Genomic DNA, 62,946 nt, shown 5'->3' on the forward strand with positions numbered 1-62,946 from the left:
GACGCCATGGATTTCCCACACACCCTCCAGGAAGATCAGGAGCAAACGTTTGGCAGATATTTTGAAGTTCTGGAGCAACAGGCAGTGAAGGTAGGGGAGTTCACCGTTGGGGCTGAAGAAACCGTATGAAAGCAGCCTCAACAGCTTCAACATTGGAACCCCACAATCATAGGAGCATACTCATTACCCCCAGGTGGAGGGCTCACATAAGCAATAACTGCAAAGCTCAACTTCTAGGCAACCATCCATAAAAACAGGATTTTCTCCCACACCATAAACAGGCAAAGTGTCCACAGTTTGCAAAGGGAGGTGGTTTAAGTGTTGCTGATAGAAGGGCCTGTATATGATCGTCAGCTGAGAACCAGTATCAAACAGAGCAGTAGTGGGTATATCATTAACAAACAACTTGAAAGTACATCTGCGGCCTACCCCAGGTAGCTTGGTAAACGTTTGTTTTCTTGGTCTTCCCTGTTTTCTTTGGTACATATGTCCAGCTTTATTGTGAATTTCAGAACTGTCAGCAAGCAGTGGACAGTGACAAACTGTGGGGCCTGCTTGTCCACAGCGGAAACATTTAATGTGGAAGAGAGGCTTATCACTGGAGGTTTTATCAGCAGATAGAGCTCTAGGCTGTGGGAGTCTACCCACTTCTTTGTTCTTAGCAACAGTCTCATTTCTGGGCTCCACCCCAGAATTCTGTTTAACTTTGCTCTTGGAAGGAGTACTAAAAAGAATATCAGACTCCTGTCTCTTTACTTCAGTCATAGTTTCAGTGAAAGTAAAGTTCCTCTCTCTCAAAACAACTCTTAGAACTGGTGATATTGGGTGATGTGGCAGTGTAACGCTCCTGCGTTTCTTATATGGTGTGGATTTTCAGCTGCAGAAATAGTTCCACGTCAGTTGTCATGTAAGAGATATGCTGAGATACCATTCCCAACCTCAATGACTCATCATGTGTGGAAGGTCTTATTTCAGCCAGTAAATACACACAATTAGCAAGCTGGTTCCTAGAGTGACTTTATATATGTGGTAACACAATGATGAAGGTTTGAGGGATAGGTTGAGTGGAGGTGGTAGGTGATAGACACTTGAAGGTGAGACAGTAGCAGATGGATGCAGGAAGGTTTAGCAATGTTGTATGATAGCAGATGATAGAATAGCAGGTGGACATACAAAAGAGATCAACCAAGTGCAGAAAAGTAGCAGTAGTCTCAAGAGCTAGCAATCTAGTTTATGCAGATGTGATAAACAGTCTCTACTATGCAGAGCTAGATAGTGTAAGCTTAGTATAAGTTTATAGAGAATTCCCCTGCGGGGTACTTAGCACTATTAGCGATACAGCCGAAGGGTGGTTCAGGAGAGGCGGATGATCCAGTAGCGGGATACAGGGATCAGCGCAGCGAGGTTCCGTCAGCGAAGTAAGCTTGTAAGCATGGAAGCTTCAAGCAAGGTTAGCATCCAGATAAGGGTGTTTGAACGAACACATGTGAGTGAGAGCCGACGCCTTAAATAGCCATCTAGTCCGGCGCTGAGTGATGACAGCTCCAGTCTTAAAGGTGTATGCGCACCTTTCCAAAAGTAAATGGTAGGGCGCATACACTTGTGGAAAGTGTAATTTAGGGTACCAAAGGTACCGGAACATTACAATACCCCCCCTTTAAGGCCTGCTCCTGAAGGCCTCTGGAGCTGGTTTGTCTGGGTATCTCGCATGAAAATTGCGGATTAATCTAGGGGCATGTATGTCAGAGGTGTTTAGCCAGGTGTCGTCTTGGGGCCCATAGTTCTTCCATCTAACCAAGTACTGAAGTCTTCTTCTGTAGATACGAGAATCCAGAATCTCTTTTATCTCGTATTCTTCTCCACCTTCAACTTGTACAGGAGGGGGAGGTGGAATATTAGGCCTTATTCCTTGGTCCGGAACATGGGGTTTTAGTAGCGACACATGGAAAATGGGATGGATTTTTAGGTCCATTGGCAATGTAAGCTGCACTGCAGCTTTTCCAATAAGTTTCTTGATTGGGAAAGGTCCCAAGAACAGAGGTCCAAGCTTTTTGCTAGGGATCTTCAGTCTCAAGTTTTTTGTTGAGAGCCAAACGAGGTCCCCGATAGTATACTGTGGAGAAGGTCTTCTACGAAGATCATAGTACTTCTTTTGTTGACTGTGAGCGTGTGCAATGGTAGTATTTAGTAAACCCAGAGAATCCTTTATTTGGGAAAGATAGTCTGAGGCTACTGGGTTATTTGAAGGAAGGATGCGTGGAGGGAGAATAGAGGGATGGAACCCATAGTTCAAGTAGAACGGACTCTGCTTGGTTGTACTGTGAGTTGCGTTGTTGTAGGCAAATTCTGCCAGGGGGAGAAGATCCAACCAATCATCCTGTTGGTAAGAAGTGTAACAACGTAAATACTGCTCGATGCATTGGTTGACTCTTTCAGTCTGTCCGTTGGTCTGCGGATGGTAAGGAGAAGTGAGCTTCCGCTCAATCCGTAGTATGTGACATAGTTCTTGCCAGAATTTAGAAATAAATTGGGATCCACGGTCAGACAAAAGAGTTTTTGGGATACCATGTAATCTGAAGACATGTTTCATCAGGAGTTCTGCAGTTTGTTTGGACGAAGGTAGTCTGCGAATAGCAATGAAATGTGCCATCTTTGTCAGATGGTCCACTGACACCAAGATGGTATTAAATCCTTTGGAAGGAGGCAATTCTACGATGAAGTCCAATGACAGAACCTCCCATGGAGTTTGGGGTATTGGTAGACTGCATAGTAGGCCGGATGGTCTCGTAGTGTCAATTTTGGACCTGGCACAGACATTGCATGAAGAGACGAATTTTTGTATAGATGTTTTCATGTCAGGCCACCAGAATTGCCGAGAAATCAAATTGAAAGTCTTTGTCATACCCATATGTCCTGCCATAGGCACATCATGCGATAATTCCAAGATCTTGGTGCGTAGGGTAGGTGGTATGTAAAGTTTGTCGTTGTAGTAGAGGAAGCCTTCTGCATCGGTATTTAGTTGTGGTGGGGGTGAATCCAACCTTATACCATGCAGAACCTCTTCCTTCAAGGAACGGACAACTCCAATAATGCGTTTGTGAGGTATTATAGGAACGGAAGGAATTTCAAAGTAATTTTCTTCAGTTAGTCGTGATAGTGCATCCGCCTTTTTGTTCTTATCTGCAGGTGTGTAGGTCACTAGGAAGTTAAACCTTAGAAAGAATAGTGACCATCGTACCTGTCGATGCGAGAGAGTTTTGCTAGTCTGAAGATATTGGAGGTTTTTATGGTCCGTGTATATAATTATTGGTAATTGGGTGCCTTCGAGTAAATGTCGCCAATTCTCCAGAGCCAATTTTATAGCAAGCAGTTCCTTCTCACCCACGGGGTAATTTATCTCGGGACTGCTCAGGGATTTAGAAAAAAAGGCGACTGGATGAAGTGGTGAAGTGGGGGTAGGTCATTGGGAGAGTATTGCTCCTACTGCCAGGTTTGACGCATCTACCTCCAGAATGTATTGGAGGGATGGGTCTGGATGGCGTAATATGGGAGCGGAAGTAAACCTTGTCTTTAACAAGTGGAAAGCCTTATTTGCTTCTTCTGACCATTTAAATGGTATTTTTATGCTAGTGAGTTGTGTGAGGGGTCTCACAATAGCAGAAAAGTTTTTTATGAACTTCCTGTAGAAATTTGAAAATCCCAGGAATCGCTGTAGCGCCTTGCGTGTAGTTGGTGTAGGCCAATCCTGAATGCAGGATATTTTACTCATGTCCATCTCGATTCCTGTTTTGGATATGATGTAGCCTAGAAAGAGTACCTCATCTTTATGGAACAAGCATTTCTTCAGCTTCACATAAAGATTATGTGCAAGCAATCTCGATAATACAAGTCTTACATGTCTTATGTGTTCAGACAGGGTCCGTGAATATATAAGTATATCGTCCAGATATACCACAACACAGACATCTAGTAAGTCTTTAAAAATATCGTTTATAAATCGTTGGAAAACTGCAGGGGCATTGCATAGGCCGAATGGCATCACAAGATACTCGAACAATCCGTATCTAGTTCTGAACGCAGTCTTCCACTCGTGTCCATCACGGATTCGAATGAGATTGTATGCTCCTTTCAGGTCTAATTTTGAAAAATAGGTAGCTCCACGCACCTGCTCAATGAGCTCAGGGATAAGTGGTAGAGGATAGCGATCTTTTATTGTGATAGCATTCAATTTCCTGTAGTCGATGATAGGTCTGAGACTTGAATCTTTATTGCGAACAAAAAAGAGTCCTGCTGCTGTGGAAGAAGTGGAAGGTCTAATAAAACCTTTTTCCAAGTTCTCATCCAAATAGGTTTTGAGATGGGCAAGTTCATCCTGTGAAAGAGGATAAACATGACCGAACGGCAATTTGCTATTTGGGAGTAGATCAATGCTACAATCATAGTCTCGATGAGGAGGTAATGCTTGAGCATTTTTCTCAAGAAAAACCTCAGAAAGATCCTGATAACATAGTGGTGCAATCTCATCTGTCACCACAGACAGAATCTTCCCGGAAAACGGGAGGTTACACGTTTCCTCGCAATAACAAGAAGGGAAGGTCAAGGACCGTTTCTTCCAATCTATGGTTGGTTGGTGTGTGTGCAACCAGGGAAGTCCCAACACAATGGGAAAGTGGGGTGATGGTATTAAATCGAAGGTAGAAGTCTCCCTATGAGACTCGTTAATAGTGACTAGAAGTGCTTGTGTCTGATCGGTGATCGGACCAGAGGATAACGGAACACCGGTAATAAGACTTACTGAGACAGGTTTGAGTTTAGAAATAATAGGAATTTTATTTAAAGCAGCAAAACATATATCCATATAATTTCCACAAGATCCTGTGTCAATCATGGCCTTAGTAGTAATCCTGTTCTGGTCCCACTGTAATGTCAAAAAAACAGAAATGTAGGGGTTAGTGAATGAAGTTGTCAATCCTCCTAGAGAGACATGTGAACACTCACCCTTCTTTTTGTTGACTAGGGGACAGACGTTTATCTTGTGATCCGGGGATGCACAGTACAAGCAGAGATTTTCATTACGTCTTTTGGCTTTTTCCATAGTTGATAGCGGTGGGCGTATGGTTCCTATCTCCATAGGAACGGGGTCAACGGCCAGACTCCGAGAGGAAACGGATAATGGCATTCCCATCTTTTCAGCCTTTCTTTCTCGTAGTCTTCTATCTATGGTAATACTGAGTTGTATTAATGCATCCAGGGTTTTTGGCAGATCCGCTCGGGCGAGCTCGTCCTTAACGGCTTCTGATAGGCCAAGCCTAAATTGGGTTTTCAGAGATGCATCATTCCATTCTGAATCAAGGGTCCATCTCTTGAACTCTGCGACAAAGTCTTCCACAGGCCTCCTTCCTTGTTTCAAGGATCTTAACTGAAGATCAGCAGTACTCTGCCTATTGGGGTCATCATATAGGCTAGTGAGCTCTGCCAGGAACAAGGCATTGGAGTTGAGAAGCTGGTCGTTTTTCTCAAAAAGAGAATCTGCCCAGGCTCGAGGATCGCTTGATAGGTAAGAAATAATAGTACAAACCTTAATGTGATCAGTAAGGTAGGTACGAGGTTTTAGCAAAAAAAGTAACTCACATGCGTTTTTAAATTCGCGAAATTTTTTGCGATCGCCTGTAAATACCAAAGGGGGATTTATCTTGGGTTTAGGGGACTGAGCAGAGGTAAGTTGTGTCAGTCTAATTACCTGCTGCGACAGAGCCTGATTGTCTTCTTTTAATTCAGCAAGTGCGTGTATTAACGCAGATACTTGCTGTTTTAACCGGTTGCCGACCGCCGCACGACTATATACTGCGGCGGTCAGCCCCGGCCAGGCAGAGTGACGTATCGGTACGTCACTCGCCTGTCACTGACTTGCGAGCCTATCGCGGGCGGGCGCGCGCCCGCCCGCCGCGGCTCGTTCACAGGCAAGTCAGTGCGTGTGACCGGCGGACTCGATGTCCGCCAGTCACACTGCGATCGCTCCTGTGAAGGGAGAAAGACAGAGCAGCTTGTGTAAACAAGCTGCCTGTCAGTTCTCCCTGTGTAAAAGTAAAGATCTGACCGTTCTACTATGTAGAACGGTTGATCTTTGCTTTTACACCAATAGGAATGTCCCTACACAGTAGAAAGCACGCCCCTAGGACACACTTAACCCCTCCCTGTCCAATAAAGTTAACCCCTTCCCTGCCAGTGTCATTTTTGCAGTAACAGTGCATATGTATAGCACTGATTACTGCAGTAATGTCACTGGTAACCCCAAAAGTGTCAAAAATGTCAGTCAAGGGTCCGATCTGTCCGCCGCAATGTCGCAGTACCGAAAAAAAAATCGCAGATCGCCGCCATTACGCGTTAAAAAAAAAAACACCAAAAATGACAAAAATCTTTCTCTTTGTTAGTAAACGCGATAACTTTTGCGCAAACCAATCAAAATACGCTTTTTGCGATTTTTTTTTACCAAACATAGGTAGCATAAAACAAATTGGCCGAAAAATGTTAAAAAATTTTGATTTTTACTTTTTTTTTTGGGGAATTTCATATAAAAAAATGTGAAAAATATTGTTATTTTTGCAAAATTTACGCTCTTTTTTTGTTTATAGCGCGTGATCAAAAAATCGCACAGGTGATCAAATACCACCAAAAGAAAGCTCTGTTTGTGGGAAAAAAAGGACGTCAAATTCGTTTAGGTACAGCGTCGCACGACTGCGCAATTGTCCGTTAAAGTCACGCAGTAAAAAATCGCAAAAAAACCCCTGGTCCTTTAGCAGCCAAATCCTCCGGGGCTTAAGTGGTTAATTGTGTCACTTGAGTGGCTATTTCTGCTGAATCCATTTTTTAGGTTCGTTCAATCTGTAACGCTCCTGCGTTTCTTATATGGTGTGGATTTTCAGCTGCAGAAATAGTTCCACGTCAGTTGTCATGTAAGAGATATGCTGAGATACCATTCCCAACCTCAATGACTCATCATGTGTGGAAGGTCTTATTTCAGCCAGTAAATACACACAATTAGCAAGCTGGTTCCTAGAGTGACTTTATATATGTGGTAACACAATGATGAAGGTTTGAGGGATAGGTTGAGTGGAGGTGGTAGGTGATAGACACTTGAAGGTGAGACAGTAGCAGATGGATGCAGGAAGGTTTAGCAATGTTGTATGATAGCAGATGATAGAATAGCAGGTGGACATACAAAAGAGATCAACCCAGTGCAGAAAAGTAGCAGTAGTCTCAAGAGCTAGCAATCTAGTTTATGCAGATGTGATAAACAGTCTCTACTATGCAGAGCTAGATAGTGTAAGCTTAGTATAAGTTTATAGAGAATTCCCCTGCGGGGTACTTAGCACTATTAGCGATACAGCCGAAGGGTGGTTCAGGAGAGGCGGATGATCCAGTAGCGGGATACAGGGATCAGCGCAGCGAGGTTCCGTCACCGAAGTAAGCTTGCAAGCATGGAAGCTTCAAGCAAGGTTAGCATCCAGATAAGGGTGTTTGAACGAACACATGTGAGTGAGAGCCGACGCCTTAAATAGCCATCTAGTCCGGCGCTGAGTGATGACAGCTCCAGTCTTAAAGGTGTATGCGCACCTTTCCAAAAGTAAATGGTAGGGCGCATACACTTGTGGAAAGTGTAATTTAGGGTACCAAAGGTACCGGAACATTACAGGCAGGAGCCCCTTTATTATTTGAGCAGTCCTTAATCTGTCAACATCTGTAGGAGAGATGACCTTGTCAGTGAGCAATCTCCCCATTAGTACTTCTAGCCTCCTCACAAACACAGAAACATCCTCTCCCTCTTTATGCTTTGTCTGTTTAAAATCAGCAAGCATCTGATCAGGGTCACGGTGCAGTCCATAAGCATCTGTCAAAATATCAATATATTCTTGAGCACTGGTACTCACATGAGTCTCCTTCTAAGCTCTGATGATAATGGATGCTGGTGGTCTTAAACTTTCCATGATGCGCTGTTTTTTCTTTTCCTCTGAGCAGGTCCATTCCTCTATCACTTGCTGTGCAAAATCTCTCCACACCTCAAAGCTTTCTTCACCAACAGGGACAGGTAGCACTCCTGAAAAAGCCTTTAATTTGCGATAAGAATCAGCATGTAAATTCTGGGCAATGACTTCAGTGACTTTTAGCAGCAGATGCTCAATATCTGTTTCCTGCTTAACAGCCGCAGCAGACAACATTACAGTTTCTCCTGATGAAGCAGTTGTATTCAATGGTTCACACTTATCAGGCAGGACTGGTAACTTCCGCCTTACTGGAGGTGAACTTACTGGAAATACTACGGCACAACCAATTTCTTCAGCCCCTTTCGGATATATACAAAAGGGCTCTTTAACTGGATTTAAATCCACCTCACTGAGAAAGAGATAATGGGTATACAGTTCATAACTCTCATCTTCCTCTCTTTTATCCACAGGAGCGGCATAACGCAAGGTTTCATTTGCTTTTAGCGCCTCCTGCAGTTTGTGGACGCTCACACAGATAGGTACATATGAAATAGCAAATGTCCTTTTAGGTGGCAGTCCCTCTTCCAGGGCCCACTGCCTCACAGCTTCTGTAGATAACAATGACATGGTCGTTCCTTAATGTCCTGATCCAAGATTTGTATCTCAGCAGTGCCTCCAAATGTAGCGCTATTTTGATCACTCTTGGCGGCTACTGGGGTATGATGACGCCACCTGTGTAGAATTTAGGAGCAGAGTCTATATAATCTGTGTGATCAGGACAGGATTTATAGTAAGCGCCAGTGCCTCCACTCAATCAGGGCTTGTGATTAGCAAGTGAAATCCAAATTGAGAAAACATATCCATATAGACAGTAATCCACACAGCAGAGTGTTTACATGTCCATGTATTGAAGAAATAACATTCAGTGAACCATACAACATAAGATATTTTCCTCTCAGGAACATGAAATCATCAGCAGTGTCTCTGTGTGTCTCAGTGAGGGGATGTTACAGCACTTACAGTCTCTGTTCTCCAGCAGGAAAATGTCTGTGTCTCCTCATGTCTCTCTTTTTCCCAGTCTTACCCAGAAAACCTTGCTCTGCCCTTTTTGATGACCTCATCCTTCTTGTAGAGAGAGAAAGAGAGCACAGCAGCCATATTGACAAATGGCAAAAACAAACACTGCATAACAGGAATACACACTTGAAAGATGGGCAAAGAAATTATCACATCACTACAAGTGTAAACATAAAAACAGAGTAGTAATTGCTAATCAGACAATGGCAGCTTGATCCTTCTAATAAAGCATAAGTCCACCCTAAAGCTAAAATCCCTGCATCTATAGATCTCCACGTTCTAACACTAACCTATCGAGCCCTGTAAGAAAAAATCAGTATACTTACCTTTTTTGAAGCCGATTCAACCTGATCCCATGCTGAGCTGTCAGCTGCAGCTTCGCTGTGTAGACAGGTGCAGAAGACACAGCCGACAACGGAAGCCCTATAGTAAGTTTATGGGTGATGTCACTTCCCATTCATTTCACAGCCGTTGTCGGCTGTGTCCTCTGCAGAGCTTCTGCCGCTGGAGATCGGGTCGGATCGGCTTTAAAAAGGTATGTATACTTATTTCTTCTTCACAGGGCTAGATAGGTTAGTGTTAGAACATGGAGATCTATAGATGCAGGAAATTTAGTTTTAGGGTGGACTTATCCTTTAAGCTTTTGCATCAGGTTTCTCAAACCTTTGCATGCCTGCGCATTATGTGATAATGACTAAGCCACTCCCCTTCATGACATTGTCAAAAAGGGGCGGAACATGGGTGACCTTAAAATGATGCCCCCCCTGAAAAAAGTTCTGTGGTTGCCCATGCATAACTGGGTTTGGTTGGTATTAAAGAGTGGTATATCATATGTCTAATCAGTTTCTTTGCATAAATGATCCTAGTGATTAAAGTGGTATAAACAAAATGGTATAATATATATGTAGCACTACGCCCGCAGGAGCCGCTTAAGTATAACGGGTCCCCAACTCTGCCTTTCAACCCCAAGAACAAGGTCCACCCCTCTGGCACACCTGGTAATTTGAGAGTGTATACACCTTTAAAGCGGAGTTCCGGGCAGTCAGGGCTAGTACATTCCACAATGGCTAGCCTCTGATCTGTCCCGTTCACACTTACCTGCAAGAAGAAATACTCACTTATAAAATTTCTTCTCCAGCGATGCCATCTCTGTTGTGGGCAGCTGAAGCCGGCGCGATTCTCTTCTGCGTCCTCTTCCGTGTCTTCTTCTCCCAGAATGCGCCTGCACCGGCCCCTCTCGTCACTTCCGGTGCGGCGCCGCATTCCTCCACAGCTTCTGGGCATGCCCAGAAGCTGTTTAGCAGGGAATGCGGCGTCGCCCCGGAAGTGACGAGAGGGGCCGGTGCCGTCGCATTGATTCCTGGGAGCGATGACGTTCAGCTCCCAGGAATCATCGCAAGACAGGAAGTGACGACGGAGCCGCGGCACAGAGGGAGGAAGTAGAGAATAGGTGAGTATTTTCTATCTACAATTTCAAGGTGAGTAAATAAAAAAATATATACCTAACTATCCAATTCCTTTTCAGGTGAAGGAGACCAAGCGGATGGGCACAAAAAAAAGGTTGATTTTGTGCCCGGAACTCCGCTTTAAGGAACACACTGACACAGTATAATGAGCTTTAACGTTTACTCAATGAATAAGCAAGTGATATTATGTCAGTCAGCTAAACCCTGCATAAACAATCAGGGTTCAGCAGGATTGACGCAAAAACAGCAGATAAACAAATGTTATGATATCAGGGAACAGTATTAAACACAATATTCTATAAGTATATAGATATTCTCTACTGTAGTAAAGCAATATTCAAGTTACAGAAGAACTCTAAGCTAATCTATAAAATTCAGTATTCTAATTAAAGATATGGCAATGTAAATAGAACATGTCCCCTTTAAGAGCAATTATACCACAATGTCCCTCCCCTTAGCAAGGCCTTGCTATCTTCTTCACCGGCAGTTGGAGCTCATACAAGACAATTTCCACTGTGGTTTAATATAGCAAGGTGTTAAATTGTAATCCTAAGGTATTTGGTATCTGCTTTACTGTTTGTGTTCAGGGTAAGGTGTATACTTGCAGTCTGGACCAAGAACAGGCACCCTCTCACCAACTCTGATGTCCGTCTGCGAGGGCCCTATGGAACAGGTGATGCGGTCTCCCACGCTCCGGCGTCTGAGAAACTTCCTGCGCTCTGCTACCTCAGGATATTCAGCCGACCTTCGCTTTCTCTCTCAGCGTTACTGCACTCCGCCGAGACTGAGTTCTGGAAGTGGGTCAGGCCTCGTGCATTAGGCCGCAATCTGCTGTCTCACACACTCAGCAGACTGATGTGCATGCGATGGGTCCCAGGAGCAAGAGAACTCAAACCTGTTAGACAGATAGTTTTATAGCTCCACCCAAGAAGCTTCACTCCCCCTTTGCTTTCTGGGAAGGTCGTTTCTTCAGTAATCCAGGCCCATGATCATCATCCTGTAAAAGACTACAGTCCCCACAATGCCTTTCTTCCAGCCTTAGGAGTATGATGCATGAAACCTGAGAACAACACTGGAAGGATGCTGAGACAGTCTAAAAAAGAGCAGAAAGTAAGTCTGCATTATCAGATAATGGCAGTCTACTACATATATATCTTGAAATGTAAGCAATTAAAGCACTTTAAGTGCCACACAAGACATTGGTCTGTCAACAATATCTGCCAAAACACTACCCTCTCCCCAGACTGACAATGCTGCTGTCCAAGGGTGTCTCTGTTACTCCTTTATCCAGAATGGAGACACCCTAAGACAGGAAGTGTGTTACTTGCATTGCAGGATCACCTGTTGAGAATTAAAAAGTCAAATACAACCACCACATTTAAAACCCATTTCTGGGCAAAAAAAAAAAAGCTTTCCCATGCAGTGGGGCTGTTGCAGCACTGCACAGGTCAGCCGTTCCATTTGTCTAGGGGTCGGGAGAAAACTCATATTCACCCAATCCTTCATTCCATTGAAAAACTTCACTCCCCGCGGTCCAGCAGTGCTCTGGGAGTGATGACGTCAGGAACAGTCCACAACTTTTTTTTTTGCCCAGAGATTGGCTTTAAAGCAATAATACACCCAATAGCATTTATTTATTTTATTGTAGCTTACAAATTCTTAGATGCGTTGCTTGCATTCATTTCCTCCAGCCAGTAAGTCTGTTTTTCAACTGAAAATCTCTCTTGCAGTTAAAACAGGAATAGAGAGGAAATCTTCCAAAGGTGGACACTAGTTCTGTTGAGAACCAGGGATTTGCCTATTTTGGAGATATTTCTTCTTGCCTCCTGTTTTTGCTATATAACAGGAAGTGAAGGGAAGTCTCCCCAGTGGGACACAGATGGCATTTACGAAATTGTTTCGAATTTCTATAGCCGGCTCACAGCTTTAATGTAAAAATGATCTGGGCAGGTATAAAGCTGCCCAAGCACTTTTACGGTACTTGAAGTACACCACCCTCTACAACCCTCTACAGTCCCCTCGCCTTCCTCTGGATCAACTGCGGGTAAAAGATTGTGTATATGGGATTTTTTTTTTCTTTTTACTTTTTTTGGTTGAACTAGACTTGTGTCTTTTTTTTCTTTCAAACTAACTATTTAACCCGTGGTTCCATTCCTTCTGTGGTTCCTGGGTTCTCCCACTCCTCCTGGGAGACACAACAAATGTGTTCGGGTGGTGACCCAAAAAGATCAGGGAACATCTGTTTCCCAATCTTCTTTGCTGTGTATGAAGTTGGACATGCTTAACTCTGAGCGTCTCAGATTTTAGAGCTGTGATTCCCTGGCTGCTGTGGCCAGAGAAGCAACTAATCAAGCATGATCAGGAGGATGGAGGACAGGGGAGACATTGGGGGTATGATTGACCCATGATGTGTTCATAAAGAGAACCTGTCACCTGTCCAATATTATGACATTGCACAGGGATTTTATCGAAAATGAATCAGCGGTAATAAACTCAAAGCCAAAAATGTATTACATTGCAGCTTACCAGTCATTAAACACTTGCCGACCGCCGCACGACTATTTACTGGGCTACGTCGCTCGCCCAGGAGCCTGTAGGGGGTGAGCGTGCGCCGCCGGAGGCGCGCTCCCGCCCCCGCTCGGTCACAGGGATCCCCGCGCATGTGACCAGCTGTGAAGGGATGTGGCTGTTTGTGTAACAACAGAGAAATACGATCCTACCTAGCAGGACCGTATGATCTCTGTTCTTACACTTTGTTTACATTAGCCGCCTGCCTTTCTCCCTCTCCACTGGGAGATCGCGAGTGACCGGTGGACATGGGGTCTGCCGGTCACTCACACGGACTGCTTAGGGAACGAGCGGGGGCGGGAGCCCCTACGTCACTTTGCCTGTGAGGGGCTGACCGCCGCCGTAAATAGTCGTGTGGCGGTCGGCGAGCGGTTAAAGTAACACAGTGCTGAATCGCAAAATAGGGCCTTGTCATTAAGGGGGCAAATCCTTCCAGTCTTAAAGTGGTTAATGAAGGAATATTCACTAGCTATCCTTGGATTTCTGTGATCAGCGCACTAATGGTGAAATATATTTTCTCTCTTGTTTTGCTGCATATACACACTGATTTTACTGTTGTGGGTTTAGTAACACTTTAACCACTTGCCGTCTGCTCACGTTGAGCCTACTGCGGCAAAGTGGTTCGTTATCATCTGACGACGTAGACCTACGTCGTCAGACACTCCCCTTTCTCGGCGGCTCGCTCCCGCTGTGTTCAGATCGTCGGGGAATCGAGTGTGGAGATCTGCCCGCCTGTGTAAACACAAGCAGGCGGATCTCTGAAGTGACAGGCAGGGTCAGATTGCAGGGTTCAGCATAGTTGAGCCCTCGATCTGTCCTTGTGTCACACAGTCACCTCCCGCCCCACACATCAGTAAGCACCAGGCATACATTAACCCCTCCCTCTCCAATAAAATAACCCCTTCCCTGCCAGTGTCATTTTTAAAGTAACAGTGCATATATATATAGCACTGATTACTGCAGTAATGTCACTGGTACCCCCAAAAGTGTCAAAAATGTCAGTCAAGGGTCCGGTCTGTCCGCCGCAATGTCGCAGTCCCGCAAAAAAAATTGCAGATCGCCGCCATTACGCGTTAAAAAAAAAACACCAAAGATGACAGAAATCTTTCCCTTTGTTAGTAAATGCAATAACTTTTGCGCAAACCAATCAAAATACGCTTATTGTGATTTTTTTTTACCAAACATAGGTAGCAGAAAACAAATTGGCCAAAAATGTAAAAAAATTTTTTTTTTTTTGGGGGATGGGGAATTTCATATAAAAAAATGTGAAAATATTGTTATTTTTTCAAAATAAACGCTCTTTTTTTGTTTATAGCGCAAAAAGTAAAGATCGCACAGGTGATAAAATACCACCAAAAGAAAGCTCTGTTTGTAGGAAAAAAAGGACGTAAATTTCGTTTGGGTACGGCATCGCACAACCGCGCAATTGTCCGTTAAAGTCGCACAGCGCCGAATCGCAAAAAGTGTCCCAGACGTAAGACAGCAAAATCCTCCGGTGGTAAAGTGGTTAACGGGGACACAGGCAGCAATAAAAACCAGCAGGTATTCTAATCCCTCTGCATTCCATCCAAAATTATAGAAAAAAGTTTTGCCTTTAGTTACACTTTCTAACTAAAGTATATCTGGGTGATTTTATAACCCAAACTGCAGATTTTTATACGTGTGCCAAAAGTGAAAACCATTACTCGAGAGGTGAGCTGGTGATAGGTCAGTGCTGGTACAGCAGCCAGGTGTACAGTGCAGTAAGAAATCACAGCTGATCAGTACAATGATTGTCTACGGTTCTGTTCTGTCTCATTATTAGAAATGAATGGCAATGTTCTGGAAATGACTGGCTGCCAGCACTTCCTATGGACGGTATAGACACACACTGCCAGCCACTCTAACAAAGCTCCACCCCCATGCCCGCCCCGTCCTATGCACTGCATTCATCTGTGCGCCCCGCCCCCTAAACAGCTCTCTGCCTGTCACACTTGTCTGTCCGCCTCCTTAGACTGTCAGTAAAGTTCGATTGGTCTCCTAGCCATGCCGGGAGATGTAGTCTCGCGAGGGAGCCTGGGAAATGTAGTCTCAGTCTCAGTGTGTCTTGTACAGCGGACTTCTACAGACTGGAAGCGTGTTAGTGTCAGAGAGAAGACACAGAGTGAGTACAGGGGGGGCCGGGGGACATGGGGGGGGGGGGCAGAGAGAGCGGACCCGCACAGTAGGGTAATGTCCATAGGAGGTGCAGGGGGTTCCTGGTTTGGCATTGTCTATAGGAGGTTCCTGAGGGGGGAATAATAACCATAGGGGTCACCTGAGGTGGTGCTGGCACTGTATAGGTGGGGTGTGATGCAGACAGAGGGGGCAGGGTGGGTGCACATGGTACAGCAGATAGATGGGAGGACAGCTCTGTGAGCACACTGTGTATAGGAGGGAAAATGCATGAAGGATCAAAACATTTGATGGGGGGGGGGGGGGGGGGATCAGAGATCAGATAGTCTGTGTGTTTATGAGAAGGGGGGAATTTCCTTTGATCACATGTACTAAAGTAGGTTCTGCCACCGTCCCTATATGTATATTGTAATGGGGGTTGCTGGTGCCTCAGACCAGATAAAGTGGGACTTTATGGGCAAGTGAAGGGTATATCAAGCAATATACATTGTATCATTCAAAAAATTATGAGTAAGGTAAAATACAATAGTATTTAATCTGTAAATACCGGTAGTGTATGTTATACAACAAGCATTAAGTGACAGTAGTGCTTGGGACAGAGCCCAAGTGTGAGGAAAAGAAAGATGATTCCGTGGAATCAGTGACAATGGTGTTATCAGGTGACTTAAAGAGGTTGTACACTCGTTCAAAAAAATTTTTTTTTTCTTACAACCTGCAAGAGAAAGACATAATGAGCTAGTATGCATCGCATACTAGCTCATTATGAAATACTTACCTTAGAACGAGCCCCCGCCGTGCCGCTCTCTTACCTGTATGACGAGCGACATGTTCAGTCGCCCGTCTTCCGGGATCGCGGCATCCGGCCATCTGATTGGCCGGAGCCGCGATGACGTCACTCCCGCGCACGGGAGCCGACGGTCATGGCACGGGGCTCTGAAGGAACGGCACGATCAGCCGTTCCTTCAGAGCGCATGCGCCAGTGACGTCACTGGCTGCATTAAAGGTAAATATCTCCTAAACGGTACATGTTTAGGAGATATTTACAGTACCTATAGGTAAGCCTTATCATAGGCTTACCTATAGGTACAACTTCCTGAGGAGGGTTTACTTCCTCTTTAAACAGTGGATTTTTCTGTTTTCCCTTTGATGTTGGAATGGGAAATAAACTCAGAAAAAATCCTAAATTGCTGACGCGTTTCGGCTCTCTTGTGGGCCTTTCTCAAAGCGTTCAGTCACTCAGTCTGTGGTCTATGAGAGTAATATAAAATATAATATGTAAGGATAATTTTAACAAATCCTTAAAATAAATCATACATTCTTGGAGTTTGAAATAATGTATAGTTACATACATGGGTGCATCCATTCCTTCCGCGCATCAACCCCTGTATCCGTTCACATTCACAACGGGAATCGTGTGTTGCAGGGCCTAGGATTATAATTATGTTGTTTCTTATAGTGTGGCTCAGATGGATCAGATGAGTATATATATGTATTTTCTTATGTATATATATTTCACTTACATCTGAATGCACTGGTGGGAGGGTGTCTCCAGGATCCTGGGGGTTAGTTTCCCTCTTTTTTATATACCAGGTTTGGATCTAGGGTATAATGGACAATTGTATCGATAGTATTTAGCCAGACATACATACAGTGTCCGGTAAATATCCCAAAAATATATATATGTGTGGCAGTATCTATGAATACTTAAAAATGTAAGTGCTTAGAAGACTTCCAGATGGTGGTGTGGTACATCAAAATAAAAGTGACTAGAAATGCTTCGGTGCCAAGTTTATTAAAAACCATAGTAAGGGCTTTGCAGTCCGTTGCACTTACATTTGTTGTCCTTCTGGCTTGCGCAGTGTAAGAGGTCCGTCCTCTCCTCTCCGCTGGAGAGAAGTGAGGATTGCCTCACGTTCCCCGGCCTTATGAAGCGCCTTGCGCATGCGCATTGCGCATTGTACGTAGATGGTCTCCATGGCAGCGTGACGTAGGCACCGACGTCTGCGCCTGCGCTGGCTGGATGCGTGCGCAGGCTGCAACCCCGTTGCTGGGGACGCCGCTCTGGCCGCCGACACGGAAGGAGGAGCCATCTTCTCCCCGAAGGGATTGGTGGGTCCTGATAATCCCCTACAAAGTAGGGGTTACCGTGCCGGGTGTGATTGTGCGGTATACCTAGATCGACCCGCGGAGATATGGAACACACCCCAGTATGCACTACTCATATACATTACAATCGTATAATGGTATAAATCATCACATAGGATTCAAACAATATTGTAAATTCTCTATATATAAACTTATAAGGCGGAATGAGAATAGAATGTTATAAGTAACAGCAGTATTACATATAGCTCCACCATGGGTAGCCGTGGGTCAAGGAGGGACAATCCTGATTACTTGACAATACTAAAGATCGTCCCAGGGCTATGTCAATATGGAATCGGGTTCCTAAGTATTAATAAAGGAACAGTATTTTTTCAGTGTGCTATTATAGCACTAGAGAAGATTGAGGGTAAGGGGTGGGAGAGGGGGGGGGGGAAAGTCTAATGTATATTGAATCATGTTAGGAGATGTATATGGCAGTCACAATAATAAGGACGTTTAGGATGGATGGATGGGTATTTAATCTGTCTTGCCAGAAGCAAAACCTTCAAGAAACGGACGAAAACTTTCATTTTCATTCAGACCAGGGTATTTAGTGGCATGGAGGCGTCTAATCCACCTCATTTCCATCTGAAGTAGTCTCTTGTTCCAATCCCCCCCACGATGTGGTATATGGATTCTTTCAAGTGCCATAAAGGTCACTTGAGGCATTCTATTTTTGTGTTCGTGGGCAACATGCCTCCCTAGGGGTACATAAAAATTACATAATTGCATGCTGTTGATGTGTTGATTTACTCGTTTGCCAAATTCTTGTTTGGTCTTGCCTACATAGTAGGAACCACATTGACAACGCATGAGGTAGACGACTCCTCTTGTTCTGCAATTTGTAAAATGTCGGGGTTTAAAGAGCTCCCCATTGGGGAGTATGGTGTTGACGCATTTTTGTATCACACTGCATTGTCCACAGTTTCCGCATGGGAATGTACCCATATGTTTACAGGGGTCTTTCCTTGTTTCCCTGTACTCACTATGCGTGAGTGCTTGCTTCATTGATCCTGCTTTGCGGAATGTTATTTGTGGTTTTTCTGGTATGAATGGTTTTACCATCGGGTCTTCTTTTAAGATCAACCAATGTTTGGAAATAATTTTCCGTATTTTTTGGTGGTCGTTGGTGAACCTCATAATTATGCGGGTTTTGTTATCCTGTTCTTTAAGTTTTGTGGTATTTTTATTTTTGAACAGAATGTTGTGTCTTTCTTGTTTCTTGACTCTGTTAAACGTTTTTCTCAGTGTCGTCTTAGTGTAACCCCTTTTAAGTAACCTTGCGGTAAGGATGTTGGCCTCTCTTTGGAAATCTTGTTCAAGAGTACAGTTTCTTTTAAGCCTAAGAAACTGGCTGTAAGGAATAGCATTTTTCAGTGGGGTCGGGTGGAAACTTGACGCGTGCAGTATGGAGTTGCCTGCTGTTTCCTTTCTATATAACGTTGTCTTTAGGAGTCCATCTTCACCTTTGATAATCCAGGTGTCCAAAAATGAAATTTTTTCTTTATCATAATTAAGAGTAAAGAACATGTTATATTCGTTGTTGTTCATCGCTTGCAGGCAATCTTGAATCATATTTTCCGGTCCTGTCCATATAATGAATATATCATCTATGAACCTTTGCCATAAGATGATGTTATTGGCAAAGGCCCTGTTTTCTTCTTTAGCTAGGAAATCCTGTTCCCAGGCCCCTAGATATGTATTGGCATAGGAGGGGGCACAACTTGTGCCCATTGCTACCCCACATATCTGCAAATAGTAGCTACCATTGAAAACGAAAAAATTGTTGTTTAGGATATAATCCAACATCATGACTATAAAGTCATTGAACTTTGTATCATGTCCGCTTTGTTCTTCCAGGGTTTTTTTAATCACTTCCATTCCCTTTTTGTGCGGGATGTTATTATACAAAGCTTCTACATCAATCGTGATGAGAAACGCTTCATTGGGTATGGTGATGCCGTCTATGATCTGGAGAAGATGTACCGTGTCTCTTGTATACGAGGGTAGTTTAGTTACATGGGGCCTCAAATAGGCATCAATAACTTTGCTGGTATTTTCGGTGAGATTGCCGTTGCCCGATATTATGGGTCTACCTGGAGGGTTAATCTTATTCTTGTGGATTTTAGGCAATGCATAGAACGTCGGGGTTCTTGCATGTTTCGTCCTCATGAATTGCCACAATGTCTTTGAAATCTTCCCTTGATTAAATGCTCCATCAATTTTCTTATAGAAATCTTCTTTGTATGACTCCACCATAATGGGTAGTATCTTCTTATAGCATCGTTTGTTGTCCAGAATCTTTTGGCACATCTCTTTATAATCCTCATTGTCCATAATCACAATATTCTCCCCCTTATCGGAGGGTTTAATTGTGATTGATTCATTGCTTTCTAGTTCTTTTAGTGCTGCTTTTTGTTTTACGGTAAGATTTTGCCTGGTGTTGTCTCCTTTAAGTTTCTCCAGCTCTCTCGTGCTTTCCCTCACAAAGAGGGCTATTGCTGGATTTTCATTTAAAGATGGAAAGATATGTGATTTTTTCTTAAAGGTTGAGCATTGTGCTCCTGGTGTTTCTTCTACTTCGTCATCTTCATTTTCAATGGTTGTGTCCTCATCTGTCCAATCATCTATGGCCCCTTCTTCCAGCAACAGATTCAGGTCTCTAATAGCCCTGAATTCGGCTGCGGTTAGGTTAGTAGGTGGTGCTTCATTGGTTGTTTTCTTACCGAATTTTACTTTCAGCAATAAATTCCTAGCAAACAGATTCAAATCCTTTATTGTTTCAAAGCTGTCTGTGCCCCTGTTGGGGCAAAAAGAAAGGCCCAATGAGAGTACTTCCTTTTGATGTTTGGTCAATATATGTGTGGAGAGATTTATGATGGTCAGGCCCTCTGGGTCCATGACCTCTTCTTGTGTTACTTGGTCTGTTTTTTCGTTTTCGTCTTTGTGCCTAAAAAAGGCCTCTGTAGTTTTTGACTCCCATCCTTTACCTGTTGTGACCTGGTAAAAATTTGATGATGTTTTATTGGTGCTGTGGCACCTTCATCAGGTTGTGTGGGTTGGATTCAATTATGGTTGGTTCCTCTGTGTCTTGTGAGGACGGGTCATCATTTTCGTCTATTTCTTTTTGCTGATGTGTCCAGGGTTTATCCTTGTGTCTGTACTGATGTTGTTCCGCTCCCGATGTATTGGCTGATGAGTCCGAGGAATACTGTGGACCAGTGTTCCTTGATGTTCGATATGTGGCTCTTCTTGTCTGTCTATTGTTTATCCATTTGTATGCTCGATTTTGTGAAAAAGCATTTTTGTGTCTCCAATATTTCCTTTCTTTTTTCTTTAGTATGTCTTTACTGAAGTCTTCAATGTGCTCTTTAAGTTTCCTTTCCTGCTCACTGTATAGTGGTGCGTTTTTAAGGGTGGTTAATTTCTCATAAATCTGTTTTATTTCTTGATCTAGGGTTTCCATTTGTCTAGTATATTCGTTTTGAAGAAGAATCATGAGTTTTTTAGAGCATTCATTTAGGACTTCTTCCCATTCTTTTTTCATCATAGTAGTGATATTGTCCATGGTCGGGAATATCTGGATTCTAACACCGACAGGGTTGATGTTCTCATTCACATATCTTTCAAAGGATTTTATGTGCCAAAATAGGGCTGACTTCCGTTCTAGGTATCTCTTTAAAGTACTGAATAGTGCAAGAACATCCGATTCTTGTTGTTCATTACCCTGGAAGTTCTTCTGGATGTCCAGCATCAGGTTGTTCCAACTGTCTCCAATCAGGTTCCCCATGGGTGGGTCCTCCGTTTCGGAGGTACTCATTATCTCTCACTTTTATTACGTGGAGATGGATGGCTCTGGTTAAGTTGGGTTTACCTCTTTCCTCTGGGATTAGTGGTCCAATAGAGGGGGTGATTCACCCCAAATCCAGGGCCTATTCAGTTTTAAGGGAATAGGGTCCTGCTGATCAACCCTAGTGTAAGAATATTATTCAATATTGTGTATATGATGTGAAACAAAAGAAAAAGGAGGCTATGGATGTGTTATCCATCCGAAAAATCTAAAAGAAGGGGGGAATTTCCTTTGATCACATGTACTAAAGTAGGTTCTGCCACCGTCCCTATATGTATATTGTAATGGGGGTTGCTGGTGCCTCTGACCAGATAAAGTGGGACTTTATGGGCAAGTGAAGGGTATATCAAGCAATATACATTGTATCATTCAAAAAATTATGAGTAAGGTAAAATACAATAGTATTTAATCTGTAAATACCGGTAGTGTATGTTATACAACAAGCATTAAGTGACAGTAGTGCTTGGGACAGAGCCCAAGTGTGAAGAAAAGAAAGATGATTCCGTGGAATCAGTAACAATGGTGTTATCAGGTGACTTAAACAGTGGATTTTTCTGTTTTCCCTTTGATGTTGGAATGGGAAATAAACTCAGAAAAAATCCTAAATTGCTGACGCGTTTCGGCTCTCTTGTGGGCCTTTCTCAAAGCGTTCAGTCACTCAGTCTGTGGTCTATGAGAGTAATATAAAATATAATATGTAAGGATAATTTTAACAAATCCTTAAAATAAATCATACATTCTTGGAGTTTGAAATAATGTATAGTTACATACATGGGTGCATCCATTCCTTCCGCGCATCAACCCCTGTATCCGTTCACATTCACAACGGGAATCGTGTGTTGCAGGGCCTAGGATTATAATTATGTTGTTTCTTATAGTGTGGCTCAGATGGATCAGATGAGTATATATATGTATTTTCTTATGTATATATATGTATATATATTTTTTTTTACATCTGAATGCACTGGTGGGAGGGTGTCTCCAGGATCCTGGGGGTCCTTTATTAATACTTAGGAACCCGATTCCATATTGACATAGCCCTGGGACGATCTTTAGTATTGTCAAGTAATCAGGACTGTCCCTCCTTGACCCACGGCTACCCATGGTGGAGCTATATGTAATACTGCTGTTACTTATAACATTCTATTCTCATTCCGCCTTATAAGTTTATATATAGAGAATTTACAATATTGTTTGAATCCTATGTGATGATTTATACCATTATACGATTGTAATGTATATGAGTAGTGCATACTGGGGTGTGTTCCATATCTCCGCGGGTCGATCTAGGTATACCGCACAATCACACCCGGCACGGTAACCCCTACTTTGTAGGGGATTATCAGGACCCACCAATCCCTTCGGGGAGAGGATGGCTCCTCCTTCAGTGTCGGCGGCCAGAGCGGCGTCCCCAGCAACGGGGTTGCAGCCTGCGCACGCATCCAGCCAGCGCAGGCGCAGACGTCGGTGCCTACGTCACGCCGCCATGGAGACCATCTACGTACAATGCGCAATGCGCATGCGCGAGGCGCTTCATAAGGCCGGGGAACGTGAGGCAATCCTCACTTCTCTCCAGCGGAGAGGAGAGGACGGACCTCTTACACTGCGCAAGCCAGAAGGACAACAAATGTAAGTGCAACGGACTGCAAAGCCCTTACTATGGTTTTTAATAAACTTGGCACCGAAGCATTTCTAGTCACTTTTATTTTGATGTACCACACCACCATCTGGAAGTCTTCTAAGCACTTACATTTTTAAGTATTCATAGATACTGCCACACATATATATATTTTTGGGATATTTACCGGACACTGTATGTATGTCTGGCTAAATACTATCGATACAATTGTCCATTATACCCTAGATCCAAACCTGGTATATAAAAAAGAGGGAAACTAACCCCCAGGATCCTGGAGACACCCTCCCACCAGTGCATTCAGATGTAAGTGAAATATATATACATAAGAAAATACATATATATACTCATCTGATCCATCTGAGCCACACTATAAGAAACAACATAATTATAATCCTAGGCCCTGCAACACACGATTCCCGTTGTGAATGTGAACGGATACAGGGGCTGATGCGCGGAAGGAATGGATGCACCCATGTATGTAACTATACATTATTTCAAACTCCAAGAATGTATGATTTATTTTAAGGATTTGTTAAAATTATCCTTACATATTATATTTTATATTACTCTCATAGACCACAGACTGAGTGACTGAACGCTTTGAGAAAGGCCCACAAGAGAGCCGAAACGCATCAGCAATTTAGGATTTTTTCTGAGTTTATTTCCCATTCCAACATCAAAGGGAAAACAGAAAAATCCACTGTTTAAGTCACCTGATAACACCATTGTCACTGATTCCACGGAATCATCTTTCTTTTCTTCACACTTGGGCTCTGTCCCAAGCACTACTGTCACTTAATGCTTGTTGTATAACATACACTACCGGTATTTACAGATTAAATACTATTGTATTTTACCTTACTCATAATTTTTTGAATGATACAATGTATATTGCTTGATATACCCTTCACTTGCCCATAAAGTCCCACTTTATCTGGTTTGAGGCACCAGCAACCCCCATTAGTCTGTGTGTTTATATTTTCAGGGGGGTTATTTCAGATTAATTAAGAGAAACTGATTCTTCACACATTCTACCATGAGATCTGTGAATTATTGGAAGTGCAAATATTTGGGGGAATTCAGTAAAGCTGCTGCACCACTTCTCTGGCATTAGACTGGGTTCACACTGACGCAATGCGTCACTATCGCACCTGATTCGCACAAGAATCTCACCACATTCCTGTGTAAATCACATGCGATTCTGTGCAGTGTGAGCCTATTCATTTTGTATGGCTCTACTTGTATCACATCTGCACAAAAAAGGTGCAGGCACCTGTTTTTGGCTTCACTGGGATTCTAGCAAATGCACTATGTTCTGCGAACTCCTTTAGGGATGTCATTCATTTTTTTTTTAGTTTACAGCCGCAGCAGATCGTAGGAAATGCAATAATTTGTGTGCATTTCCGGCATTGCATCAGTGTGAACTGAGCCCAAATCTTTTCTCTTTCATTCATTGACGGACACAGTTCCTGATATTCTTAACCATTGGGTTATATTGCCCCCTACAGGAGTAGGACGCTAGGCAGAAAAAAAAAGTCTGGCTACGCTTGTGGGCAGTCCCAGGGGGTATACTCCCTCTCTCTCCTATAAGGACCTAGTTCCTTGCTGGGATCTCTGGTCCTGGCAAATTTTTTCTTTTTAGATAGATTTTTTTCTCTTGTTTTTTTCATTTCCTGTGAGATCTACTGCCGGACTGGGCGAAGGGTCTGACCAGCACGTGCGCGCAGACCTCTTGGTCGGCCGCGGCATAGCCCCACCGGAAGGGAGCGGGCTTGCAAGTTAAACGCCTCGCGGGGCCGCATATGACCGGGTCTCGGCGCGAGTCGCATCGTTCCTCCTGGCAAACAGCACCCCCATTTCGATGGCGAGGGGTTCTGTCTAGAACGGTGCCCGCCTGGTTCCTGATATGGTGAATACCTGTCCCCCCCCCCCCTCTCCCATTGGAGGGTTTTGGGGTGGACGTGGGCCCCTCCTTGGGACGGTCGGACCCCCGGGTTCCCCTCCGTCCTGTCAGGCACCCTCCTCATCTGTCATCTGTGGAGCCTTCTGTGTGGCATTTTCCGCAGTGGGAGCCCCTCCTCATCCCCTGGTGCTGACTCTTGGATCCTTTCATTTCCTGCCTCATCTGTCTCCTCAGATCCTGAATCTGATTCGGCTGCCGCGGATGTGGGTCACCCGGCTGGGTCTGTGACCACGTGCCCTGAATCCTCAGATAGTGAGGAGGATTCCTCCACTTCTGCAACTGCGCATGAAAAAGCGCTGGTGGACACACTAATTGTATCTGTGGGTGAGACCTTAAAGATGGAGGACGCAGCTGCAGGGGAGGGGCAGGTTCCCTTTGGCACTCACAAGCCACCCAGAGCGGAAAAGGTGTGCCCTTTCTCCTCCTATTTTGACAGAATTGTCACTAATGTGTGGGGACGACAAAAGCGTCCCCTTGGGGTCCCTAAGCAATTTGCTAGGCGACGTATATGTATACTGTGGCTGGTTCGGCACTGAGGCTGATATTCACCATTGCCCCGGTGTCAGACTCTGACTAAATGGGCTAAGCTTTTGCGTCGTGACCTGGAGGGGGGAGCAGCTCCCCCCCTGCCTTTGCTGAGCTGGCGTACCAGCTGGTCCAGGGGCTGCAGTTTATCTGTGTTGCCTCTTTGGATGAGGCTCCCCTAGTGGCTCTGCTCTCTGTTTCGGCAGTGGTCCTTCAGCGTGTCTTTTGGCTCAAGTGCTGGTCTGTGGACCAGACTTCTAAAAAGGCCTTGACTGGTCTCACCTTTCAAGGAGATCGCTTGTTTGGTGCTACCCTGGATGACCTCATTAACCTTCCTAGCGGTATTCCAGGGGTGGCTCTGGGTTAATATTCAGTGCCAAAAGTGGTAACCCCAAGCCACACTCGGGATTCCCCCGGAATGATACTCCCCTTCCCCTGCGATTCCCCCGCCGTCCTTCCCAGCCATCCTCCCGCTGTGTGTTCGGCCAATGCCGGCACCTTCTTCCGGTTCCCTTTCCTGCCGCGTCGCAGGAGGGTGGAACGGCGGGAGATTAAAAAAAGAAATAAATATAACATGATACAGTATAATCTATTAGGATTACAACTTTGTATCATGCCATTTCACCTAGATGCTTTTCCAGTGCGCTGCCTGTACTTTTTGCGCTACTTTGTCCCTGGAAAATTGATAACGTCCATGGCGTCCAAAAAGCATTCTTTTAGCTCTAAAACTATTTTGGACGAATTGGAAAGCAGCGACAGTGAATCGGAAATATTTGAAGAATTGAGCGATAGCGATTAGTGGGAAAATTCGTCATCAGGTACAGAAAGTGACGACGATTCTGCGACTGAGCTCAGCGATGTGCGGATTCTGTGTTTTTATTGACTGCGATACGGATCAGGCAGTGCTCCGGCAGGGCAATCCTTCCTCTCTTGTATTGGACTGTGGTCACCACGGATGCCAGCCTGTCTGGGTGGGGAGGTGTTCTCAACAACAGGAATTCTGCTCAGGGGGTCTGGACCCTGGAAGAATCCAGACTTGCTGACCAATGTCCTGGAGCTTTGAGCGATCAGACTGTGCCTGGAACATTGGATGGATCTTCTCCTAGGACATTGCCACAGCAGTGGCTTATGTCAATCACCAAGGGGGGCACAAGAAGTGTCCTGGTGGCTCTGGTGGTAGCCGACATTCTCAGGTGGGCAAAACGTTTTGTTCCAGCCCTTTCCGCCATACACATTCCCTGAGTGGAAAACTGGCAGGCGGATTACCTCAGTAGGCAGGGATTGGACCAGGGGGAATGGTCTCTTCATCCAGAGGTGTTCATCAGTTGTGTCTCCGGTGGGGCACCCCCGAGGTGAATCTGTTGGCATCTCGGCTCAACAGAAAGTTGCAGAGGTTCGTGCCATGGTCACGGGATCCTCTAGTGAACGCCACAGGCGCTCTGGTGGCCCAGTGGGTTCAGTATCGTCTGATTTACGCTTTTCCACCTCTCAAGCTTCTGTCAAGACTTCTACACAGATCGAGGCTGAAGGGATTCTGGTCATCTTGGTGCCCCCAGACTGGCCTCACCGTTCTTGGTACACCGATCTGATGTGGCTGGTCACCAAAGTTCCTTTGGAAGCTTCCTCTTAAGAGGATCTGCTGTCCCAAGGGCCAATCTTCCATCCTGCTTTACAGTTGCTGGCTTTGACAGCTAAAGGCTGTCTATGCTGCACTTAGAAGCTCCTTCTCCTTTTCTTGACTTTTACGGCTTGGCTGTTGAAAGCCAGGTGCTGAAGGATAGGGGTTTGTCTGAATCATTGATTCCAATGCTGTTAAAAGCTAGGAAATCTTCCAGATCTACCATCGTACGTAGAAGACGTACATCGCGTGGTGTGAGTCTCTTGGGATTCATCCACGCTCCTTCTCAGTGGCTTGGATCTTGACCTTTCTTCAACAGGGAGTTAAACAGAAATTGGCCTTGAGTACCATCATGGGCCAGGTGTCTGCATTTGGCAGTCTTCTTCCAATGACGCATGGCCATACACTCCCTGGTGCATACCTTTCTTCAGGGTGTTCGACATTTGGTTCCTCGAGTGTCTCCATTGCCGCCTTGGGACCTCAATTTGGTGCTTTCAGTCCTCCAGAAGTCTCCCTTCTGAATCTTCAGAGATTCAATTGCTTATGCTGTCTCAGAAGGTGGCTTTGTTGGTGGCTATCACCTCTGCGCGCAGGGTGTTGTAACTAGCAGTGTTATCCTGTCGTTCACCTTGCTTGGTGATTCACAGACATAAGGTGGTTCTTTGCTGTCGTTCCTTCCAAAGGTTGTCTCTGATTTCCTTTTGATTGAAGACATTGTGTTGCCTTCCCTGTGTCTTGGGCCAAAACATCCTAAGGAAATTGCCTTGCATGTGGTTTGGGCAATTAGGGTGTACCTGGCAGCTACGGAGTCTTTTTAGGAAGTCAGACTCCCTATTTATGCTTACAGATGGGACTCGGAAGGGGTTGTCCGCTTCCTCTGCGACCATTTCCAGATGGATCAGACAGACGGTAATTCAGGCCTATTCAATCAGGGGTCAGGTTTCTCCTTTCCCTGTCAAGGTGGACTCTACTCGGGCGCTCAGTGTCTCCTGGGCCTTCCGTCATCAGGCGTCGGTGATGTATGTTTGCAAGACGCCCACCTGGTCGCCAGTGCACACGTTCAAGTGTATGTGTTGGCATCCGCGGATGCTTCTTTTGGCCGCAAGGTTTTGCAGGCAGCTGTTTAGAGGACCTGGTCCTCTTTGAGGGTGTATTGTTTTTTCAGGTGGGCTCCAGTTGTTTTGGTTGTGGCCCTGTTGCCTGGTTGGCTACAGTTTAGCCTTGGGATTTTTTTGCTGTTTCCACCCCTCATGATTAACACTGCTTTTGGGATATCCTAATGGTTGAGAAGATCAGGAGCTGTGTCCGTCAATGAATGAAAGAGAAAATTGGATTTTTGACTTATGGTAAAATTAATTTCTCTGATGTTCATTGACAGACATAGCACCCACCCCCTTGTGGAATGGTAATTCTTCTGACACTGCTTGTAACAAAACTGAGTACCTATAGCAGAGAGAGGGAGTATACCTCCTGGGACTGCCCATAGGCCTAGCCAGATTTTTTCTGCCTAGTGTCCTACTCCTGTAGGGGTAGTATAACCCAATGGTTGAGGATCATGAGCTATGTCAGTCAATGAACATCAGAGAAATGGATTTGACGATAAGTCAAAATCGCATTATTAATGTATTGCGCCAATTCGAAGCATCAGAGACACTTTTGTTCTGACTCTGTGGCTTCATGCACTAAATTCAGGTAGTTGTGCAATGCGCCACTTTTACATTATTGTGCAATACTTGCACTGAATTTACCACTTGCTGACCAGGCGTTTTCTGGCCCTTTTTGTTTAAGTTTAAATCAGTATTTTTTCTAGAAAACAATTTTTGTGTCACATAGTGTTTGCACAGTGGTTCTTCAAACGCAATTTTTTTTGTAAAATCTTCTTTTTTTTTTTTTTTTAATGAATTGAAAAATAAAAAACCACAGTATTTACCCTAATTTTTTGGTTAAATGTGAAAGAGGATGTTACGCTGAGTAAATAGATACCTAACATCATGCTTTCACGCTCGCTACCTACCTGAATTTGGCGCAAAAGTCTTTGTCAGAACCAAAAGTGTCACAGATGTTTTTGAATTAAGAGCAGCACATTTGGCACTCTTTTTTCTTTTTTTTTTTTTTTTTTTTTTTGCTGGGGGGGGGGTCACAAATGCCTGGTTTTGACAGGTAGCCTCTGCAGACGTTCGGTTCCCTCTCTTTCCTCCCACAGCCTTTTGGGACACATTACCTGTCCCAGAAGACTGCAGGACCATTCACAAAGCGTAACACGGCTTGCGCCTCTGCAATAGAAAATTGCCTGTAAATTGAAGACTAGGCTCAGGTGAGGACATTGCTGGATTCCTGGATAAGGTAAGTGTCCTTTTATATTAAATGTCAACAGCTACAGTATTTGTAGCTGTTGATTTTTTTTTTTTCTTTTTCGGGAGACTGAAGTTCCTATTTAAGGTGATGTGTGTTATAAGGCAGATCATTCATTCTGGATGGGCGACCAACACACATCATCTAGACTGGCATCATTGCAGTAACAGCAGTGTGCCCCGATGTACAGAGGGGTCACATTTGTGTGTTGGAGTACATTTCATGATGAATGGCATCACACTGTTTCAGGTGTTACCATGCTTTGTGGTAAAATCCCATGTTCTCCTGCAATCGATCGATCGGTCCATATATAAACTCTTTCTATGTCCAGAGCACAGATGACTTTTGCCTGACCATTGTTATTAGTTTTGTGGACAATAGCAAAGAGGGAAAAAAAAAGTAGACTAAGCCCCGCCTCCTGACCTTAGACACAGTTTAGTTTAGTCACACTATTGTAGTCAGTGATGGATGCTTTCTTCTTCTTTTGCATTTGTTACACTAAAGCTGGCCATATATTAGAGCTGCACGATTCTGGATAAAATGAGAATCACAAATTTTTTGCTTAGAATAAAGATTAGATTCTCAGCGTAACCTCATTTTTCACATTATACAAATAAATTGGGCTAACTTTACTGTTTAGTTTTTTTTAAATTCATTAAAGTGTATTTTTTCCTAGAAAATTGCATTTGAAAGACCGCTGCGCAAATAGTGTGAGCTCATTACAGACCAAAGTTCATCCCTTTTATCTAAAACAACGAAATTGGAGAGAACAAAAGGGAAGGGGGGGGGGGGTTTCTGGCACCAATAGACACCTCCTAGACCGTATAAAAAATCAATATATTTTATTACAAAAATAATGACACAGCACAAAACATTGATACAATAAAAAAAGTGCATTTAAAAAGTTATTATTACACCCATTTCAATGACCTAACTGTGCATATACATCTATTGTATTCCAATAGTATACAGTGATATGATATACAGCTGGTCCTACTCAACATGTTTCGCTGTTGCCCGCTTCTTCAGGAGTTTTCAAGGGTGAGACAAACATTTATCCTTGAGTATCTGGGCAAGATGGAATATGGACCAAGACACAAGGGCGCAAACACCAGTCTCCAGGGCGAGTGTGAGAGCAGGATAGGAACTATAGCTGCGGGTATAACATTTTATGTTCCAATCTATATTGATCAGCCAAATATATAATGTTGGAACATTCCGGCTTACAGGCCGTTTCAGTGTGTAAAGATGGGGCCCTGTGATGTGATTGGCCACGCTGGTGGAGCCATATTCAGCAGGACCAGTATATCTGTTTGTCTCCCACTCAACAATACTGTCGTTATTTTTGTAATAAAATATATTGATTTTGTATATGGTCTATGATGTGTCTATTGGTGCCAGGAAAATCCTCCAAATGTTTGGCAACCTCCAAAGTTTGGCTACCTTGAGCCCCGGTTCACACTTATGCGAGTGCGGGAAGGCTGCGAATCCGCAGCCTGTTCCCGCATCGCACACGCACCCCCGGCAGTTCACACTGCTATATGCGATACGCTGGGGGTGTCAATGTAATCTTAACGACACCCCAGTTTGATCGCATATCGCAGTGCGATCGTGCAGTTCGCACAGGATCTGATCGCACAAGTGTGAACCTCTGTGCGATCCGATCCTGATGTGGCTTTTTTAAAAAAGGGTCCCTGTGCGTGTTTGCTGCGGTGCGAATTTAGCCATACAAAGTGTATGGCTAAACTCGCACCGCACAGCCGATCGCATGTAATGAAGGAGCAGTGCGCTCCGAAATTACATGCGAACCCGGCACTCGCACAAGTGTGAACCGGGGCTAAATGGTTCTGCCTACAGCCCCCTGTCCTCTCTCACAATTCAACTGTTTTGTGCTGCAGGGCAGCACTTCTTCCTTCCTCACCTAAGCAGGATTGATACGCTCTGGATTTGCAGCCTTCAGAACCTGGAAGAGATTTTCCGCACATCTGCACACGCACGGGTTTGCACACAGACACCACAACTAAGGAGGTGCTGCATCTTTGTTTTCTAGGCCCCCCTGATAGCTCCTCTGCCCTCCAAGGCAGCCAATCAAACCGAAATCTGTACCAGCCAGGAAAACCCAGAACTGAAACCGCCTGTGACAAAATCTTTGTTGCTTCTGGCTTCATTCAACACAGAGGAGATCTCCTCCTCCATGGACAGCTGCCCTGGTGGAACAGGAACAGCGATGAGACTGGGGGGGGGGGGGGGGGATGTCCTTTTCTGAAATCTGTAAAAATGATTGGGCAGCTGTAAATAACTCAGATCACCTTTATCCGAAAGCCAATTGTCGGCTCCTAGAAAAAACAAAAAAACTATATATAATCTCCTAAGGGCAGCAAGTGATCAAAGAAGAGCTTCATTCTACCTAGGTCAAACTACTATCCATTTCTATGTCCCTGTATGTTAAAAAAAGAACAAAAAAAAAACGTACTTACTAGTCCCGGGAGTTCTGCTTCTGAGCCATCATCTTGAAACTCCTGTTACTTCTTAAATGTATTTTGCCTGCAGCCATATAAATAGACATGCAACAGGTATTTGGGCTCACTGAAACACTGTCTCCTGTGATGTGTCATGTGGACATTCCAGGAGGCAGCAAGTGACCAATCCCTGCCTTGTTAAGGAATCAAGAAGTTGCAGGTTGCATCACTATATATGAAAAAAAAAAGTTAATATACTTTTACAAAGATATACAAATTATCTGTGATTGGACGAGAGGAGGGGGGGGGGGGGGGTTCTGCTTTAGGTTTATCACATGAAAGACACAGCTCTACCTACTGGCTGGATAGAACACTTTAATATCCATTTGTGCAAGAATGAATTAACAATTGTGATAACGTTTTTTTTTTCTGATGTGTGCTTTTTCTCTTCTTCATCGCAAAGTTTAATGTATAGATGGCTTCAGACTGTGAAAGAGATGAAAAGCTTAAGCCTCCAAATGAAGAAGAGCCGCAGTCTCCTATTGATGAACCACAGTCTGCGTCAGATGGTCAATCCACCTTACCTGGTGATGACCAGCAATGGAAGTGTCTGCTATTTTATCTTTGTTTTTATGGCTTCATGAACCAGTTACGTCCTGGAGAAAGCTTTATCACACCATACCTGCTGAGCCCAGAACTGAATTTTACCAAAGAACAGGTACTTCACAGAATATTAGAAGCTTCATTTTTTTAATGTATATATTTAGGACTTGTTCACACAGTGCAGTGACCTGCAGTTTTTTGCACTGGATCACGGTAGGCCACCGCTTGGGCACATAGAAAACCATTGTTTTCACATTGCAACACAGCCGGAAGGTTCGGTGAGCTGCAGTAAACTGCAGACCTATAGCATTTTACTGCAGCACACCATGCTGCTCTATAGAGACATGTATTAAGCATCACTTGGTGACATTTCAAATAAATTCAGTCTCAGCGCGGTTTTAAAGCGGTGCTGCGATCAGGGTTTTTTAAACGCACTCCCAGCTGCAATATCGGTCAGGAGTGTCTGTACGTTTAAGCCAACTGTCTGCTTTCTGGTGGTCCAGTGGACATGATACAGGTGGAGGTGAAGCCTCCCGATTACTTCCACAAGTGCCACAGCATGTTAATCTGGGGCTCTGCACAGTGGACCCGGGACAAGCATGCTTGCGTTGCTGCAACCTTTCACTGTGAGCTGCAGTGTCTGAGAGGGAGAACATATTAAACACAAATGATGCAGAATTTGGCTTAGTCAGGAGAGATCAAGGAAGTTATAAGGGAAGTTTTATGTTTACATTATTAGGCTTGTGCACCACATAGTAATTGGTTTGTATAGACTGTTCTGCAGGGACCTATAGTTGTACTTTAAGGTAGCGCATTCAAATGAAAGGGCTGCTAACACACACAAAACGAACATGCAGCATTTTTCTCTAATCGTCTTCCACGGCAGCATCTGAGAGATAGGTGGGAGGAGCCTAAAACAGGAAACACAATAGTCCACCATTATAAAAATGTCATCCATACCTGCGTGCCTTAGTTTGATTGTGTTTCCTTCGGACCCACAGGAGCTGCAGCAGTTTTTTTTTTTTCAGTATCTGTGCTAACTGCAGGGGACTCCCTGGTTCGCTTCCCATCCAGCCCAGCGGGCTTTGGGTATTGCAGGAAACCAAAAAGAAACAAATCACCGCTCTGAATGCAGCCAGCTGAGCCGGATGGATCCCGAGCAACTGTGGCAGTCCTGCAGGAATGGGTGCTCACCAAGGTCCGCAACCTGAGAAGTCCATGTAAGTAGAAAAGAAAGTGGCACTTCCAGACCCAGGAACTTGGAAACTTGAGTTTTATTCTTCAAATCAAAGGTACAACATCAGACAGGAACACAAGACAAACTGGACAGCAGACGCGTTTCACACCTTGTGCTTATTCATTGCTTGGGTATTGCAGACCAGGGGCAGCAAATTGGGCCTATGGCCTCTGCCTGAGGTTTTGACCCTACTGAGAGGCATGCAATAGTCTCCCCAGCTTTATTGGATGCCAATGACATTCCCCCACAGAATTGCTACCATCTACACCTGGCACTGGCCATCCGCCTGGACCCCACGAAGCAGCCTCCCGCCAACAGCCCTATCATCCTAGGAAACTGAGGATGAACTCCCTCCTCAATGAAACAGATGGAGCAAGACCAGGATAGCAATGGCAGTGCAGATAAGTCCACTGACCTGCACAGGGTCAGCTGGGGACGGGGCTGGAGCTGGAAGCAGTTAAAAAGCCTCTAAGCAGAGGCTCTCAGGGGCTGATCATATCGAACGTTTCCCCACCCTGCCCTGCAGATCATGCATGTCAAGACAGCTCCAAGGTAAGCCAGAGCACTCTGGAATTCCCACTGTCTCGACCTCACTACAAACGGTTCATCATGTTTGTTCATGGCAACCGTCTATCACACTGGGTCCTTTGTGCTTACTTACAAAGACCCTAGAAGAGAAAAGGGCAAAGACCAGCAGCAAGGCATGCGCCTCTTGCCGTCACTGCTTTCCCCCAGAATGGAAAAAACCATTATGGCAGAAATGCATCAACAAAATGGTGGCCAAGAAATCACAGGGACATTATTCGTTCTCTACACTGGAGTCAACAAGGGAAAGCAGGCCTCGAAGAGTACGATAGCCAGATGGATAAAGCTTGCTATACAGGCAACCTGCAAGGCATAAAACCTTGCCCCACCAAACGTAGTCAAAGCTCACTCGACCAGAGCTTGGGCATCTTCAAGCGCAGAAAGGGCCGGGGATCTGCAGGGCAACGACATGGTCGAGCTTCAATAACTTTACAAGACATTACAGCATCGACCAGCTGTCCAGTCAGGACCAGACATTTGGTTGCAAGGTGCTCCAGACCTTATCCCCTCCCTAGTAAGTATTGCTTGATACATCATCTCAGATGCTGCCCTGAAAGACTATTAGAGAAAACAGAGTTAGGTACTTGGTAACTCTTTCTAAGAAGTCTTCCAGGGCAGCACTCGTTCCCGCTCTAAACAGTGCAAAGGATTTTTGCGGATTCATAAGCTTACTGAGGGTTCCTTCGGTGCTTTACTAATACTGAGACAAACCGGTATGGCTGACATTTTTATAATGGTGGACTATTGTGTTTCCTGTTTTAGGTGGGAGGAGCCTATCTCTCAGATACTGCGCTGGAAGACTTCTTAGAAAGAGTTACCAGGTACCTAACTGTTTTTTTGTTTTCAGCACCCCACAATGCATAATAGTGTTGCCACCCATTGTAGTTCGCTACAACCCATTGTAACTAATCAGAAAATGTGTCTGTTGGTTACTCTGGGCTGCTGCACTTCGCTCTGTCTCATTAGTAATGGGTGAGAACCTCTCCTGTTGTAATGTGTGTCATGTCTACCTTTCTTGATGTTGCAGAGCAGTGATTTCAGCAGTCTGTAATCAGGATATTTGGCTTTGGCAGAGACTTTCACACATACTTTACTAGCTGAGGAATGTTGTAAGCTGCTGTAAAAGCATGTGAACTGTAACCTTTGTCCATTCTTTTTAAAATTAGACTTCAGTCATCTGGTCACAAACATTTTACCATCTTGGCACTTGCTGTGTAATATGGGAGCAGTAAATTGTGCCAAATCTTCATGTACTTGTAAAATAACAGCTGATCCATAGCTAATAGTTGTTGGTCCCAGTCAGACTGGTTCTGTAGTATTAAAGTGGCTCTAAAGCCTAAACATTCCCTCCATTAGGGCAAAAAAATGTTTAGGTAGTAATATCCCCCCCCCCTTATACCTAACTGAGCCTTCACTCGATCCAGCGCATTCTGTAACTGCTCTCCCCGCTGTAGCAGGCTTTGCTGAGGCAGTGATAGCCATTGGCTCCTTCTACTGTTAGTCAAATCCTGTAATTAAGGGGTGGGGTCAGGCTGCACTGGAGGGGTGGGGCCAGGCTGCACTATCTGTTGTCTATGAATGCAGGCAGTATATCTCGGGATCTTGCCCACAGTGAAGTGACTGACCTTATGCGATAAAGAGATTAAACAAATCCTCCTACATATGTTGTACATATTTATCTGCAGTCTTCTCATCTTTACATCTATTCAAAGTGTAGAATTTTCTAAAGCTTGTCTGAGAGTTCAGAAAAAACAGGGCAGAGAGCTGAAGTTAAGGCAGTCAATTAACTGGAGGTCACTCCTACTTTTTTTTTTTTTTTTTTTTTCAGGAAAACTTGTCAGACGTGATTCATGCTGATATCAGAATAATAAAGCAGCAGACAAAAATTACACTTATGCCGGATACACACGAGCCGAATGTTGGGAGACAAAGGCCGGATTCAAAAGAAAAAAAACAGCCAACATTCGGCCCATGTGTCTGTCAGGCCTATCCGACAGAAGCTGGCCAAACGACCGGCTTCTGTCAGAAGGTCTTGCTGGAAGACCAGCAGCCCAACCGACTCCGATCAGCCCTTTTAGCCAATGTTAGAGAGTGCTGATTGGAGTGTTCTGGCGTGGGGCCATCCCCTTGTCAGAATACAACAGCTCAGAGGGAAGATCGCTGAACTAACCTCGCATGGTTAGTACAACAGCTCCGAACAGAGCCGACAACTTTTTTTTTTTTTTTTTGGGGTTGAATGAAAAAAACGAATAGTTTATACTCAATTTTAGTGCTCTTAATTTAAGGAAGAACACATAGAGGGAAATGGTTTGTCCATACTTAATGTCTGAGGTTTACAACCACTTTAGACGAGTGCTGACACTACAGTTGATGGTTATATTTTAGACCCCGTTGTGTCCACTGTAGACCATCTGGAGGGACAAAAAAGTGTGGATGCTTAGGGTTAAGCCTGATAGGTTGATTAGGCGAACTAATATGTGCCAAATCAAGACAGTAGGGACAAACGCTGGTTATAAAGTTAGGTCCAAATATACACTGCTCAAAAAAGTTAAAGAGACACTTTTAATCCGAGTATAGCGTGAAGTCAATTAAACATCTGGGATATTGATCTGGTCAGTTAAGTAGCAGAGGGGGGGGGGGTGTTAATCAGTTTCAGCTGCTTTGGGGTAATGAAATAAACAGGTGCACTAGATGGGCAATAATGAGACAACCTCCAAAACAGAAATAGTTTTACAGGTGGAGGCCACTGGCATTACCTACTCACGTTTTTGACGGTTTTTCACTTGTTTAGCATTTGGCCTGGGTCAGTGTCACTACTGGTAAAATGAGGCAATGCCTGGACCCTATAGAGGTTGCACAGGCAGTCCAACTCCTCCAGGATGGCGCATCAATACGTGCCATTGCCAGAAGGTTTGCTGTGTCTCCCAGCACAGTCTCAAGAGCATAGAGGAGATTCCAGGAGACAGGCAGTTACTTTAGGAGAGCTGGACAGGACTGTAGAAGGTCCTTAATCCATCAGCAGGACCAGTATCTGTTCCTTTGTGCAAGGAGGAACAGGATAAGCACTGCCAGAGCCCTACAAAATGACCTCTAGCAGGCCACTGGTATGAATGTTTCTGATTGTTTGGTTAGAGACAGACTTCATGAGGGTGGTCTGAGCCGCTAGTGGGCCCTGTGCTCACTGCTTGGCACCGTGGAGCTCGATTGGCATTTGCCATTGAACACCAGAATTGGCAGGTCTACCACTGGTGCCTTGTGTTTTCAGATAAGAGCAGGTTCACTCTGAGCACATGTGAAAGATATGTGACAGTCTGAAGAAACCTTGGAGAATGTTCTGCTGCCTGTAACATCGTTCAGCATGACCAGTTTGAAGGTGAGTCAGTGATGGTCTGGGGAGGCATGTCCATTGAGGGATGCAGAGACCTCTACAGGCTAGACAATGGAACCCTGACTGCCATTAGGTATCGGGATGAAATCCTTGGATCCATGGTCAGACCCTACACTGGTGCAGTGTGTCCTGGGTTGCTCCTGGTGCATGACAATGCCTGGCCTCATGTGGCGAGTGTATGCAGCCAGTTCCTAGAGGATGAAGAAATTGATGCCATTGAATGTCCCCCATTCTCGCCCGATCTAAATCCAATAGAACACCTATGGGACTTTATGTTTTGATCCATCCGGCGCCGCCAGGTTGCACCTTAGTCCTTTTAGTAGCTCAAAGATGCCCTGGTCCAGATCTGGGAGGAAATACTTTGGGACACCATCCATCGTCTCGACATTGTCAGGCATGCATACAAGCACGTGGGGGCCATACAAACTATTGAAGACCATTTTGAGTTGCTGCAATGAAATTTTCACTTTAATTTTCGGGGTGTCTTTGAATTCAGCCCTCCAGTATGTTGATGATTTTCATTTCCATCAAATGATGTGGCATCCTATCGTTCCTAACACATTACTCAGTCCAAATCCGTATAGATATCCAGCATATTTGTCCCCCTAGAGATCTAATGTCTTTTCAAAGTGTTCCTTTATTTATTTCTTAAGCAGTGTATTTGGACACAGGCACAATTTTCATACTTTTGGCTCTGTATGCCACCAGAATAAAATTAAAATGAAAACAATCCAGATTCATTTGTAGTGCAGACTTTTAGCTGTAATTCAAAGAGTTGAACATAAACCTCAATTACAAATTTTAGGAACTGCAATCATTTTTATACATAGTCCCCCCCATTTTCAGGGGCTCAAATGTAATTGGACAAAGTAATATAATTCATAAATGTTTCATTTTAAATATTTTTTGAGAATCCTTTACTGACAATGACTGCCCGAAGTCTGGAACCCATGGACCTTACCAAAGACTTGGTTACCTCATTTCTGATGCTTTGCCAGGCTCTAACTGCAGCTGTCTTCAGTTGTTCTTTGTTTGTGGAACTTTCTGCCTTTTAGCTTTGCGTTCAGCAAGTGAAATGCATGCTCAGTTGGGTTTGGATCAGGTGACTGACTCGGCCATTGCAGAATATTCCATTTCTTTTCATTCAAAAGTTCCTAGCTTGCTTTTGCTGTGTGTTTTGGATCATTGTCTATCTGTACTGTGTGCAACTTTGCAGCATTTGGCTAAATCTGGGATGACAGTATATCTCTAAAAACTGCAGAATTCATCCAGCTGCTTCTGTCACTTCATCAATAAACACCAATGACCCAGGGCCTCTGGAAGCCATGCATGCTCATGCCATCACACTGCCTCCACCGTGTTTTACAGATGATGTTGTGTGGTTTGGATCATGAGCTGTTCCAAGCCTTCTCCACTCTTTTTCTTTCCTGTCATTCTGGCACAGATTAATCTTTGTTTCATCCGTCCAAAAATCCGTCCAAAGAATGCTTTTCCAGAACTGGTCTGGTTATTTTAGATGTTTTTTTTTTTGGCAAAGTCTAATCTGGCTTTTCTATTCTTTAGGCTTATAAATGGTTTTCACCTCGTAGTGAACCCTCTGTATTTGCTCTTGTGAAGTCTTCTCTTGATTGTAGATTTTGACAATGATCCGTCCACCTCCTGAAGTGTCCTTCACTTGTCTGGATATTGTGAATGGGTTTTGCTTTATCATAGAGCGGATCCTGCGATCATCCACCACTGTTGTCTTCCGTGGACGTCCAGGTCTTACTATGTTGCTGAGCTCACCAGTGCATTCTTTCCTCAGAATGTACCAAATTGCTGATTTGGTCACTCCAAATGTTGCTGCTATTTCTCAGTTTTTGAAGCCTTACAGTGGCCTGTTTCACTTGCATGGACATCGCCTTTGAACGCATGATGTAGGTTCACAGCAATATATTCCAAATGCAAATAAAACACTTCGAATCAACTCCAGATAGTTTACTTGCTTAACTGATGAAGAAATACCGAAGAAGTAGCCCACACCCAGCTATAATACCGCTTTTGATTCAATAGTCCAATTTCTTTTGGCCCTTGAAAAAGGGGATGGCTATTCTTAAGAACTGTAATTCCTAAACCCTTCCTCTGGTTTGAATGTACATACCCTCAAATTAAACCTGAGAGTGTGCACCTTCAGCCCATATCCATTATATAATTATAGCTTGAAAACGTTCTGGTAAATACCTGAAAAAAATAAAAAAAATGTGTGCCTATGTCCAAATATATATGGACCTAACTGTATATTTTTACTGATACTTTTATGCCTGTACATGAGATTGGCTGGCTAACATCTCGTGCAAAGAGATCATAGCAGCTTCCGTCTTAGTGGCTGCATTATTCAGTTGAGGGAAAAGTCACCAATTAAAATGTACACCAACTGAGCACCATAATAGTGAAGGCTGAGGTTGGGTAGGAACAAACTCTCTCGAGAGGTGGGGAGCTGCAAAGTCTCCAGTGAACGACGGCTGATTTAATGGGACCAGAGAAATGGGGAAGACAGTGCCAAGGTCTTTGAATACCCCCTTGGGGAAATAGTTTGATGAGTTGGACAAAATATACAAAAATTTGGAAGGGAAAATAATTTTAAATCGATTTTCTCTCTTAAGAGAATGTTTAAGCCACAGTGTGGTTTTGGTATAGAGTGAAATTATACATGGTAACAAATTATTATATTTCTAGTGATTATTATATTTCTAGTGGGAATTAAATATCCATGCCTAAATACTTAAATGTGTTTGTAGCCTGCAAGGGGCAGTTTGGGTCCAAAGGGAATATATGTGATTTGGACCAATTAAATTTGAACCCTGAGTAGTGCCCAAAATTCTTAATAATGCATAACAGCTCAGCTATAGTACATTGTGGGTCAGACCAGTACAACAGCGTACAAGGGGTCTCTTTCTTCCAACACGCCAAACTAGACACCTTTCAGCAATGGTGAAGTCCAAATCGGTTTTGCTAATGGTTTCATTGCATTCCATTGCGTATTTGGCTGCTTGCCTGGAGTTCCAAATCAAACACTGCCCGGCCTATTGCAAAGATATATCTGGGCGGTGGTTAAATTGTTCTGACTGGACATCGTATGACTTCCTTCAGAATATGCGCAGCGAATGGTGGTACGCATCTCAGATCATGGTAAAGAGCCTATGACGTCTGATCACAGTGTAAATAGGAAGTGCCAGTTATCGCCATTCCTCTACTCATGCTGACACCGCGTGAGTACAGGGGAGCCGATTAACGGCTTTCCTGACAAGGGAGATCTGCTGTAAGGGGGGATGGGTGCGCTGATAGTGTGTTGAAGCTGCTCCCGGTATTCAGTGCTTTTGAATATAGATAAATGTATATGTGGTGTGGGGTGCGCTAAACAACAAATAATGAATATATAACATATATCTATGTGTGAACCAAATCAACAAAAGTAAATATATATAGCATATATCAATCTGTGAAGCCAATTAATAATGCAAATCAATTGGTGCATAAACATAAAAGTTCATAAGTGTCCATAAATATTGTGCAGGTGAGTAGAATTGTATTCTATCCAAATAATACGTGTATCCACCACCGAGTGAAATTCATCCTTACCAAACGGAAATAAATAAGGTGCAACTATATTTTCTTGTGCTGAAAAAATATCCAATCTCCTTGTGAACAAACACCATGTGTAAATCACCAAGAACTCCTGTCTCAGTAGAAGTCCTATGGGAAGAAACCGGTCAGATTAGGAGGCGCACACGTCACACACAACTTGCGGTCCGTGCTGCAGCCGGCCGCAAGCCTTTGCAGGAATTCGTATGCCTATGTTTATGCTGAATACAAGACATCCAATTGTAAGTGCATTATCAACTGTTTTTTGAATAAATCTCAAGGGTAATACACTATTAGTCCCCTTTTTTCCTTTAATACACAGTGGTTTTGTGAGCTTGTAAAGAAGGATGAGGCTGTGTTTCTTGCTGGTACTCGTTGCCATCTAGTGGAGAAAGAAAGGTAGAGCGGTTCTACATCCCACTTCAGGATTTTAAAGAGGAAGCAAGGCGGTGGTTTCACTGAACAAGTGCATACCTATTACCATCTGGTAAGAGGCTAATTCTTGGTGATTTACACGTGGTGTTTGTTCACAAGGAGATTGGATATTTTTTCAGCACAAGAAAATATAGTTGCACCTTATTTATTTCCGTTTGGTAAGGATGAATTTCACTCGGTGGTGGATACACGTATTATTTGGATAGAATACAATTCTACTCACCTGCACAATATTTATGGACACTTATGAACTTTTATGTTTATGCACCAATTGATTTGCATTATTAATTGGCTTCACAGATTGATATATGCTATATATATTTACTTTTGTTGATTTGGTTCACACATAGATATATGTTATATATTTATATATTCATTATTTATTTGTTGTTTAGCGCACCCCACACCACATATACAAGGGAGATCTGCATTGATCAGTGAAATGATTATCTGTGTAACCCCACCAATGGTGTCAACTAGTGCCCATCAGTGCTGCCTATTAGTGCGGCCTCATCAGTGCACAGCAGTGCGGCTTTATCAGTGAAGGAGACAAATTACTTATTTACAAAATTTTATAACCGAAACGAAGATAAACCTTTTTTTTTTTTTTTTTCAAAGCTTTAATTCTTTTTTCATTTGTTTGCAAAAAAATAAAAAAATCTGTCATGATTTAATATCACAAAGCTCTGTCTAAAAAAAAAAAAAAAAAAAAAAAGATAAATTTTGTTTGGGTACAGCCATTGCACGACCATGCAATAGTCATTCAAAATGTGACTGTGCTGAAAATTAGCCTGGGCAGGAAGGGGTTAAAAGTTCCCTGTATTGAAGTAGTTTAAAGCCGATCTCGAGTTTATTATAAGAAACACACCATTTAACATAATTTTGTATACGTAATCAGCCTTGATATCTACTTCCATTTAATCCCATGTACTGAAGCGCCTAGACCAGGTGAATGAAGGTCAGCCTACAGAGCCTGTCAGGGCTGTACTGCATTATAGGAGGCAGGACCATAAAGATGACTTACGGATGTGATGCTACTCCTTCATTTTCAAGTCTTAAGTCTAGTACACACGCAACTTATATCGGCCGACCGATCGTCCGTCTTTTGTCCAGAGTGGTGTTTTGTTGGTTCAAATGTGCCTAGACTGCACACGAATTTTCTCGCCCAACAAAAATCTACTTCAGAAGGGATGTCGTGTTGGTTTGCTTTTTTTGTGTTTTCTTCTCTGAGCATGTCCAGACTTGCTCATAAGGTTTTTCCCTGTCGAAATCTGTACTGACTGCACGAAAATCGGCCGTGTTTTGACGGCGGACAAAAATTTTATAGCCTGCACACCAGATTTTTTTCGGCCGAAAAGTCGGAGTCGGTTGTCGGAAGCATCATACTAACAAGCCGAAAATCGGCAGATCGGTCGTCGGACGAAAATTCCCTGCCGATTTTCGATGCGTGTGTACGAGGCTTTAGACTAGAGCTGTTCCTGGGTCAGGCTGTATTACGTATCTGAGAGCAATCTGCAGGGAGGACCAGGACCTGCAGTGCTGGCTGGAAGGGGTGCCTGGGCGATAAGACTGGCTAATCAGAATTCTAACTTTAGTAAGTAAAACATGGATTTGTATTTAACAAATTTCCTTTTAACTCAGCGTAATGATTCAGGGTTTTTTTTTTTTTTTTTTTAAAGCTTTTTATTACTATCTCTACTTTTACTGTGGATATCCCCCCTTTATATCCTGTCCTGATGGCACTGTGTTTGCCTGTATTGACAGAGTGTCACTGTACTAGGAAGTACACCACAAAAAATGTAAGGGGCTTAAACCTTTTCCTACTCTATTGGAAAGTAAAGAAAAAAAAATTGGCTTTAGCAGGGCTTTAAAGAGTATAAATCTTCTTCCATCCCACCTCTTTATGACCTATATGCTATTTATTCCACATAAATCAACTCTCTATTAAGTCCCATTGGCATTTTTTAACCCTTTTTTTTTTTCTCCTTTGTTGTTCTTTTAGGTCACCAATGAAATTACCCCAGTGCTTAGTTACTCATACATGGCAGTATTGGTGCCAGTTTTTCTGCTGACAGATTACCTGCGCTATAAACCAGTATTGATCCTGCAAAGCCTCAGCCACATCTCAGTCTGGTTGCTGCTTATCTTTGGTACTGATGTCATTGCCATGCAGTTTATGGAGTTCTTCTACGGCATCACCATGGCAGCACGTGTCGCCTACTCATCCTACATATTCTCATTGGTAGCACCTGCCCGTTACCAAAGGGCAGCAGGATTCTCTCGGTCAGCTGTGCTCCTCGGGGTCTTCCTCAGTGCTGTGCTGGGGCAGCTTTGTATCTCATTGGGTGGTGTCCCTTTTCAGACTTTGAACTATATTTCTCTTGGCTTCATGATATTTGGATTGATACTCACCTTGTTTCTGCAACGCCCCAAAAGAAGCCTTTTCTTCAATAAAAATGTTTCTAAACTCGAGAATGGAATCAACAATTCGGAGCTGCAAAAGATAAATCCTGAAGGCAAGACTGGTGGCTGGTGCTCTAGATGGAGAGACTCTGTGTTCATCCGAATGATTACCGAGCTCAAAGGAATTTTCCGTCACCCCCAACTACGCCTCTGGTCTCTTTGGTGGATTTTTAACTCAGCCGGTTACTACCTTATGCTGTACTATGTTCAGATCCTGTGGAATGAAATTCACCCTACCAGAGACAACCGAAGGATATATAATGGGGGTGTTGATGCTGCTTCAACACTTCTTGGTAAGTTTCTGGTTGGGCTGTGCAAGATGATGTAGAATTCAACAGTCAGCCAGATTAAGTGTCAGTAGCTTTGGGTATGTGGTTTGTGGTATTTCTTTGGGTGTGCTTAACTTGACATAAAAGGTCTACTAATAAGAATACCAAACCCTTCAACAATATATACATAAAAGTAATATAAATATTATCCTCCACGATCTGCACTCAATGGTTCCACAAATCCTGAAATGAAAGGGTAATAGGAAAAGTCTCACATGGTCTCACATACTGTCATAAAAAAACATCTTTATTGTGGACAATAAATAATATACTTCCAAAATGTCAGAAGACTGTAGGCATAGCACGCAATTTGCAATAGAACACTGTAGCTGGCTCAGTAGTGTAAAAAGCCCAAGAGGTCCAAAGAATTGCATATAGTTGCATTGTGTTTGTGCCTGACCTGGGTAGGAGTTGGGAAGCTGGCGGACCTCTCAGGTTCTTTGCAGTGCTGATCCAGCTACACAATGTTCTGGGACAATCTCATTCAAACTTCACATTAAAAAATTCAGATTTTCATTTTTAAAGTAAACCTGTGACTGGGCTATGGACATTCAAGTATTCATATACTCTTTCTAAACCGTAAATTAGATTTAGCACAATCCCTCACTAGTCTCTGTAGCTTTAGAAACTGGAAACATTTATACTAACATTTTAGTTCAGAGAACCTGTAATAGTGTGTCTATTCTTAACCATCGGTCGTGCGACGCTGTACCTAAATAAAATTTACTTTTTTTTCCCCACAAATGGAGCTTTCTTTTGGTGGTATTTGATCACCTGTGCAATTTTTTTTTTTTTTGTTGCTATAAACAAAAAGAGCAACAATTATGAAAAAAAATATATATATATATTTTACTTTCTGCTATATAACATTCCCAATTAAAAAAATGTAAAAATCGAATTTTTTCATCATTTTAGACCAGTTTGTATTCTGATACATATTTTTGGTAAAATAAAATCCCAATAAGCGTATTTTGATTGGTTTGCGCAAAAGTAATTTCGTCTATAAACTAGGGGAAAGATTTAGGTCATTTTTATTGATAACATTTTTTAACTAGTAATGGCAGCGATCAGCGATTTTTAGCGGGACTGCGACATTGTGGCGGACAGATCGGACACCTAACTGACATTTTTGGGGGGACCAGTGACATTGGTACAGTAATCAGTGCTAAAAATATACTCTGTTACTGTAATATTGACACTGGCAGGGAAGGGGTTAACCCAGGGGCGATCAAAGGGTTAAATGTATGCCTAGGGTGTGTTTTCTAACTGTGAGGGGGATGGGTTTGTGGAATCAACACAAAGACCTATGATCCTAAATAGGAGGAACACAGGCACTCAGTATTGATTCCTGAGAGAACAGCAGTCTGCTGTGTTTACAACAGCAGACCGCCGTTCTCTCTTCACAGGGAGCGATCGCGGGTGCCCGGGGGCCCCATAGTCTCTCTCGCGGTACGCACAGAGCCTGCCGTGGGCGGTCGGCAAGTAGCGAAAATGTATTTATAGATAGATATATATATTTTTTTTTCTATTTTTATTTTTTATATTAGATGCTCTATTCTAGAACCGCCAGCAAAACAAATCCCGCTAGTTCTCTTCGAGGGGCAGGGTAGTTGTGTTTGCCAGTTGTAACTAGATTTGAACATTGTGAAACCTAGTTAAAGCTTGAGAAGCTATGCGTTATGCATTGTATATTAACGAGAGCAGATTTAGTACAGACTCCCTCTGCCATTGTGTTAGACTTGCAGTCAGCCATTACAACTTCTCCTGAGCGACATCAAAAAAACAATTTAAATATTTAAAAAATATATATATATATAATTTTCTTTTTTTTTTTTTAGGTATGCTGTGTGAACAAATACATAGTGGGGTTTTCCCAAATGTAACTGCAAAAGTGGAAATCTACATTAATGTTGATAGAAGTTAAATGTTATTGATCATTTTAGCAGTTTCACGTTAAGAATTCAGGTAGTGGAAGTGATAAGTGGTAGCGTTTGTATTCATATTGTGAATGCCTTTGATTTTAAGGACACTTTTGGAGAAATGGAAGACGGGTGGTGACAAAAGCCCTGGACTGAGAAATGTTGCTCTGGGGCCCTGGCATGGGGAAAAAAAAAGTACTGTAATAACACAGAAGTTCAGCAACTGGTACAACGTATTGTATTTAAGGTTTTCCTTAAAATTATCTCTCAGGTTATCTTTTTGTTGGGAAACCATCTTTTCTCTATCGTTCATTGATAGACGCAGTTCTCTGATCCATATCAGTAGGGTTTATTTATACTGCCCCCTACAGGAGTAGGACACTAGGCAGAAAAAAAGTTCTGGCTATGCCTATGGGCAGTCGGGAGGATACACCCTCTCACTTCCTGCATAGGATATCATTTTTAATCTGCCTAGTCAGGAGTTAGGACCTAGTTCCTTGCTGGGATCTTTGGTCCTGGCTTAATAGTATTTTTTTTAATGTAGATTGGGCTCCCCTTCACTCTTACTCGATGGCCCGAATCTAAGTCCCACCACTTACGTCACACGTCACTTCCGGTAGCAGTGGTTCCGGACCGTGGAATCGCTAAAGCGACCAGACCCTGCACGCTGACGGTGATCTTCCCAACTACGCAATGGGAGCTCTTTTTTTTTTATATTGAAAGCAAACAAACGCCTGTGAAGCATCTGAGTGGGGGACCCCGGGTGGGAATCCAGCCGTGGAATAACGGGGGGAGACCCCTCGGTTGGAACCACAACAGCTGTGCATCTCTGTCCAATGGCAAGCCATGCGGTAAGTGCTTTGCCTAGTGGGGGGGGCCACGGGTATTAGCACTTTCACCCATCACCACGCACATCGCCTTGTGGGACCACTGGGAGCACATATCACCCACCTTGTGTCACCCACCATATCACGGGCTCACAACCATATTTATAGCTGGGGGGAGTCTAATAAATTCATTCAGTCTTCACATCAAGGCAGACTCATCACTGGCACATTTCTTTAAGCACATATCACTTTATTAGGGCACTATACATTCACTAAAAGTTTGTGTGACTCATCTAAGGGTATCACACCATATTCCATAAATTACCCAGCACGCTGGCACTTTATCCAATAATATAATTTTCCACCCAAGCACATAGATTATTTTACTTTAGCCCTATGTGGATCATACCACAGCATGTTTTAAGCATTTACCCACATAGTACCAGGATTCAATACCCAGCACCTAACACCTTTCTCACACAGCACAGTGCACTTTTCTAAGACCCAATATATCTAATTGGCTCTTATGTGATTTTATGCCCAACAAGTATTTTTAGCATCTGGCACAGTTTGTTCTGTGCTTTTATGAGGATTTTAGGGTTTTAGGAGCATTTAAGCTGAAAAATAGTGGCAGTGCCGTTTACCAACAAACCTATATTCCTTCATTGCATTCTACCTCAATGGTAGGTTGGTGGCAGCTTAAACCACAAAACTCCATAGCGCAGGTACAGTATAAACTTCCTTCAAGAACAGGGCTGCCTGTACCTGCTGCGACTATTTCCAGATGGTTCAGTCGTGCAGGCTTATTCAATTAAGGGTCAGGTCCTACCTTTCCCTGTTTCGGCGCATTCTACTGGGGCACCTGGTGCCTCCTGGGCTTTTCACCATACAGGCATCTGAGCTTCAGGTTGCAAGACGGTTACCTGGGCCTATGGCCACACCACCCTGAATGAACCCGCTCTCGTCTGATCTCAGAAGCTAAGCAGGGTTCGGCCTGGTTAGTACTTCATCTGTTCACACCTTTACCAATTTTTTTGAGTTAGATGTGCTGGCATCTGCCGATGCCTCTTTTGGCCACAAAGTTTTTGCTGTCTGGAGGGCTTTTGGCCTTCCTTGAGGGTGTTTACTGTTGGTTCAGGGTGGCCTCATCTTTTGTTCTGTTGAGTCTTATGTTGCCTGGTCGGCTATGTTTAGCCTTGGGGACTTGTTATTTTCTGCTGTTCCCACCCCTCATTTTATGGCACTGCTTTGGGACGTCCTATTGGTATGGATCAGAGAACTGCGTCTGTCAATGAACGATAGAGAAAACTGGATTTTTGACTTGCCGTAAAATCCTTTTCTCATAAGTTCATTGACGGACGCAGTACCCGCCCCCTCTATATGAGTTGGGTTGGTGTTACTTTCTGACACTGCTTTGATACAAAACTGACATCCTAATCCTATGCAGGAAGAGAGAGGGTGTACCCTCCGGGACTGCCCATAGGCATGGCCAGAACTTTTTTTCTGACTAGTGTCCTACTCCTGTAGGGGGCAGTATAAACCCTACTGAAATGGATCAGAGAGATGCATCCGTCAATGACTTTAAGAGAAAAGGATATTACGGTAAGTCAAAAATCCAGTTTTTTTTTTTGCTATTTACGGTTGTCTCCTACTACCGAAAACTTAGCAAAGTAAAAAAAAAGAAAAATTCCTACTCCTGTAGGGGGCAGTAATACCCTATGGATATCAAGATATGGAATCTGCATCTGTCAATGAGTTTAAGAGAAAAGGATTTTACGGTAATCCAGTTATATGGGGGTCTGCTATTGATCTTTCACTCTCATGGAGTCCAAAACAATCAGAGGATCTGGCCATCTGTACATGTTTTGTAGCAGAAGATGATGCATAGAATTGGAAGTAGCAGTGTTGGTAACTTCTTTGTCCTTGGTCTCCAGGAGCCATGACCTCTTTTGCTGCTGGTTATGTGAAGATTCGCTGGAGTTTGTGGTCAGAATTGGTCATCGGGTCAGTGACCGCTTTGCAGGCTGGACTTCTCTTGCTAATGAACACGACTGCAAATATCTGGGTGTGTTACGTGGCTTATGTTCTTTTCCGGAGTTCCTATCAGTTTCTGGTTCCCCTTGCAATGTAAGTGTCTTTTATGTTTAGATTGGATACAGTGACATTTAGCAACATGAGGAAGTCCCAGGCTAGCATGCATATGACATTGCCACTTGTCCTTTTTAGAGACTTTGACAGTTCATGTTATTAAAGATACTTTAAGTCTGCAAAATTCTCACTAAAAATCGAATGTGCCAGAGTCAGAAAGTTCCTCAGTTTTTTATAATTTCTTGCTTGAGACATTGCAGTAGGCACAGAGAGAATACAGTGCTGGAACCAATAAGAATTCTGGCAACTCTTCAAACATTGTTTAACCACTTCAATACAGGGCCCTTTCACCCCCTTCCTGCCCAGGCCAATTTTCAGCTTTCAGCCAGCGCTGTCACAATTTGAATGACAATTGCACGGTCATTCTACACTATATCCATATGAAATTTTTATAATTTTTTTCACACAAATAGAGCTTTCATTTGGTGGTATTTAATCACCGCTGGGTTTTTGATTTCTTACTAAAAAGAAAAAAGACAGAAAATTTTGAAAAAAAAAAAAAAAGTTTTTCTTATTTTCTGTTAGTAAATTGTGAAAATAAGTAATTTTTCTCCTTCACTTATGTGCGCTGATGAAGCGGCACTGATGTGCGCTGATAGGCTGCACTGAGGTGGCACTTATGGGCACTGATGAGGTGGCACTAATATGCCACACTGATAGGTAGCACAGAAAGGTGGCACTGATGAGCACTGAAAGGCGGCACTGACGGATACTGATGGGCTACACAGATGAGCAGGCACTGAATGGCAGCACTATGGGCGCTGACGGTGGGCACTGTTTTTTTTTACGTTTTCTATAATCAGGGCACTGATGATCAGAGGCCGTTTTGGGGATGCCATAATATGACCTCATCCCAGAACGAGATCCGTACTGCTCTGCCGTCCTTTGGGCAGTAAGGGGTTAAGGTAAACCTTTTATGAAGTTCAAGGGCTGTCATTGCTGTTCTCTGCTTTTAAAAATACTAGTTTCTTGGCTGTCATGCTTTTGAATCACATCAACATGACTACACAGCTAAGAACAAGATTTTTTTTTTTTTCTCGCACTTTGCAGATCTGCATACTTGTTCTTAGTTTAGTGGTGCACCAAAATAAAAATTTTGGAACAAAACCAAAAATTCAGGGTGCACTTGGCTGAAAACCAAAATGGAAATTTATAAAAAAAAATAATCTATATATGTATATGTGTATATACAGTGCCTTGCGAAAGTATTCGGCCCCCTTGAACTTTTTGACCTTTTGCCACATTTCAGGCTTCAAACATAAAGATATAAAACTGTAATTTTTTGTGAAGAATCAACAAGTGGGACACAATCATGAAGTGGAACGGAATTTATTGGATATTTCAAACTTTTTTAACAAATAAAAAACTGAAAAATTGGGCGTGCAAAATTATTCAGCCCCCTTAAGTTAATACAATGTAGCGCCACCTTTTGCTGCGATTACAACTGTAAGTCGCTTGGGGTATGTCTCTATCGCACATCGAGAGACTGAAATTTTTGCCCATTCCTCCTTGCAAAACAGCTCGAGCTCAGTGAGGTTAGATGGAGAGCGTTTTGTGAACAGCAGTTTTCAGTTCTTTCCACAGATTCTCGATTGGATTCAGGTCTGGACTTTGACTTGGCCATTCTAACACCTGGATATGTTTATTTGTGAACCATTCCATTGTAGATTTTGCTTTATGTTTTGGATCATTGTCATGTTGGAAGACAAATCTCCATCCCAGTCTCAGGTCTTTTGCACACTCCATCAGGTTTTCTTCCAGAATGGTCCTGTATTTGGCTCCATCCATCTTCCCATCAATTTTAACCATCTTCCTTGTCCCTGCTGAAGAACAGCAGGCCCAAACCGTGATGCTGCCACCACCATGTTTGACAGTGGGGAAGGTGTGTTCAGGATGATGAGCTGTGTTGCTTTTACGCCAAACATAACGTTTTGCATTGTTGCCAAAAAGTTTGATTTTGGTTTCATCTGACCAGAGCACCTTCTTCCACATGTTTGGTGTGTCTCCCAGGTGGCTTATGGCAAACTTTAAACGACACTTTTTATGGATATCTTTAATAAATGGCTTTCTTCTTGCCACTCTTCCATAAAGCCAGATTTGTGCAGTATACAACTGATTGTTGTCCTATGGACAGAGTCTCCCACCTCAGCTGTAGATCTCTGCAGTTCATCCAGAGTGATCATGGGCCTCTTGGCTGCATCTCTGATCAGTCTTCTCCTTGTATGAGCTGAAAGTTTAGAGGGACGGCCAGGTCTTCGTAGATTTGCAGTGGTCTGATACTCCTTCCATTTCAATATTATCCCTTACACAGTGCTCCTTGGGATGTTTAAAGCTTGGGAAATCTTTTTGTATCCAAATCCGGCTTTAAACTTCGCCACAGTATCTCGGACCTGCCTGGTGTGTTCCTTGTTCTTCATGATGCTCTCTGCGCTTTAAACGGACCTCTGAGACTATCACAGTGCAGGTGCATTTATACGGAGACTTGATTACACACAGGTGGATTCTATTTATCATCATTAGTCATTTAGGTCAACATTGGATCATTCAGAGATCCTCACTGAACTTCTGGAGAGAGTTTGCTGCACTGAAAGTAAAGGGGCTGAATAATTTTGCACGCCCAATTTTTCAGTTTTTTATTTGTTAAAAAACTTTAAAATATCCAATAAATTTCGTTCCACTTCATGATTGTGTCCCAGTTGTTGTTGATTCTTCACAAAAAATTACAGTTTTATATCTTTATGTTTGAAGCCTGAAATGTGGCAAAAGGTCGCAAAGTTCAAGGGGGCCGAACACTTTGCCAAGGCACTGTGTGTGTGTGTGTGTGTGTGTGTGTGTGTGTGTGTGTGTGTGTGTATATATATATATATATGAGAGATTATCCAAGTTTTTAATCATTTTTCTAACACTTTTTCATAAAAAAAAAAATAAATAAATAACAATAATAATGCACTGCTTTTAAATTCTATGTATGCCTCAAATACTTTGCGCTTCCATTGCCCCATTTTTGGTACTTTATTTGATCAGTTAAAAAAAATTCACCTCCCCCATTGAAATGCCTTGTAATCGCTGCAAATTGCATGTTTTCAGTGGTCATTATCACCTTTTTTCCCCCCAACACTGAAAATGTAAACCACCGATAACCCTATTTTTGGCCAATTATATCAGTGCATCTCTGATTAGGTTAGAAGTCCTCATTAGCCTCTGTATTTTATTCTGACTTTAAATGTACCTTTTATTTGTGTCTAGCTGGCTTGTTTCCAAAGCTGACCTGTTTTGTTTATAGCTACTCGTGGGCATTGTAATGTTAATTTAAACTTTGTTTCAGCTTTCAGATTGCAAGCTCTTTGTCCAAGGAACTTTGTGCATTGGTGTTTGGGGTTAACACTTTCTTTGCTACGATCTTGAAGTCTATAATTACTCTTGTGATTGCTGACAAAAGAGGCTTGGCACTTTCCGTACACCCCCAGGTAATATAGAAGTGGTTGTGCAACAATGTCATAACACAGTTCAGATTGAGACATTGTGTAAACAGCCAGTTACTTTACTTATGAAGACAATGATATGTGTGTTAGGCTGGCCATGATTAGATCTCTCTCTCTCTAAAGCCTAGTATGCACGGGCCAAATGTCAGGGCGACATTGGCCGGGTTCAAAAAAACTGGTTGACAATTTGGCCGTGGCAATGGCTGAGAGCGCTGACAGGAGTGTTCTGGCGGGGGATCCCCCTGTCGGAACACAAAAGAACAGCAGGGGAGATCGCTGTACAAACACTGGATTGTAAGTACCTCAGCTCCGACCTGAGTTGTCTTTTTTTTTTTTTTTGCCTGGTGGCAGGGGGCAGCTGGCTTGCTGAAACGTTCAGTGTGTAAGTTGCTGGGAGGCAGAGAGTTTCGCAGTAAGGAGGTGCAGTGGTAAGGGTGCTGGGTTGCAAGGATATGTAATGTCATGGTCCAGAATGCCAGGTGACTGAGGTCTTCTTAGGTGCAAATGAAAAAGCTTCTTGTAAGCTTGCAGGGGAGCTATTCTGACCGAGCGCCACCAAGTAGAGGGTAGGGTTCTGCACCACATCACCCACTGATCCAAAGTAAGTGCAGAGGTTTTTGTTTGCATGGCAAAAGGGTTATTAGGATTAAGTTATTTGAAAGCATACCTAGCCTTTAGGTCTCTTTTGACCTATGCATTGCACTAATCTTAATTTTACAATGTAATATCTCAACAAGGGTGCACTGTGGTACAGTAGATGCTAGGGAACCTGCACCACAATAGAACATGGTTTGCCTTGTGGTGCGCTGGAAAAAAAAATAAAGTGCAGGATTGGTTTTATTATTATAACAAGACAAAAAGATTTCCAAGCTCTCCTTACCGACCAATCTGCGACCAACCGAATTGACCTGTCCAACAGTACGGGTTTAGTTGCACACATTTGCAAATACATGCGTAAGCCTCAGAGCCCCGTCAAGGCACCCCATTATCTGTGGTCCTAACTCTAAATTCTGAGAGTCTACAACAATGGAAGCACATGCATTTAATGGACAAGTGTAGGACAGATATACCTGAAGGGAGCCCACCCCTTCTTAAAGGCGCAGGGGCACACTGAACATCCAGCCTATTGCACAATGGCAGCAAAGATGTCAGTGCGTTGCCTGGTCAATATAGTCTATAACAAAAAAAACTGGTTACTGTCCACACCTGTAACTGGTCTCTGCAGCAAGGAGCATTGGAAGGGCGATGCATATAACAAGACAAAAAGATTTCCAAGCTCTCCTTACCGACCAATCTGCGACTAACCAAATTGACCTGTCCAACAGTATGCGTTAAAAACAGGGGTTTAGTTGCACACATTTGCAAATACATGCGTAAGCCACAGAGCCCCGTCAAGGTACCCCATTATCTGTGGTCCTGGTTTTATTATTGCCGTGGTTTGACCGCTTATTCTTGTTGAACTGGCTGCTCTAACATAGCACACATTAACATGCATGATACCACATATTATCACATGAAATGTTGACATTCATACAGGCATACTGTTCTGTACACCTGTGCAAAGGGCCATCTTTACCCGGACAGGAGTTACCGGTGTTCCATGCAGGTATCCTGTTCAGATCATTGACAAGCAGGCAGCTGCAGGTATCCTCAAACACATCCTCAAGTGTACATCCATGTAGTACTTGATACACATATCAGAATGGAGACTAACTGCGTTCTGATCAGTGCATCAGTCGCGAACAGATGTACATATGCTTGGAGATCCATGCCGCTCTCTGTCTGTCATTGATTTGAACCGGCTGTATATTAAACACCTGTGCCTCTTGTGCATTTAAAAATGGTCCTTTGCATGACTGTATCTATCAATATGCCCATATGAATGAGGCCTTGATAGGTTGATCTGTACTGCTGGCCATGTGATATGTGGACCTAAGGCCCGTACACACGTAGCGATTTTCGGCCGTAAATATTCGGCCACCGACCAATCGGCCGATTGTCGGCTTGTTAGTATGATGCTTCCGACAACCGACTGCGACTTTTCGGCCGAACAGAATCTGGCGTGCAGACTTTAAAATTTTTGTTGGCCAGCACCAGAACGGCCGATTGTTCCTCAGTCAGTACAGAATTCGCCGACAAACAGCAGATGAGCAAGACTGGACATGCTCAGAGAAGAAAAAACACACGGAAAGTTAACCATCACATTACATCACTTCTGCAGTCGGCTGTTGTTGGCCGACAAAATTCGTGTGCAGTCTTTATCACTTTTCAACCGACAGGACAGCACCGGACAAAAGACGGCCGACAATCGGTACGTGTGTACGGGGCTTTAGGAGGACCTATTGCTCTCCTGGCCTCATAGAAGTCTTTTGGGCTCTATTGTGCAGACTGCAGGAACCAGCTCTCAGAAAAGAAAGTTTTCACAAATGCGTTTATCTGCATTTTTCTGCAGTAAATAGTGTGAAGTGTGGGAGCCACAAATTAACGGAAGTCTCCCATTGCTGATATCTGTGGAGATTCCTTCAGGTCTGCGCTAGGGGTAGAATAGTATTTTTACTATTGTACTGCTACGAATGCTCTAGGTATCGGCACCATTTTTGTTAATCCCAAGGCCTGATGCCTGATAGCATCAACATTTTAAATGTAGGCCATTGACATCCACATAAATAACAAGAGAGATCAAAAAGATTCCCTGGATCAACACACAATATTATAAAATTCCGACAATAGACAGTTCAGAGTTTGTTGTTTTAGATGTGTCAACCAAAACACCAGTCGATATACAGTGCGCAAAGCACTATCTGATGTGGTCCATGTGACCAAGGCATACATGTAAAGATGAAGATGGGTAGTCTACCAAGACGGTTACATAGTGGAACACTTGGTTGAACATTAAAAAATTGCAGCTTTATTAGAAAACTATAGCACACTTCAAAAACAAAGTGATTACTTTCACCCAAGTAAAAAATTAGACAACGTTGTTTATGATCAGGCCAAAAACAGACACTCTGCAAGTAGTCTAAAAGGCTATCTAAAAGGTGAGTGCAGGGAAAAGAGTAATGATTGACTTCCACAAGTAGTGGGGTACATGTACATAAGTGCAGTATGCCAACTGGTTGGAATTACTCCGTAGATGCCACTTGTTCCGTACTATAGCAGTGGAAAAAGGTTAGAATGTGGCTGCGTGACAGATATTAGCAAATGAGCATGAAGGAATGTCTGGGTAACTGGGGGTAATAGCGTAGGGTAATGAGCATTCTCAGTTATTCGCACAAAGGCCTCAAAAAAACAGCTGTTGAATAACGGCCACTGCTGCTTGTCAGTGGATGTATGTTGATTAAATGGGAGGATAAGAGCCTGGGTACATGGGTAAGTAGGGAAAAGTCCAGGTAACTGCCTAATGGAGTGACAGGTCTATGCTATAGAAGTAGAACCTAAAGGAATTTAGTGGTGATTGGCTAACGAAACGTGTCAGCATGGCATCCACATGCAGGTGGACACGGGCAGATGATCCAGTGGTTGCTGAATCTATTACGGACCGTTGGATGGTGATGTGGGTGATCTTGGATCCGGTTTGATGCAGTGTAGTGGAGTAGGATGCGTTCAACGCGATCAAGGTGGTAAGATGTTCCTCTACCCTATCTACTTCTATACAATAGACCTGTCACTCCATTGAGCTGTTACTTGGACTTTTCCCCACTACCCAGGCACCCAGGCTCTTATCCTCCAAATTAATGAGCATACATTCACTGACCAGCAGCAGTGGCCGTTATTCAACATCTCTTTTTTGAGGACTTTGCCTTTGTGCTAATAATTGAGAATGCTCATTACGCCATGCTATTACCCCCAATGTGGGTTACCCAGGCATTCCTCCATGCTCATTTTCTAATATCTGCCACGCAGCAACTCTCTAACCTTTTTCCACTGCTATAGTTCAGGACCAGTGGCATCTACGGAGTAATTCCAACCAGTTGGCATACTTCCCTTATGTATATGTACCCCACTACCTTTGGAAGTTAGACACTCCTTTCTCTGGATTTACTTTTTAGATAGCATTTTTAGACTACTTGCAGAGCGTCTGTGTGCATGGGCGTGTGTGCAGCTGTAAGACCTGACCATAGACAACATTGTCTAATTTAAACTCTTGCTTGGGTGAAGGTAATCCCTTTGTTTTGTATTGTGCTATAATTTTCCAATAAAGCCGTAATTTTTTTTTTTTAATGTTCAACCGAGTGTTCTACTATACGACTGTCTTGGTAGACTACCCGTCTTCATTTTTACACAGTGCAATCCACAGCCACCACACCCAGCGGGAAGAACATCCAGAGCAGTTCCTGAAGCATGTGAGTGCTGCTTCTCACACAGAAACTAAGCTCACGCCACCAACACAAGCCTAGTCCAGCTAGAGATACTGCCTACTCCTGAGTAAAACAGATGGAAGTAGGCTAACATCTGAGGTCCTATGCACTTTATTTGGTCCCAGAAATTAGCTTTATATTGCATATAGGCAGCATTTATCAGTTACGAGTCTTCAATGAGCAGTTTGACTTTGGAGGGGGTCTTTATCCTGAAGGAGTGCTGACAACCCCAGCCGATAAGGGTGATCTCAAAATGGCAGCACTGACACTTACTGTGTGATGCTTATCTTCATATCAGTCCTCTTGGAATGTGACTTCCACTTGCAATTTGTGTTTTAAGGTGAAAGCTCAAGTGCAGTCATACTTATTGTTTCAGTAATTACTGAGTCACAAATCTGGAACAACAATGCAGACAATCAGCTCAAAGTAGAACTTCACCTAAAAGGGGAAGCTCGGTCCTTCCTCCTCACAACCCCCCCCCCCCCCCTCTCCCCCAGACACATTTGGCATGTATTGTATGTACCCCCCCCCCATCACAAGTCCCAGAACACTGCAGAACTACTCGGTGGCCAGCTGGCTGTGAAGCCGCAAGCAGTCACAGCTAAGATGTAAGATGCCATCACTGGGGTCCAAAGGTTCAGGTAAACACAGCACCAATACAGTTTTTGTAGCTTCTGAGCTTCTGACTTAATTTTCTCACAGGTGATTGAAGCTCCTCTTTAAGGACTTTTGACCTCTTTAACTGTTCTGAATTAGTGATTCATTAAGTGGTAAAGCAAGGATAAGAATTACAATCTCTGCACCTTTTAGGCAGCCCACAGATAAGTCAGTGTTTTTCATTCAATCAGTGTGAATGGGGGAATCCTCCATGCCAAGCTATTGTACTCTTACAGCGGTGAGACTTCCCCGCTGCCAGAATACACTGCAGCTATAACCTGCAGCGCTGAACGAGTGGGGAAAATCGAAAAAATGTTTGTTCAGTCCTAAGTGTCTGGATGTATGTTGCTAACATCCAAGTTTGATATAGCAAAAAAGAGATTCCCCTAGGTGGCGGGACTTTATGGGCAACAGAACATCCAAAAGGTAGTACAAACGTATATAAGTTTATTGAATTGACATTATAGAAATGCCAACAGTAAATACATAAACAAATTTGGTCATGTTAAAAACAAACACATGTACGGCTAACATTGTACATCACGTGACAAAAGGGACCAAGTAAGTGCCTGAATTCGGGCATGGCCTCCTTCAAAGGTCAGCTGGAACTCATTTCTAGGTACGAATAGAGAAAGTATATACATAGAATATCCAACAGTATATATGTTCATAGTATAGTCTATTACATTGCATCTGTTGTATAAAAAACATAAACTGAGCAATACGCACCACTATAGTCACTTTGCAAAGGTGTACAGAGCCATATATAAATGTTTCCACATTGGCTACAATGCAGCACAAAAATGCCAGTAAAGGCAGGAGCAAGGGACAATCCTCATAGGGTATATGTGTGAAAGTAATTCCCCAATGGTGGGAAAGCACCGTCGTCAGATGGATCCCACAAGGATCCTGGAAGGCCCATGTGGGACGTCTATAAACAAGCCTTGGAAAGACGAATGTATCCAAGTGAAACAGCAGACTGTAGTCTCAAGGGGTCTCCCTCTGAGTATAGACGTGGAGAGGATATCTGTTGGAATCCATAATATAGGGACCCCAGTTGATTAGGTGTGTATATATAGCAAAAGAGAAACCACCAGGAAGTGCCAGAGAGTGTTGCTATATACTCTGGGATAGAAGTGTCCTAGAGTGTGAGGAAAATCCAACAGGGTGGTGGTACAGAGTCCACTGATCGCCTTCTGTGCAACCCCTCTGCCCATACATGGATCGAAATTCATCCGGTCCCTTATGAAATGGCAGAGTTTTAATCCATCTATGGCCAGCTTTATACTAGTTGGAAACTGCAGCTTCTATATTTCTATACTACCAAATACCCTTTAAACAAAAAAAATAAACGAAGAACCTCTGTATTACACAATTGGGCTGTTGAATGAAAACGAAGCAAAGGAGGATGAACCAGTTTCCTAGAGCAGGTCCTATTATAAAATGTATTTTCCTATTGCAAGGTAACGAATCATAACCAGCACTGACACAGTTTTTGTAGCTGCTGACCTAATTTTCCCACAGGTGACTGAAGCTCCTCTTTAAGGACTTTTGACCTCTATAACCAGACTGACTGCTATTTATAACACCAGTAAGGTTACAAGATTAAGTAAGTAAGGTATGCAACATTCAGTATTCTACCAAGATTTGTACTCAAGCAAACTTTATTTAGTGACTCTGCAAATGGCACCAGTGCAGAATGCAAACGCCACATCAAATCAAAGTTTGATTGGCCACGTTCTGCTACTACATATAGCGCATTGCATTTTGCCTTCATTGAAAATAGTTTGTGTATGCACAGAAGCATTTTGACACTTACTTTATATTTGACTATACTTTTTATTTCCTCTCTCAGTTTTATGTTTATTTTGGCTACTTTACACTGCTGGCCGTCGTGTACCTTGGAGCATCTGTCTGGGTTATCATCCAACACAATCGACAGAAGAACACTGAAGCAGATGCCCAGGACCAGGCAGAAACCGCCAATGAACAAAAGGGGGCAACTAATAACATTGCTAGCAAAGATTCCCAAGCATGAAAGTCTGTTCATAGCCAGACTTAGGTAGACAGTATTACAGTGCTGGCCCATGCACAGCCAGCTTTCAAACAGGGTTACCGTTAGTGGATATGTTTAGGAATAGAGAAATCAGGCTGTGCTAGTATCAAGCTAAAATCTGTAAGCACAATGTGCTTTGTTTCCCTCTTGCACCATCCATCGATACAGGAGAGCTTCATGGGCCATATAGCCTTGAGTCATTCGATGTGGATGCTGCCTGGAGGACAGGTGAGAACTGACTGCATTCAATGCATTGAAGTGCCGCTAAAGACTCAGGAATTTGCTTCTGGTTTGCAAAGCAACAGGTGATTTTTATATATGATGTGAACAGATATTTAATAGAATAAGCCTCTAAGACCCAGAAAATAGTTTCTACCCGCTGCACCTATTTTAGCTGTTTCCTTTAACAAAGTTCTCCCTCTTAACCTCTGAATCACTGTATATTTTTTTTCCTCTAAAGGTTATTTTTATTGATCTCAGTTTTTAATCATTGCACTACTTGGATCTCTTCATTGGGTTATTTAGTAGGACTGTGAGATATGCACTTACACGTTTGGTTACTTACTGCACTTTGCATTGTTTTGTTAAAGCTCAACTCCAGCCAAAAACTGAGTTAGATCTTCTGTCGTCCCTTTTTTTTTTTTTTTTTTTTTTTAGCTGAAATGTCCCCTTGCTTCCTTCCATGCTGACGCAGCAAATGGATTGACATTGATGGTACATGCTACTGTGGTACATATAAGGGTCACAGGCAAAACTAGGAACTGTGAAGTACAAGTATACGCTGTCATTTCTGTAAACACAATTTGGTAGGGCCTTATAAGAAATACTGTAAATGAGTGATGGGCTCCCTCTACAGGGTAAAAAAGTGCACTTACATTTTCTAGAACGTTTATGTACAGTGAAATTTGATGATTCATAAAGGAAACACAGCTGTGCTGTGTAACACTGCTTCACGCCTCTGTAACACTTGGACCAAAATAAACACACTGAGAGGTTTGTTGAAACTGTTTTGTGTGTTATTGCTTGTGTATTTTACTAGAATTGCACCCAACATGATAAATGATAATTGCAATAGCTATTGTTTATGTCAGGGGTCCTCAAACTTTTTAAACAGGGGGCCAGTTCACTGTCCCTCAGACCATTGGAGGGCCGGACTATAGTTTAAAAAACTATTCCAAATTGCTATTAGTAAAACGTGTGTGTGTGTGTGTGTGTATATATATATATATATATATATATATATATATATATATATATATATACATACATACATAAATACATACAGTACAGACCAAAAGTTTGGACACACCTTCTCATTCAAAGAGTTTTCTTTATTTTCATGACTATGAAAATTATAGAGTCACACTTCAAGAGGTAGTCACCTGAAATGGTTTTCACTTCACAGGTGTGCCCTGTCGGGTTTAAGAAGTGTGATTTCTTGCCTTATAAATGGGGTTGGGACCATCAGTTGTGTTGTGCAGAAGTCAGATGGATACACAGCTGATAGTCCTACTGAATAGACTGTAAGAATTTGTATTATGGCAAAAAGAAAGCAGCTAAGTACAGGAAAACGAGTGGCCATCATTACTTTAAGAAATGAAGGTCAGTCAGTCCGAAAAATTGGGAAAACTTTGAACGTGTCCCCAAGTGCAGTCACAAAAACCATTAAGCGCTACAAAGAAACTGGCTCACATGCGGACCGCCCCAGGAAAGGAAGACCAAGAGTCACCTCTGCTGTGGAGGATAAGTTCATCCGAGTCACCAGCCTCAGAAATCGCAGGTTAACAGCAGCTCAGTTTAGAGACCAGGTCAATGGCAGCAGACACATCTCTAGAACAACTGTTAAGAGGAGACTGTGTGAATCAGGCCTTCATGGTAGAATATCTGATAGGAAACCACTGCTAAAGAAAGGCAACAAGCAGAAGAGACTTGTTTGGGCTAAAGAACACAAGGAATGGACATTAGACCAGTGGAAATCTGTGCTTTGGTCTAACGAGTCCAAATTTGAGATCTTTGGTTCCAACCACCGTGTCTTTGTGCGACGCAGAAAAGGTGAACGGATGGACTCTACATGCCTGGTTCCCACCGTGAAGCATGGAGGAGGAGGTGTGATGGTGTGGGGGTGCTTTGCTGGTGACACTGTTGGGGATTTATTCAAAATTCAAGGCATACTGAACCAGCATGGCTACCACAGCATCTTGCAGCGGCATGCTAGTCCATCCGATTTGCGTTTAGTTGGACCATCATTTATTTTTCAACAGGACAATGACCCCAAACACATCTCCAGACTGTGTAAGGGCTATTTGGGAACTCTGGGAACTCCCTCAAGACTGTTGGAAGACTACCTCTTGAAGTGTGACTCTACAATTTTCATAGTCCTGAAAATAAAGAAAACTCTTTGAATGAGGTGTGTCCAAACTTTTGGTCTGTACTGTATATATACACACACAGCGCTACAAAAACAATATACCAACAAAAACTTTGCCCACACAGAGACATACAGACTGCACTGCCCATCAATGCAGTTTGATCAGTGTCCATCAATGTAGCCTTACCAGTCATCATTTCAGCCTCACCAGTGCCCATGTTGGTGGAACTCCGTTTTTACTCCAGGCTCTCACTGGTGCGAAGTGGGAACCGGCTCTGTAATCATGCCTGTTCCAGCACCATATTTCCAGTTCACACTGCCCTGTGTGAACTCGCACAGGAATCTGATCGCATGGTTGAGAAGACCCATGCGATCCAATTCCACTGTGGGCAAGAAGAAGGCACGTGTGCCTTTTTTCTTCCGAATCGAATGCAAGTTCAGCCATACAAGCATATGGCTGAACTCACTGCTCAGATCGCAACAGTGTGAACCGGGGCTTACACAATATACAACATAATACAAATTAATAGCAAATCAGAATAAAAATTAACTTCCTGTCAATTAAATTGGGTTTTCTACTCTCGGCTGTCTGTCACTGACCAGCACGGGAGAACAGCAGGCAGCCCCTCTAGAGATCACTCTGTTACTACCCCTCTATCATTTACTCAGCGT

At 43.3% G+C, this 62,946-nt stretch overlaps 1 protein-coding gene across 1 annotated transcript; it reads left to right on the forward strand.

Moving 5' to 3' along the window:
- The first annotated feature begins 15,193 nt into the window (after positions 1 to 15,193).
- On the forward strand, positions 15,194 to 60,515 carry SLC19A1 (solute carrier family 19 member 1). The gene is made up of 6 exons (XM_082261325.1): positions 15,194 to 15,240; positions 32,262 to 32,516; positions 43,670 to 44,423; positions 49,140 to 49,332; positions 52,679 to 52,820; positions 59,706 to 60,515. Exons 2-6 carry the CDS (start codon positions 32,274 to 32,276, stop codon positions 59,886 to 59,888), a joined length of 1,515 nt encoding a protein of 504 aa, XP_082117451.1. The 5' UTR covers positions 15,194 to 15,240; positions 32,262 to 32,273; the 3' UTR covers positions 59,889 to 60,515.
- Positions 60,516 to 62,946: the final 2,431 nt, after the last annotated feature.

The sequence above is a fragment of the Pelophylax lessonae genome (assembly GCF_965119305.1).
Source record: "Pelophylax lessonae genome assembly, chromosome: 6".
Taxonomy (NCBI): Eukaryota; Metazoa; Chordata; class Amphibia; order Anura; family Ranidae; genus Pelophylax; species Pelophylax lessonae.

Bases quoted from the DNA above. Each gene is read 5' to 3' on its own strand.
- SLC19A1 (XM_082261325.1), top strand. From the start codon at position 32,274: ATGGCTTCAGACTGTGAAAGAGATGAAAAGCTTAAGCCTCCAAATGAA. The intron at 32,517-43,669 runs GTACTTCACAGA...TTGTTCTTTTAG, and splicing joins TGAATTTTACCAAAGAACAG to GTCACCAATGAAATTACCCC. The intron at 49,333-52,678 runs GTAAGTGTCTTT...ACTTTGTTTCAG, and splicing joins TTTCTGGTTCCCCTTGCAAT to CTTTCAGATTGCAAGCTCTT.